This window comes from Lepisma saccharinum, chromosome 1 (genome assembly GCF_977018435.1).
Source record: "Lepisma saccharinum chromosome 1, izLepSacc3.1, whole genome shotgun sequence".
Taxonomy (NCBI): Eukaryota; Metazoa; Arthropoda; class Insecta; order Zygentoma; family Lepismatidae; genus Lepisma; species Lepisma saccharinum.
This window is the reverse complement of record NC_139229.1, coordinates 196,139,778-196,211,866: the sequence shown is the minus strand read 5'-3', so window position 1 is coordinate 196,211,866 and position 72,089 is coordinate 196,139,778. Positions and strand designations below refer to the sequence as shown.

The 72,089-nt window shown below is 38.3% G+C and overlaps 2 protein-coding genes across 2 annotated transcripts; one reads left to right on the top strand and one right to left on the bottom strand.

The window, feature by feature from the left end:
* Positions 1-30,437: 30,437 nt before the first annotated feature.
* On the bottom strand, positions 30,438-31,856 carry LOC145988089 (uncharacterized). Its single transcript, XM_083122924.1, has one exon. It carries the CDS (start codon positions 31,854-31,856, stop codon positions 30,438-30,440), a length of 1,419 nt encoding a protein of 472 aa, XP_082979050.1.
* Positions 31,857-55,736: 23,880 nt separating this feature from the next.
* Positions 55,737-58,076, top strand: LOC145991010 (uncharacterized). Its single transcript, XM_083126674.1, has one exon. It carries the CDS (start codon positions 55,849-55,851, stop codon positions 57,793-57,795), a length of 1,947 nt encoding a protein of 648 aa, XP_082982800.1. The 5' UTR covers positions 55,737-55,848; the 3' UTR covers positions 57,796-58,076.
* Positions 58,077-72,089: the final 14,013 nt, after the last annotated feature.

Below are 72,089 nucleotides of genomic sequence, written 5' to 3'. Positions count from 1 at the left end.
CCAACTTCGATATTGAATCTCTGATCGAACTGTTGGGAATAAAAAACTTCAGGGGTGTTTTCATGTCTGATTCTCTACCCTCTGCTGTGAAGAAAAAAGAGTATGGCGTGGTCAACCTGGACAGTTACAAAAATCCTGGTACACATTGGATATGCTACCTCAAAATTGACGATAACAATGCATTTGTTTTCGATTCGTTCGGTGGCACACCACCTGCCAGGTTGGTGAAGTATCTCAGTGTTGCCAACCTCTACTACAATGACAAACACATTCAGGGTTTCACCGATGTTAACTGTGGCCACCTATGCCTTTCCGTTCTCGCATACATGTCTAAAATAAATAACCCGTCGGTGGAACATTTTCAGAAAGCATTGTGGAAGCTGAAACACGATGGGCGTGTTCCATCTCACGAGCGAATCTTCGATCCTGAAACTCACGCTGCACGACGACATCGTCTATCCTAAATCCGTAGCTCTGCGCGCATTCTACAGCATGTACCTCATACCTAACGTCACGCAGCACAACAACAAAATTAGCGTCGGAAGCGAACACATCGTCGTCACGCCAGGCCAATACAATCTTTCCACTTTGCAAGCTCAATTACCCAAAGGCACGTACCTTTCTCAAAATTCGGTCACGCACAGAGTGGAAATCCTATCGGCGACGGAGACCATAAACCTGGGCACCATGGGAGAACTTTTAGGTTTCGAGAACAACACAAAACTCGAAGCTGGCATCAAGCACACGGCAGTCAATATTCCTAAATTTCTAGCCATCGAAACTCTGAACGTTCACTGCAACGTGGCGGAAGGCATGATCACGAAATCTTCGGACGGATTACTGGGAAGTCACAAGCAGACGGGAATCATAGCCACGTTCAAACCAAGTTCCGAATTCATGGAACCGATCATCTACACACCCTCTTCGCCGATCTATTTTCCAGTATGTCGCAACCGCATAGACGACATAGAGTTGGTGGTGACGAACGAGAAAGGAGAGGTGGTGGATTTCGCAGGTGCCACTACGACGGCCATCGTGGAGATCAACGTATAATAAATAACCATACATAGTAAAAATGGAACAAATCGAAAGTTACGAATTGCAATCTTTCCCTCCGAACCGTCGCACGTTCGCTAATCTCAACGAAGCGAACAGGGAGATCGAATACGACGTAGACGTAGGGGACGGGTTTGTTCATCCTCACAGAGCGGACCTCTACCTTCAATTCGACGTAGTGAAGAAAGAAAGCGGAGAAGCGTTTCCACCCAATGCAAATTTGAAACTCGTGGACAACTTCGTGCCTCACCTGTTCTCGCAGGTGGAGGTGAGGAAACACAACACCGTCATCGACAGAATCGATTATCCAGGTATCACGTCGACGGCAGTGGGAACATTGAAATTATCCAAAACAGACGCGGCATACTATCAAGCGGGAGGATTCGAAGCGGGAACAAAAATATCGACGAGAAGTCACACGGTGCTCTTTCCCATGCGTCTGCTGCCGGGATTCTTCTCCGACTACAAAAAGATCATGTGGAAGGGAGGATTGCGCGTCACTTTTCGAAGAGCAGCCAACGACAACGGCGCACTGATGCGATACACCAACTTGAACGCCGACGGCACGCCGATAGCCAACACATTACCCGAAGCGGCCAAGTGCGTCATCCGGAGCATGGAATTGAGAATGCCGATCGTGGAATACGAGACGAACTACGCCCTCAAGTACAAAGCGGAGATCTTGAAGAGTCCGCAGGTGCCGATTCGCTTTCACGGTTACCAGTGTGTGCAGAAGATGGCGTCGGGAAGTCACATGGAATTCGACGTGACGACTCAGTTCAACAACATACAGTTCGACATGCCAGATTTCGTCGTGGTACTCTTTCAAACCGGGCGCGATAACAACCAGGAAAAAGATTCCAGCAAATTCGACGACTGCAAGATCAAAAACATTTATCTCAAAAATGGACGCAACGAAGTGTTCCCGCGCGAGAATTACAACCTCGACATGACCAAAGACGATTATCTCAAACTTTACGAAGCTTACACGGCTTTCAAACGCGTGACCGAGGGAAGCATGGACATGTACTACACCCCCAGTGAATTCAAAACCCGCAGGCCGATGTTCGTCATCAACACATCGAAGAGAAAGCAGGTGGTGGTCAACGATCGAACCAACATCAAGATCGTCTGCGAGTTCAACAGTCCGTTGCCCGAGGACACCGTATGCAGTGTGATCCTGGTCGCCGAGAAGTCCTTCGTCCACGACGTGAAGAACGAGAGGGTCACAGAGCAGTTTTAACATGTTTAACATCTTTTTTCTTGCACAAATAATAAGAGGCGCCAGCGCGTGCACGTGTGTGTGTGTGTGGCACATCGTTCCCGAGAGAGGTTTACAAAAGTCACGATATACAAACATTAGTGTCCCCGGGACTTGGAAGATTACGATAAAGTGCATTCGTACTTCAAAAATGAGAAAATGCATTATTTACTCATCACGCTGTGCCAGCACAACGAATAAATACGCGAAACGTAATCTACCGATAGGCGCGCGCGCGCGTGTGTGGCACATCGTTCCCGAGAGAGGTTTACAAAAGCCGTGTCCGGATTGGCAAGCGCTCCATCCCGTTCTCCCCCGTTGCTCTCGCGTGCACTCAAAGTCGCGTCCAAGTCGTCCAAATCTGCATGTCCCCTTGTAGTACGCCTGTCACTTTTCCCGCCAGGTGTCAGCCCGAACTTCACCCACCGCGCTCTGGGGCGCAAACAAACATGACAATGATTTCCACCTAACTACTCACATTAAAAAATATAACACGCTATTTCATCATTTACGTTTTCTGCATTCATTATCGATAAAATATTAAAATATAACTGAGTTTTACATCCTCTAATCAGTAAATGTTGTCTGTACAAAGTGAAAGTTAGAATATGGCTGCCAAGCGCAGCGTCACAGCGAGTTCAAGCGTGCATCTGTCGCGCCTCTCTGCTCTTCCCTCCGACTCCACGTCTACCGCAAATTCGGACAACAGAGATTGGCTGAGTCCCGGATGGAACAGCGCTCTAGGTGACATCTGCTGCTGATTCGGACGCAACCCCGGCCACTTCTATTAGTCAGTGTTGCCCATTCGTAGGTTAGCTTCGCCTGTAAAATATCACATGATGAAATATTCTTCAGGTAAGTTGGCAACATTGAACCGCAATTGATGTTGTCAACTTCTATTTGTAGGTTAGCTTCGCCTGTAAAATATCACATGGTGAAATCTTCTTCAGGTGAGTTGGCAACATTGAATCGCAATTGATGTTACCAGTGTTGTCAACTTCTATTTGTAGGTTAGCTTCGCCTGTAAAATATCACATGGTGAAATATTTTTGAGGTGAGTTGGCAACACTGAACCGCAATTGATGGCACTCAACCCGTGCACCTCCACTAGTCAGTGTTGCCAACTCCCATTCGTAGGTTATCTTTGCTTGTAAAATATCATATGGTGAAATATTCTTGGGGTGAGTTGGCAACACTGATCGCCAATTGATGGCGCTCAACTAAGCTGATTACACTAATCAGTATTGCTAACTCTTATTCGTAGGTTAGCTTCGCCTGTAAAATATCACATGGTGAAATATTCTTGAGGTGAGTTGGCAACACTGATCGCCAATTGATGCTGGTGAACCCGGCTACCTCCACTAATCAGTGTTGCCAACTCCCATTTGTAGGTTAGCTTCGCTTGTAAAATATCACATAGTGAAATATTCTTGGGGTGAGTTGGCAACACTGCGAGAAAGCCTCAAGCGTTGCCAACTCCTTGTTTGAGGTTAGGTTAGACCCAAAAACAAAAACCTTGGTTATTTTTTCGAGTAAGAGGTTGGCAACACTGTGTACCTCACTATACCTCATTTTCGGGCGTGGAATTCTCTTTGCTGTACTACTCTGTAGGTTAGCTTCGCCTGTAAAATATCACATGGTAAAATATTCTTGAGGTGAGTTAGCAACACTAAACCGCAATTGATGTTGCCAGTGTTGCCAACTCCCATTTGTAGGTTAGCTTCGCTTGTAAAATATCACATGGTGAAATATTCTTGGGGTGAGCTGGCAACACTGCGAGAAAATAAGGCTCATGCCTTACGAGAGCAAACCGTTAACATACACCGTAAAAGGCTACGCCTCGCTCGAGCTGGCAACACTGCAAGAAAATGAGGCTCGGTGAGATTCGCAGTATTGCCAGCTTTTTGCTTTAAATTAGGTTAGACCGAGATAAAAACCTTGGTGATTTTTTCGAGTAAGGGGTTGGCAACACTGCGAGCCTCACCGAGCCTCATTTTCGGGCGTGGAACCGGGGACACTGTACTACTAGTAAGGAAATTAATGAACGCAAAGAACTTCAAGTAAAGTAGAATACCATTAACTTCAATCCGCCTAGATTAAAACATGTATGAAAATGCTGCATATGAGAACATGAAAGGGAAGTCCATAGAGAATTATCCAAGGAAAGTGTCAGATTTAGAATAATTTCCAAGATATTAGTTAATATTTGAGTTTCAGTTAGAGTGAACTTCAAGTGAAATATTTGCAAGTTGCCATACATCATTCGAAAATGACTGCACGTTGACATGACGCTTCGGTGCTGCGATTAGGGATAATGAGAAAATTTGAGACAAGGCAATTCGAGATTTATCGACTCGAGAGAGAGACAGAGATGTCTGTAAAATCGATACAAGTGCGAGACTAAATTTGCGAGCCTCGCATCTCGGTCGAGACTAAACAAGTATATATATATATATATATATATATATATATATATATATATATATATATATATATATAAACACACACGCGGGGTGTAAGGGGTGTTCCTTCCACGTACTGCACCCAATAGTGAACCTTACTTCCACCTAGTACACCCTGGACTGCAGACTAACGCAGCTCTGGCGACTGGTCTCATGACCACTGTCGTCCTGTGGTTTGTCCTTATTTGTGCTGAGCGCTCTTTTTAGCCTCAGCTTTTAACCAAGGTAAGGAAATTTTAGTTTTCGGGCACGCTTTTATTTTTGTTATGATAAGGGGCTGGACCCCGTATACTGTGACGGGTGCAAAATAGCCTCAGTGCTGACGCACCCAAAAAAAATAATTTAAATTCAAAATTCAAACACACACACACACACACGTAATACATTGCTTTAACATGCGGTTTATTCTACATAGAAAGAGTTATATTTCTATGCGAGTTACTTTCTTTTATTAATTACAAAATAAAACGGAACAGGAGTTATGCTCACCTAGCCTCAAATCAATGAGTGCCTGGAGGGTAAAGGTGGCCGGAGCGTGGTGGAGATCATATCACCTTCCAAAAGGCTCTGATCGAGACTATGTTGGTCCCTACCCCCACATCTAAATGGCACAGTGCTATATGCCTTGAACTTTACCTTTCTTTTAAAACAAAATATTAATTTTAGCGTTCCTCGTCTCAAAATTATGCACCATCTTACTCCATCTGTGGTAACGTTTTTGTTATCCAACTACCAACTGGAGTTTACGGCTTAATCTCAACTTTCTTTCTGTGTAAATAAGCAATGGTTATATGACGGTAAGATCGTGCATAACGATTATGAGTTGGTAATGCTGGGACAAGGAATTCCAGCACACTAGATGTCTCAGCCCGTTTTTAATTTTAATTTTCGCACCATCTGGTGTGAAAAATTAGAACTACAATACGAAACATGAGACTGTTAAATTCATAAGTTACATTGTAAATATCAGGATACAAGCACTTGTAAGTGTTATTTTCGTTTTGGTACACAAATTTAATTGCATGGCAGGATATAAAAACGTTACATTTCCGGCATTTGCATGTTTTCCCGTCGTTTCTGTGTTTGTCACCCGGAGAACTCAAAAGAAGACATCGAATTGTACATTTAATGATGCAACCATAAAATTTTGGGCTCGTATTTGTCTGGAGTCCAAACTGGGGAGTATGTTTTAATCATGAACTGCAAATGTAGTTACGCTTCTTTATTTTCTGATAAGACGATGTAATTAATGGTATATTATGTGAATTTAAATTAAAGTACTTGCACTGTGCTTGTGCTTAACACAGGGACATGATATGAAGGAAATCTGGTTCCAGATGTTCTCAGTCTCAGCCATAGATATGGTATCTATGTTCATCATGAAGTTGAGATTTTTCTTTTCCCCTAAAATCATAGCGGCTCTGTTCTCTTCAAGGCATTTAGACCAGCACGATGAATCGAATCCACTATTCCCTTGAATAGTGCACGAGTAGTGCTGGTGTAAAATTTGCAATTTAAGTTTCATATGTATAAAAATTTAGTTCCACTCAAAATGTTATTTATGCGCTATCTTATTGACATGCAGTTTGCTTTTGCACTACAATATTGAATTTTCAGTCCTTTGTCGTTACTACTATGGAATGTAATCGAACAATGAAACATGATAAAAAGGGGCTATAACGTCACCCTAAACGATTTCTCCTTACGTTGAAGTTGCAAGAGGATTTTTAGTTTAATTATTAATATTCATTAAGCTTATTGAAAATATTATTATTAAATATTTTCGACTCATACGTATTTCTTATCGAGAATCAAAACTACTTTCGTAAAAATTAGTTCTTCCTAAATCTTTCTTCTTTCGGTCCATGTGCTTTGTGCAGTTATATTAACAAGTTCCAAAAGTACTTAAAAAGATGTATTTGTATAAACGTCGCGTGCACTGTAAAATATTGACTGGGAAAATGGCGTCTAGGACCGTCAATTTTCGCTGCAATCCAACTACCGTAAAAATATGTCCATGGCCTTTTTCAGTGTTAACGGCCATTATATCGTTAAGATAATTAATGCAATTTTAATTATTCAGTTTTTGAAAACATATTTTTGGTACACGTAACTGCAACTTGCAATCATTATACAGGGTTAGCCTAAAAGAAAGATACACTTTCAAAGTTTTACAGAAAGAAGAGTTTTAATAATAGGGCTGAAATACTTACATGGTTTGAAGGGTACGTCCTGAAGTTTACAGTGTTCTATGTGTGACCCTTTTGTAACACGACAGATATCAATGCGACAGTCAGGTTCTCCCCAAACACGATTTTTCCCCTTCCACAGACAACAAGTTTCCTTAAATTTCTTGCTCCAATCGTAGATTGACTGCCTTGTGGGTGAATGTTTGCCATACCGTGTTCTGAAACGACGTAACGATAGTAACAGAATTTGTTTTTTTGCAAATTCAATCACGCAGAAAGCATTCTCCACCTGGCTAGCGGCCATACTGCTCGACTTATACCGCGTTTGGTAGAACCTGTCCCGCTTCCCGCGCTAGGGAGCGCTCGACAGTTTCGGTGCCAATGAGAAACGAGGAAAAAAATCGTCTGCTGGGCAGTGAGGAGCGAATGGAAGCCAGAAGAGAGGCGCTTACGTAGACGCTGTTGCGACGTTGCGTATTTTAATTGGCTGCCTGGGTTTGACTTTCCCCAGCACCGAGAAAAGCCAGGGAGCATCTAGCGCGGGAAGCGGGACAGGTTTTAACAAACGCGGTATACGTCAAGGCTGCTCACGCGATGCTGACGTCACGAAGACAAACGAAAAGCGGAGGCCGTAAACTTGAAAACTTTCCCTATACAACAGTACTAAATGCTATCTGATGTAACAAACAAATTTCATTTTGTAAAGCGTTTAAACTGTCTATTTCTCCTAGGCTAACCCTGTATAACTTTATGCGTGATAAAACATTGAACTTTATTTTAGAAAACGGTTGCGTCCCGTTTTTTTTGCAAATTAATAGCTGGGCTGTTAAATTCTAACGGTAGAATAATGTACATTTTACGGTAACTTCTAACACTGCTCGAAGAAAACAATGTCTCGTCTTAAAAATGAGCGTAAGAACATCACGGTGGCATCCATCATCATAACTTTGTTTCTCATCGGTTTTCACAGGTATTGATGAACCTCTAAAATGATTTGTTCTTTGAGAAGAAATTTGTTGTGCAGAATGTTGGAATTCATAAATGATTACAAACGTCTATCAATTTCCACGGTAAACATTGAGGAGAGGCGGGTAGTGCCGCAGAGAAGCTAAATAAGTTAGATACCCTTTAATAACTCGAAGCATGTTATTTGGTGCGAAACCTCTCAGTCGTGTGATATAACGCCAGTGCATTTGGATGTAAATGACAAGGAATCGAGATCTACATCGAGGACAATTGTGGCGTCTATCTCCATTGATGTAACATCAACTATTCTCCGTTCAACGTTGTTATTAACTATTTTGCTATTTTCGTATCCCGTGTACGGGTTTGGGTCTGAGTGAGGAGCAACAAAAGATATTGTATTTTAAAAGTGTATAATGCGAACACAAGAACCTATCCAGAACTGCAATACTTATCTCATTGTCATTACATAAAGGAAGTTTTCTTTTTGTTTTAAACAATTTAGACAACAGCGTCATAGTCCTCCAATATTTTCATTATTGGCTTACAACAATGTGCCAATGTTAACAATGCTCTATTAACCGTTTCTGCAGAACTTATCCTTCCAAGTCTGTGGGTGAATATCATATGGAAGGAATTGGTTTTTCACAATTTAAGGAAAAGTCAAGAGTAGTATGGAGGCTCCCGGGAACAAGATCTGATTGGTCGAGAGCTGTCACGTGACTCTATGGGGGGCGTGGCTAAATGTTCGTAGTCTTGGAGGGTCTAAGTTAACCTAACTTTTGTGACGTCACGGATTGGTTGAAATTTTTGTGACGTCATGAGGTGGGCGTGGCTTTGTGTGGACGTAGTCTTGAAGACCATGAGTTAACCTAAGAGTGTGACGTCACATTGTCGAATGGGTGTGATTGGTCGAAATTTTGTGACGTCATATGGATGTAGCCATCGAGGACTACATGTGACGTCAGCGGTTGATGTGGAATGGTTGTCACGTTGAAGAACATGTTCTATCCTGACTTTATGGCGAGTGACATCACTTTGTCCACATGGATGATGTCGGATACCGTGAGTGACGTCTGTTTCGGATGAGGCAAGGCTGTTTACGTTGACGTAGGCCATTGGAATTTTCCATGGAGCATGTCTGCACTTGCTATGTGACGTATAAGATAACGATATCGTAGATTTTGGTGAAGTCCAGGAGCATCATTTCTCTGCAAGTTGCTGTAGGAGTAAGTTGGGAGTAATGAATTCTGCATCGGGAAGGAACGTTTTTAATCGCGCTGGTAAAAAGCGGCGACAGGAAGATGCTAAGGAGAATCGGCCAAAGCAGACGAAGAGGTTAGAGAAGCAAGTGGAAGGTGAAGGGAATAAAACCGAAGTAGTTGTATTTATGATAGGATGAGCACCACTTACAAGTGTAGAAAGGAAGAGCTCCCCTCAAGCAGAATTGTCTACACTTAAACCTAGCTCAACATGCCCATATGAGCTTTTTGCTCAAGTGTGGAACCCCCTCTAATCCAAGATTTTTGTAAAAATGCCCTCGGGAATTTCTCAGAAAGGAAGAGCCCCCTCAGATTGATTTGCTCATACTTACAAAAGTTGCATCAGCCAAATTTTTATCCATAAACTTGTCAAAATTGGCCATACCAGAAATTAAGCCAATACACACACACATACACACCCATATACACACATATTTACTTCCAGTTTAAGTTTAATTGAACCCCAGGTTCAATCTAATATTAAAACAATGCAATATGCAGAGACTCTCTAGAATTGCTCCGTGACTCTCTCATTTCTTACATCATAAACATATGATTTTTCACCTATAAGAATAACACTACATATGGTGTCATCAGGTAATGCCTCATGGAATTCACAGATAATTTTAATGTTTGTCCTGTCATTCACCACAACTTGTTTCCTTTTTGAAGTGTTAATTACAAACATGGGTCTCTGTGCTTTGAATTCATCTGGTGTGTAATACATATCAGTATTGCCAGTAGTGACCCTCTTGAATGCCGTAAATGCCTCATATAATTTGAGGAAATCATTCTTGGACATGTCTAAATTGTAATTTTCTCTGGGAAATGCCTCATTTCTGCCATTTTTAAGATATACGTTCTTGATGTTGCAGCTATCAAATTTGCTTGAATTTTTTTCCTGATTGTTGTGTCTTCCAGTCTGAAACAGTACCACTACAAAATCAGGCATGTCATATTGAATACTGGAGAATGAATTTGTAGCATCAAACTCATAATATGTACCAGATGCGGGCTTCTGTACACATTGATATGTATAAAATTGCAAAGGAACCTGTGGATTTTTTATTATATCAGCTTTGTATTTAAGAGCATAACTGGCTTCATACTCAACAACAGGGATTCTTAACTCCATAGTCTGAATAATGCATTTGCCTGCATCTGGTAGGGTATTGGGCAGAGCTTCTCCTGTAGGGTTTATTGCACTGTACCTCATCAAAGCATTATTATCATTTGCAGCTCTTCTAAATGTAATTCTTAAACCCCCCTTCCACATAATATCTTTGAAATCCGAGAAGAATCCTGGCAATAGGCGCATGGGGAACAGCACTGTGTGGTTCTTAGATAATATCTTATCACCAGCCTCAAATCCACCGATTTTGTAGTATGAAGCCTCGGTTTTGGATAATTTTAATGTGGCCAAAGCTGTGGAGGTAATGCCGGGATAATCCACTCTGTTTATAACAACGCCATGCTTTCTGATCTCAATTTCAGAGAATAGATGCGGCACAAAATTATCAACCAATCTTATATTTGTATTTGCCGGATAATCTGTACCATCGAGCTTTACAACATCAAATTTGATGTATAAATCTGCTCTGTGGGGGTGTATAAATCCATCCCCTACATCAAGATCAACCTCAACCTCTGTGTTGGGTTGATTTAAATTTGCAAATGTCCTCCTGTTTGGGGGGAATGATTGTAGCTCATAACTCTCAATATTTTCCATTTTCTTCTTGTATGTATTTTTATTTAAATATTAATCTCTATGATTGCAGTTGTTGTGGCTCCAGCAAAATCAACTAATTCTTCTTTTTCATTAGTGACCATCAATTCAATATTATCTATTCTATTATGACACACAGGAAAATATAATGTTGGGGATGGATTATAGATGATGGGCTCCATAAATTCAGAATTAGGTTTGAATGTTGCAATGATGCCGGTTTGTTTGTGAGTGCCTATGCCATTTGATTTGGTGATCATACCCTCTGCTACATTACAGTGAATATTCAGAGTTTCTATGGCTAAGAATTTGGGTATATTAATAGCAGTGTGTTTGATGCCTGGTTCAAGTTTTGTGTTGTTCTCAAAGCCTAACAGCTCTCCTATAGTACCCAGATCCACTGTTTCTGTGGCAGATACAATCTCTACTCTGTGAGTGACAGAATTTTGACTTAACACTATACCTCTGGGTAATTGAGCATTTAGAGTGGAGAGATTATACTGCCCTGGAGTGATGACAATTTTTTCATCCCCTACTGCAATTGTGTTGTTGTGGTGTGTAATATTAGGGATTAAGTACATGCCATAAAATGCCCTGAGAGCTATTGTTTTGGGATATACAATATCATCATGCAATTTGAGTTTCAATATTGAATTTTGGCTGGTGAGATGAAATACCCCCATGATGTTTTAAATACCACAAGGCCTTTTGAAAATCTTCAATTGATGGTTTATTTATTTGAGACATGTATCTAAGAACAGATAAACACAAATGTCCGCAATTAACATCTCTGAAGTTTTGCACACGGGCATTATTGTAATAAAGATTAGCTGATTTTAGATATTTTATTAAATTTTCAGGTGGAACACCTCCAAATGAATCAAATACAAATGCCTCATCTTTTAAATATTTAAGATAACAAATCCAGTGAGTGCCCTGATTTTTGTACTCATCCAAATTAACAATGCCACACTCTTTGTTGAGTGGTTGTTCTGGCAAAGAATCAGACATGTACACACCTCTAAAATGTTTGATGCCCAATGGCTTGATTAAAGCTTCAATATCTTGGTTTGTAAGCGGCTCTTGTTTTTTTTAAACTTATTCATGGCTCTCTTAACACCTTTGCCCTGTTTCTCCATTGCCAGGTTATGGCGCCTCTGCTCATCTAATTCTGCCCTATTTTTCTTGGCATCTATTACTGTTTTTGCTATGGCAGCTGATACCCCAGCCAAGCTCCCCACAGCCCCGAGAGCAGCTAAGATGGCAGGGATGGTAAATATGAATCCCCCCACATGTGATTTTTTTCTTGATTGCTGTAATTTTTTTAATTGGGGGGTACTAAGTAACAATTTCATACCATGACCCTTTGCAATACAAGAATTTTTTTTCTTGCGCTGCTTTTTGGTCAAAAGACTGTCAATAGTTTTAAGAGATTTGAGACCTGCATAAGGTATTTGATACATAACACCCTTGGCCTTCATTGTAGGTTTATTATATACATATTCACAACCCCCACCCCAATTTTTGTTTGGTGTTCATAGCTATGGTGGTTCCCAATGCTGCTATTTTTTCACTTAAAGAAGCATTTTTGCTTACAAATCTGCCAAATGCAGCCTCTTCTAATTTCTTGTCTGCAACATGTCTCTTGTCAAGATCAGAATGTGTGTTGTATGCAATATCATGGTCTCTACAAGCAGCATCTAAAGGATTAACACCAGGATCCCCTCTGTTTAATCTATGATCCAGTTTTGTGCCTGGACCACAATACTGATAGCCTGGAATGTGTAGTTCAAATGGCAGCTTGTTTATAATGTCATTAACAAGGCCCCGACCCTCAGAAATATTCCAAAATTTAGGTGGTAGAGTATTAATTATTTTTATGAGATATCCAATCCCCTTAGTGTCATTCACTATAAAATTAGACAATTTGGTGCTTATCATGTCCATAATTCCAACCTTTTCATTGTAAAAATTGTGGTTCCCAGCATTTTCCTCCCCAGCTATCACCAATAACCTATCTACAAGTTTCCTGACATCATCAACCCACACAAATTCTTTAGGCAGGGTGTTGTATTGTTTGATTCCACTGCCAGTCTTGATCTGTGACCATATGGGCTTGATTAAATTGTTGTATTTTGCCCCACTGCTCGACTTAACCCTATTTTGTGTGGGATCATTGTTCTGGTATAGAGCATCTGATTTTATTAATATTTCTTTGTAATCCTCATAATCTTGATCTGTATAGCTGCCAGGCCTTTTCCTAGTCATCAGTTCCCACAATCCAGGTGTTCCGGCATATTTAACAAAAGCACCTTTTTCTCCGAGACGAGATTCTGAATATACAATTATATCATCTCCCATAAATGTTACTCTGAAATTGCCAATTCTATGTATGATGCTGCCATCAAGCTCTGTGTCAGCATATCAGCCAAACACCTCATCTTTATTGTCTTTAGGTGTGGTTAAATATTTTTGAGCAAGAAGGCCCAATTCAATAGGATCCTGACTAGCCTCAATTCTTCTAGGAGCAATAGGACTAGGTGTGTGAATACTTGAAAGTGGGGTGAATGGATAATCTAATATGTTCCTAGCAGCTACAGGTACAAGCTCTGTGAGCAAATTTTGATTTTGCTCTGTAACAGTTTTGATATTCTTACCTAAATTATTAATAGCATCAATTTCAGGCTGTTCTGTTTGTTTGTGTTTTTCATAAATTCCACGGTTCTCTGATTTCCATCCCTTAAATCTTTTTACAAGATTATCTCTTAACTTAAGATCATCAATGATTGGCCTTTTCATGTTTATTTATATATGTTTCAATGTCTAGAAAATTGTTAATTTTATTTCTGTATTTGCCACTATTGGGTGTTCTTGTCATATCAATTGTGACAAACCCATAACTGTCCTGGTTCCAGCACTTGCTGCAAAATTTAGAAAAATCATTGTAGCTCAGGTCCCCACCTACATATTCATCATGTATGTGTTTGAGGTTGGTATGGTCTTGATGAAATACACATATAAAATTGCTATTATCCCGGATCAGTTGCTTGGGTATTTTTGAAAAAGTCTGTGCCAGGTAGAAGCAATCAATGTTTTTGTGCCGGCCCTGTGTAAAGAAATTTCTAACCTTGTTTTGATTATCCAATATAACATCATCAAACACAACAACAGAATTATCGAGACATTCATGAAGTGGCTTAACATCTGGTTCAAAAGTGGCAATATCCAATCCATCATATAGCTTCATCAGCTGCTGATATTTTAATTGTTCCAAGCTCTTAGAGAAGATATACAAGTGCCTGTTTTTCCAGTCTAACCAGTTGGGTGCCAATAAAAAATTATCAACCATTAGTGTAGTTTTACCACAAGCAGATGGCCCAACAATAAGACACCTAATATTATCAGCAACTTCCCATTTCTCTTATTCTGCTGTTCAGGTTCTGGCAGCCTCTTTATAACATCCCAGGTGCTCATATTATTATTTTGTTTGCATCGATCCAGCTGTGTTCTGGAAGTCCTAGCCATTTGACAAGTAACTTGTTGCCTTTTCTGCGGATGATTTTTTCTATGAGATATGTGTCAGGCTGCTTAGTTTTGCTGAGCTCTTGTTCATAGAACCTGCCTTTGAGAATTTCTCCTCGGTGATCCTTTATTATATATGTGTTAAGGGTCCCGGGTTTAACTTGAACCACTGTAAATAATTCAGTGCTCCAGTTTCTTGTAAAGCCTCTCTTGAATAAGTGCTTATATTTGCTGATTCTTACTTGATCCCCTACCCTGTATTTGGCCTTTCTTGTTGTTGGCTGATATTTAGGATAATAAACAGTGCTGATCAATTTTTGCTCATCAGATGAAGTTACTTCAGAGGGTTTCATGTTGATTGTGGAATGGACCGAGTTGTTATATTTATGTAGAAGTTCTGGAAGAATATTAATCCATTTATAATTACCTTGCAGGGTAAATTGTTTATACATAAGATTTTTTAAGGTTCTGTTGAATCTCTCTACAATTGAGGCCTTGAGGTCACTGTAACTTGAATAATGTTTTATTGCCTGGCTTTTAATAAATTGTTGAAACACTGAATTATAAAATTCTTTGCCATTATCTGTTTGCAAATAGCGCGGGGATCTTCCACTCTGATTGATAATTGTTCTGATGGCTTCTGTAACACATGTTCCAGTCTTGGATTTGAGTGGCACAGCCCAGGCAAATTTTGAAAATGTGTCTATTACAGTGAGTAGATACTTGTGGCCCTTGTTGATTTTGTCTAAGTTTTTCAACTGCCCACTTGCCATTTCAATCAAGTCGCTCTGCCATAAATCATCTATGCCTTTTGTGACCACTGGGAGTCTCTTAAAATTATGTCGGGCCTGTCTGTGTAATTCATCAACAATAATTTCTCTAGACATAATATGTAAACAAGAATATTGCAACTATGGGGTGTTCAGCAGCTGAGACTGCAGGATTTTCTAAATATAATTTGTCCCCTATTTGTATTTTAAATTCCAAAGTGCCATCATCTTCAGTATAGGCTGTTTCTAATGTATTGGGGTCTGTAAAATCCTCCAATTCTACACTGGTGATTTTCACTTTGTTATCAGCATTTGTTATTGATAAGGTAGGGTAGTGATGTGCCTGTGGCTGTAGCCAATATTTGATCTTGATTGGTCTCAATGTGCCCCCAACAAAAAATTGATAATAAAATTGTGCAGGGGACAGCATATATATTTTGCCACCTGGTGTAAATGGAGAATCATATTCTTTGTTGGGGATGCTGTACAATTCAAGAATTACTGAATGTTTAGGATTTTCAATTATGCCTGTTATTTCTTTTTCTGCTGTAAGCAATCTACTTGTTACAGATTCAAGGTGCTCATTGATGGTCCTAACAACATCATCATCGCCTGGCTTTATTTTTATGTCCACAGCAAGTCTCTTGTATTGCTGCACAATTTCTTGTAGCTGGGTGGCAAAAACAGACAGAGCATTTGCTTGATTGGATTCCATGGTCCCTAGCTGCTGCTTGATATTAGCTACAATTTGTTGCAAATTTTCAACAACTGCCAATTTTGAATTTTGAGCTGTAAGATCATGGACCTGTCTTCTGATATCCTCAAACAGGGCATGCAGTTCATTAATATGTTGATTGGTTGGAAGAGTGGCCACTGTCTGAGTGAGATGTTTGATCTCTGCTTGGATATTTTTGATATCTTCTGATTTCAATATCCTATTCACTGCCCTCTTAATATTTTTAAGTTCCTGTGATGTAGGAAGATTTGATACTGTATTTTGCAAAAATTCAAGTGCCAATTTCACAGTGTTTAATTCAGATGCATCAGCCACATTTTGCATAGCATTTTGGAGCAGGGCTATATCTGCCTGAGAGGGTGTGGATTGTTGTAAAATTTCAAGCTTTGTTTGGATATCATCTATCAAGTGATGAAAATGAGATAGTTCAGATTCAGTGTTGAGGTTTTCAAGTTTTGTGATTTGTTGCTGGACACTGACAAGGGTATCTACAATCCCGGGCAATGTGGATTGTAGTACATTTGCCAAATCACTTTGCACTGCTGCTATTGTACCTTCAAGATGGGTTATGGAACTTTGAATTTTTCCAAAATCTTCATATGTTTCAAGTTGCAGCTTAATATTTGCTACACTCCGAGTTATTGCATTCAAAGCATCAGAAGATGGCAAATTGTTCATAAAATTTTAAAGTGTCTCAATTTTTTCTTTAACCTCGGCTATGGCATTGTTCAGAGGGTCCAGATTAGGTATTTGGAGTGACTGAATCTGTTCTTTTAGAGTGGAAATCACTAGATCAAAATCTTCTTGTGATTTTATGCTTTTGACAATTGTTTGGAGCTGTGTCTGGACATTATTTATCTGCTCTTCCAATTGTTGTTTCAATTGCTCAGAATTGGTGGCCTGGGTCTTAAATTTGGCTTGAAGAGCTGCTACAGCCTCTTCTAAACTTTGAAAATTATCCAATGTAGCCAGATCAGTATATTTCTGAAGCAGCAATTTGAGTTCAGAATCAATTTTTAGAAGAGGGTCCATGCATTGTGATTGTAAATTTGTAATTTCTAATTGAAGACTGGCATTGAGTGTGGTTTGTAAAGCTTGTAAATCACTTCTTAATTTCTTGACTCTGACATCAAGCATCAGAATCTCATCACTGTGATCTTCATGTCTTGTATGGCCAAAAATATCATTAGGCATTTTTGTTTTAGTAGTTATTTATTATAGAGTATCTGATTCTTAATTCTATAAAAAAGGGTATAAGCTTATCATAAGATCCAGGGACCTCAATATATAAGCAGTCACCAGCAGAGACAGTATAAACAGTGCCAGAAATCATGTTTGAGTGCTTAATTCTGTAAATATTTCTCCCTACTGAAATTTTAACATCACCCTCAGGGGTTGTAATAAATTGCAATTGCCCACCTACAGGTAATTGGTAATGATTTAAATTATTGTTAAATATGTACAATATTTTGCCTGTTTCATCATCAACATCTGTAAATATGCTGTTCAGATGAATAATTAACAAGCCACTCAGTTTAGACAGCATAACAGAAGAGGGTTGTGGTGTTGGCAGCTCCATAACAGCCTGTTTTTTGAATCCAAATAAGTTCATAGGCATGTTTATTTATTTCAAATCATGCTCTGTAATTGGGCATTGATTCCCACTTTTCAAATCACAATGCCCCCATGGTAAAGTATGTATGCCACATGACAAAATGCATCTCTTATCATCATGTGGGTCCAGGGCCACTTTTCTTACAATATTGCTAGTCAATAAGTGATCCACACTCTGAATTCTGGATTCTGATGTTCTGATTAAGCTCTGGGATTTGAGGCAATTTTTATAATCTTCAAATTTAAGCTCTTTTTCCACAGCTACTTTGCCAATACCCTTGGCCTTTTTAGCAGCAACACCACTACATGTTTTAAAACTGTACATCTTGGCACTTAACCCAGCAAATTCCACAATAACATCACCAAGTGTCTCATCCTTTAACTTGCCAGGTACTTTTTTGTTGTGGGGTTGAATATTCAAATGGCCTGGCAATTCACTGGTGTCAAAATATTGAAACAATTCAGGCTGGGTCATATCTTTATAAACATCTTCTGTTTTAATATCAAGAATAAAACTATCCGTGTCCATGTACATCAATTTTACACGATCCTTATAAAAAGGTTTCAACACATCATAATACAACATTAACATATGTAATTTGGCCAATTCCAATATTGCAGCCCCTACATAAATAGGTTTATCAAACTTAATCTTTGTTTTTTTTCATGTTGAAAAGTGCCATATTTTCATCATAAATTCTTCTATAATTGAAATTAGGCTTTGCAACCAATTTTTTGCTCAGGCTGGGGTCAGTATTTATTTTAACATCGGTATGTTTTCTGACATTTTCAATTGTTTTGCCATATACAGAATTAACCATCAATTTAAACAAGGCCTTATCAAATTGGCTCTTTGCAGATGTTCGAAGCTCCGTGTTTGTATCAATATATGATTTCAACCATCTTGAGTGCCTGAACCTTAAGACTTTGCCAAGTTTGGTCACTTGAACACCATGTTTCATCAGGAACTGTAGGTTTTTGTAATATATGACATAACCCTGTTTTGGCTCCAGTGTCATCATCAATTTCCTCTGTTTAGAGCCAGGTGAGCACTGAACCTCAGGAATTGGGGGCAGATCAGAAAATTTGTTATGTAAATGATCTGGAATTGTCAAATCAACCTCTAAGAATAAGCCATAATTACTGTCATCAAAGTTCTGAAGATCCTCAATATTGAAATCTTCGACCCATTCAAGCCCTGCATATGGCAGTTTATCCATCATAGCGTGACCATAGAGGCTATTTGCATCCACATACAATATATAATTTGATGGCCGTGCTGGATCATAATCAGGCATATATTTGTTATTTGCTCTGGCATATCTCTGGGAACATTGCACCATGCCTCCTTTTATATTTTCCTCCATAAACAGATACATATCTTGATCTTGGATCAGATCCAATGGCATTTTAGTGTTTAAAAACATTGCAGCCCATGCTAGGCCCGGGGCACTGTAAAAATACACTGGGTCCAGTCCATAATTTTGCATCGAAGATTTTCTAAATGTCTGCATTATATCTGCTAAGATGGTCACATCAAGTTTCAAATATGCCATGTGATAATCACCAAATGTCCGGCATTTTAAATTGTTCCACACCAATTGGGCATGGTGATAATCTTCATCTGTGATTCCAGATCCTCTGATTTTGCTGTAAAACTCTTCTTGTGGAGGCAGGGAACACTCATCAAATTTAGAAAAATCTGTAGCATAATCATATGGATATACACCCTTCCGCCTAATTAATTTCAGATCCTGATTTGGAAACAAGGCACGTGTGATTTTGAATTGATCATCAGATAATTGAGTGGCCAGTGTATCCAGGCTAGCAGATAAAATTCTGTAAGAATCAAGAAATCTTATGTGAATAGGAACACTATTAACTTTAATTATTTTGCTAATAGCAATATATTTCTCATCATTTTCAGCTAAAATATTTAAATTCTGCTTCTCAAACCCCTCGTACCTGATCAAATGATAAAAATCATATTGGATGCTCCATGGCAAAATATAGGGATAAATTTTGGTCTCTTGATCTTAATATTACAGCTATTACACAGGGCCATTTTGAATTTACCATCTGTATGAGAATGGTGATGTACCTTGATATTTGTATCTGAAAATTCAGAATCACATACCGGGCATTTTTCTGCATTGTTGAAATCTTCAATCTGTTTCTCTGTTAAAGGCAACATGGGTTTTGATTTTAATAAAATATTAGATGCTATGTCACGGCACTCATTTTCTATTTTATGTGCAAATATTTTGATGGCATCTGGTCCCATGTATGAATATTCTTTACTAACAACACCATCCTGTACAACCACATAACAAAAGCTGGAAGGTTCATGTAGCTGGTATGGTGTAATTGAAGATTCTTCAGGATCTGGATTGCAGGATGCAATAGATTTGAGGATTGATTCAAGATCACAGACAATATATGCTGGGTGTTCCAACAAGGCTTCAAACCTTTTGAATTTTGCTTTTTCACTTGGATTGGGCATCACCATATGAACAGGTTTATGGTTCCCACAGTATTTCAAATGCTCAATTAACTTATTTTTTGCAATTTCTGTATTCACTTCAGGAACCCTCTTCACCATTTTTTGACCATCAAATACAGTTAAACATCTTCTGCACAACTTAAATATTCTATTAGATTTGTCTAGTTGTGTTCTCACTAAAGCTTCAAGATTATGTATCAGAGTGTAATGATTTGTGCCATCCCCTTCAATTAAGAGCAAATCAATTGGAATAGCAGATTCATCATCAATTGTACTGATTCTGAGAGGTTCTATGGAGCAATTTCCAGTGGAGCAAATAAATACATTAATAGATAATTGTTTATTATTGATATTCCTGGCCCTTTTTTCAAATTTATCAATATTCTGTACAGACATTGGATATTCTAAACCCTCCATTGCATCGTCAAAATCATGTTCATGTTGTTTGTAATAATTTATTGTCTGAGGATTTCTTGAAACTGGAAACAAAGCAGCTAATATACACCACAAAAAGCATTTCTGGTCGGTATTTTTTATATTAATCACGGCTCTTCTGTTTTTAATATTATCAGGTAATGGCAAATATGTAGAACCTTGTAATGGGCAGAATTCAGAAATATTAACATAGAGCCTGTGTGGAGAGCCGCATAGGCTCCATCCAGACTCTTTTGCTGCAAATTCAGAGTGTTTAATGTTCAATTGATCCATTAAACTGCTTATTATTGTGTCTGAATTTGCATTTGAATATACAGGTACAGTTTCTGTTATGTGGGGCTGTGTAAATTTTGTGCCATTTGGTTTCTTATATTGAGTATACAATTTGAGGGAGAGCTTATAAGAGCCATTTTGTGCATTTAGAATTACCTGCAGATCAGGATTTACACTGTTCAAAAAATTCTCAATGCCACATCTTGGCTCTGATACAAACCGATAATCTCTTAATTGGCTATTAAAACTGCTATGGATGGGTGCATAGCATGGCTGCTTTGCAGGTCCAGCATTAACAGGTGCTTCATGCTTTCTTTTCAGACCAGATGTGGATGGTTGTGGGGGCAATGTTGATGACTGTGCAGAACAAGTATCTTTATGTGTATATTTGAAGTATTGCATGTTATATTTTCTATTGCATTTGGGGCAAATTTTTGTGGGAGTTCTGTATTTGTCTGGGTTACAAATCTTTTGGTGTCTAGCCCAATTAGAGCTAAATATATTTTTATTGCACTGATTGCAATATTTTTGATTTGGCATTTTTGTTGTTGGTTTATTATATATATTTCCTGGGTTTCAATTCAAAACTTTATACTGAATAAAAAATATCAGTTGGGTTCAGCACTGTGCTTTGTGTGTGTGTGTATGTGTGTATGTGTGTATGTGTGTTAATATTTTTGGCTTTGGTATTTATATAAAATTTCCTGGGTTTTTAAATCAAATCTTTATGCTTATCTTATGACAGGTTGTAAAGCCAATAGCCCACAAGTGGAAAATTCATTCACACTGACCTTCCGCAAATACCTGCACGAACATGCATATCTTGAATGGCAATGACCCAGCACTGAGTGTTATGTATTGATTTTTATATAACAAGCTGGGACAGATATAATCCTAACCCTAAATAACAACAAACAAACTAGATGTAACAAATATCAGGCAACAATATATATTTAATTAAATCAAACAGGCCTATAAATATGAGAAGCACTGTTAACAACACATCTGTTCTCCTCAGCCACTCTCACAATACTGGCTGATGTAATATTGCATCAAAGCTTTAAATGCTCGGGAATTTCTGTAAATACTGGCGCTGGGGAGAACATGTAAAGCAAAAATCAATACCACCGTCTCGGGAATTGCACACACTGACACAGAGGAGAATTACTTGACATATGATGTAAGAAATGAGAGGGTCACAGAGCAATTCTAGAGAGTCTCTGCATATTGCATTGTTTTAATATTAGATTGAACCTGGGGTTCAATTAAACTTAAACTGGAAGTAAATATGTGTGTATATGGGTGTGTATGTGTGTGTGTATTGGCTTAATTTCTGGTATGGCCAATTTTTGACAAGTTTATGGATAAAAATTTGGCTGATGCAACTTTTGTAAGTATGAGCAAATCAATCTGAGGGGGCTCTTCCTTTCTGAGAAATTCCCGAGGGCATTTTTACAAAAATCTTGGATTAGAGGGGGTTCCACACTTGAGCAAAAAGCTCATATGGGCATGTTGAGCTAGGTTTAAGTGTAGACAATTCTGCTTGAAGAGAGCTCTTCCTTTCTACACTTGTAAGTGGTGCTCATCCTATCATAAATACAACTACTAACCGAGGAGGATGAAGAGGTAATGGAAAAGCCTGAACGTAAGCCAATTCGCCAAGGTTTATTGGAGGTATGTTATAACCTGAACGAGGGGGCATCGAAACAGCTTGTTGTTGGTTTGGACCCACTGAAAGACTTTTCTGCTTTTGTTCGTTTGTTCTAATGTGGTCAGCAGGGTGTAATGTTGAACGTGGATGAGTGGAACACTCTGATGAATGTGCAAGTGATTGTGGATGAGTATTTCGAGAACGATAGTTCAAAACGTCCTCCGGCTATAAAACTTGGAGTGAATGTGAACGTTCGTTTCTGGCGTTTCCACGGTACCAAGGTGTTGAGTTTGGAGCCTGTTTTCAATGTGGAGTATAATTCCTGTGTGTGTTTAGCCAAGAAAGGGTGGGAAGGACTGCTAAATCTCCGCCCGTGTGTTGATTATGCGATAGTGCAGATGCAGAAGAATGAGAAACCTGTAGCCGAATGGTTTAGCGCTATTTATCAAGATGTGCAGAGAATGTGCGTGACTGTTGCGATGCTTGCCGGGATGATTCCCAGATTCACCGATGCCTCGAGCCGGAATTTATTGCTGCCCACAAAGGTTCTGATGTTGTCTTAAGTGACTGTGTTGGCATCGATGTTGAACGATTATTGCTTGAAGTGGAGTATCTCTGCAAGGACATGATAATTGACAGCTTGGCCCCTACGTTGTTGGCTACTGCTAGGACGCTGGACTTTTTCAACTTTAAGTAACAAAAAAAAAAAGAACAACAACAACTTGAAAATGTGTAAGAATATGAGGAAAAAAAATAAATGATAATTTTGAAACGTATGTGTTTTATTTTTATTTGACTACCCCCGTTATATTATTCTGTTGCTAGTTCAGATACGCAGTGGGTAAAGTATTTTCTAGAGTAGGTTTCACACATTGAAAATTGTCTCACTGTGCGAGAGCTTCACTAGAAATTACAACGTGCGGCCCCCTTCGTATTTGCATTTGCAAACTAATTGTATCATGAAAGAAAAAAGAAAGTATTCCAGAAGGTGTATCGATTTGTAAGGAAACAATAATTTCAGAAAAAAGGTGATGTTAACACATGTTTTATTTCTTATAACTACTGCTACTACAATCTGTTTACCACAATAGTAACAGTAAATTGTCTGATACAAGTTTGAGAAAAATCAATTAATTAAACATATTTTTTGAACACATAATTTACAATATATTTTATATTATTCTGCATAATTTACAATATATTTGGTATTATTCTGTACAGTTAAAACAATACGCAGTAATATGAACACAATAAATTTATTTTGTTGGTGAAAAGAAAGGCATCTCCACGGGAAAAATGAAAATCAAAAACACATTCTATGTCTGGTAATTGCTGAAGGTTCTTTCATCCCGAAGACGAAATTCTCCCTCCTCCTCTTCTTCTTCTTCTGTTAGGTTTAATCAGTTCATCATTTATGTCCTCCTGAAATGAAATTATTAAAATGATATAAGTGAAATGGTAATTCATCACTCAAAATAAAACAATCATTAAAAGATGTGATGTAAGAATGATTTTTACCTCGGGTAAGAAATTTGAGGATATTTATTCCTATAATCCCGATGTTGTATGTTCTTCACATAGGGCGAGACTTTTATCTTGACGTACCTATCATTCCACGATGTATTGTTTGTAAATTGTGAAAGGAATGTGTTTAAATGTTTCCCCCTTGCTCTGTGTACGATGTAAAACAAACAGTAATGTCCACATACATTGCTGCTGATACCCTGTAGTTGAATTGGGTTGTACAAAAATGATAAAGTATTATTTTGTAGAATTACGCACTTGAGATGTTTGTGGTGGTATTCCAAAACTATCAAAATATTCCCCCTTTCTTGAAGAGTCTATGTAAATGGCAACCCAATGGGTTCCAGGTTTATGGCTTGGATCTGTATTTATAATTATGGCAGCTGGCGTGGTTACAGTGTGAGGAACCATGTCAGAGGCATATACCCCTACATGTTTATGATTGGGGAGATGTTGAAGAGGAAGAAGTAGTTCCATTGTATTCATATTTCCAACGTGCAAGTACGTAAGCGTTTGAGAGCGAGCAGGAGAATGTAGATCTGATGTGTGATGGGTGAAAACAGCGGGGAGCTGTCTCTTTAGTAAGTAATCTTATGGAAGGGCAGTTGTATTCGTCGAGATCCTGGACTGGTCTGTTAAGTAGGAGTTTTAAGAAATTAGTTCTCTCCGAACCTTTGGAAAACAGTGTTTTATAGGGTGCTAAAGCATACTGAAGAAGACCTTGTAATGAAGGAAAAGGAACAACTCCGTCAAACCACGTCAGCCCGTGATAATTTCTTTGCAACCATTTAATGGATTGCAAGTCTTTGTAGGAGAGGGTATGTACGGAAAACGGGGTTCAATCAACCAATGATATGACTGACTACCGTTACCGCTGTATATACCCACTTCTTTCGGTATAAAAAACTTGTTCACATTAAAACCCTGTAAATCTACCACTGCAAACCCCATCTTTAAGTCAAATGAAATAAAGTAAAAGTACACTCACCTTTTATGATTTCAATTTGTGTAGTCAATGATGACGTTACGATCCTTATCTATTTCGAGCAGATTCTGGAACTCCCCATATACCACACTGTTGACTGTCTCTGGTAATGCTGTACTGAAGTGCACCTCCATCCGGACGGTCCCATGTCGTAGAAGATTCCAATGTGTTGATGTGTGAGCTGAGAGGTCAGGAGTCAAATCGAATGCAAATAGAGTGTATCCATTACCGTAGTCTTCTCTAGATATTCCATTTCCATCATTCTGATACTGAATTCCAGTATTATCGTACAATGTCTGGTAGGCACGAAGAGAGAGAGATTCTTTTGAAAATCAGGTTGTAAAGGACTTGATGGTATTTGTTTTCCGTCCACATACAGACATAGAAAATTGATATTAAAATGCCTGAAGTTAAAGGGATTTTTGCTATAATCTCCATTAAATGCTGAATTTGTCACAAAACCAATTATGATACGTTTCGGTATCTGTCCAAGAAACAAGTTGTCGACGGTTTTATTTAAAATTCCCCTTGGAAATGTAATTATCTTCATCTGCACACGGTTGATTGGGTATTTTGCAGTTGCCTTTTGTAATACATGGGAATGTGCAATTTTAATGCTGGGATTGAGTGACACCTTTCTAACAAACAATGTAGCATCTTCGATGTGGACCTTGAAAGTGGTACCTTCTGCCATTAAACAAAAGGAATCCTTTGCGCGAATCAACTTTACGCGCATCTCGATGTTGTTCAGAAGAAGTCGTTCTAGGTTAAAAATATCACAATGGAGATGCCCTATTAGATCTACAGATTTACTGTTTGAAATTATTCTTCTTCTGCTTTCGAAACCTTCGTTTTCGTCCCCGTTTACGGAATCCATATGGCCTGGAGTATCTTTGTACCACAAACATGATGTCAGATGAGATTCCTTTGCAGCAGGGTTGTAGTTAAGAACATTCTCAATATAAGCTCTGTATGGATAAGTATGAGATGGTGACGTAACAAGTTTCTGATTAAGAAATACGTCAATTTGGTTAAAAAGAGAATGTAAAAAATTATTTACAGGTGCAACCTTGTCCGTAGATGTTATAGCTGTATTATCAGAATTAAAAATTTTCACTTTGAGCTCAAGGAAGGTGTGTGGTAGATCCAAATAGTCTTCACCATGGCCAGGAACTGAAAATTCTACAGGAGCATCATCCGATAAAGAAGCCAGAGGTTTATACGATATGAATTGTCCAGATAGTATACTTGTTTGAGTCGGGGGAACAGAGAATATCTCTAGTTCCGAATTTGCACATTGACACGATATGTTACTAATAAATGACATATCCAAGAGAACCTTTTCCTTCAACAATCAGAATAGTACTGAGAACTTCATACTCTGTTAGCTGACGTTAATAAAATTTCTCAACCAAATATATCTATAACCCTTTTTTTGACTGTCTGTTTTGACTTTGATTTTGTAGTTTTCTTCTTTCTTCCTACAGTGTTTGTATTTGTCGATTTTCTCTGCTTTTTATTATTATTTGCGATATTTCTCTTCTTCCGACCAGAACCAATCATTTTATTAATATTATCTTCAGCTTTACGTTTCAGTCTTTCTCCTGCTTCTGCTACTCTTGTATGAAGTGAATGTTTAACCGGCCGGTTCTGCGATATATCGCCCAACACATTCATGCCTGTGGTAAGCATCTCTCTGCCAACAGCTTTTGCACCCCTGGTTAAAAGTGGAACTACAGATCTGAAAAGGCCGCCAAGGAAACTTCCAATTCCGTGACCTCTCTGGAAGGGTGCACCTTGATATATGTTTGAAACACCGCCACCATGAAGATTGTGATAATGATGTATGTACGGGTTCATTATTGCAGAGAGCGTTTGAAGTGAAGCTTTAATGACACTTCCCCGAATATAAATGGTATTTTCTCCCCTGTATGATCCCTAATATCTATTTCCAGAGTATCAAATTGCTTTTTCATGAGAGGAATATACTGTAGAGAGTGAAACTCGATGTGTGCGTCACTGCCGAACACAAAATGTCGAACATTTGTACCCACTATTTTCAGAAGAGGTGCGAATGTATCTCCTACAATTTGAGGTTCCAATATATCACAGTAGATAAACATTTGTTGTGGTACGCCCAGAGCTAAATTTGTGGGAGACGATGAGTGTATACGTTGATGTCCATCAAGTTTGATTGTCTTGAAGGGATCAAAACCTAACTGCGTAGCAAGTTTTGGAGAAAATCTGATCTCAGTAAATAATAGTGAATTTTTCATATCTCTCAGAATTTCTCCGTTCTGTCTTAAAAGAATATGACGATCATCCAAAAGAGAGATATTAAAGGGAACACCAGAGTTTTGAATTGCTGCTACCACCTGTGTCATGTCTCGATAATATCCCGCCTGTATTTTAACTTTTTTCCAATCAGCAGTATCTGGATTAATATTATAGTAGATTATATTCTGCCTTTCTGTTATGTTGTACATAAAATTAGGGTAATGTATTTCGGCAGCAGCAACTTCCCAGGATCCTTGAAGTTCTATCTGCTTTGGAAGTTTTGTTATAAAATTTGATAATGTATTGTCTGGAAATAAGTTCATAGAACTATTAATAGGTAGTGTTATGTAAAAAGAAGACATCATGTTATATTTTTCAGACTAGAGTACGGGATCCAACAACTAAAAGTGGATGGATATCCTCTCCACTTAACGAACACCTCTTTTCTGCTACCCTTTCCTCTTGTATCTATTATTTTATCTATTTTAAATTCTTCCGGTAGATGTACTTTCTGAAGTTCTTGTCGGTAGAATGTTCCATCAATACTGTTTTTATTTAAATCTTCAATCTTGTAAACAGTAGGGGTACGTGATATGATAGAGATAATTTTAAAAATTTCCTCCGACCATTTTCCTATGTATCCTTTTTCAAATGTCGATACTTCCCTAGAAATCCTGACATAATCTCCTTTCTGTAGAGAATTCCTATTTTCTTTTGAAGTTGAAGATGCTCTCGAGGTGCTACTGCGCAGATTTTCCCATACTTCTAGAATATTATTTGGTTTTACATTTTTTGGTGCCATTTTAATACTTCTATGTTTGGCACTGTTATACGCCCTTAACATTTTTGGTAACTGGTTAATGTAGCAATATGACTGTTTTGCTGTGAAATACTTCCACATTTTTTCCTTTAGTGTTCTGTTGAATCTTTCAATAATACTAGCTTTGACATCAGGGTTCTTAGTGGTAAAATGATGAATGTTATTAATTCTGAAAAATTTTTGAACTAAAGAATTGAGAAATTCTTTTCCTTTATCTGTTTGAATAGTAATAGGTTTTCTTCCCTTTGATTGTTGAAGAATAACTCTGAATGCTTCCATTATGTTGGTACCTGTTTTGTTGAGCAGAGGCACTGCCCATGCATATTTCGAAAATGCATCGATAACTGTCAACATATACTTGTAATTCTCATTTTCGGAACTAATACTTTTCAAATCAACAAGATCTGCCTGCCATAAGTCATCAATGTTGTTAATAATATAACGATTTCGAGAAAATTTTCTTCTCAATGGCTTATGTAATGTGTATGTTTCTTGTCCTTGTAACCATTCTTCAATTTTCTTTTTGGAATATTTTTTTCCTGTTGCTTCCCATAACCTATTGACAGTTGAATACCCCGCAGGGTTGGAGATGCTGTAATAGATGTTCCTCAAAGTGGAATCCATAGTTCACTAATAATATGAACGGGAAGTGCGAGTGTTATTAATACTTTAGCCAATTGGTTTCAACATTTTTGTTTTCCCCTACTTGTTTACATAAATCAGTTTTCAATTTTTCTATTAATTCCCACCGTCGGGAATTACCAATAAGCTCCTGAGAAATATTAACATTGGCTAGAAATTTAGAAAAATATTCATATCCTCTAGGATTACTATTTTGTCGATTTCTGACAACATCACTGATAAGATCTACGATATTACTTCCGGGGATAACCTTGTTGTAAATTTTGGTCTCTCCTTGAGAATTCCATTGAATATTACTACTTGTTTTCAGACGGCGATACAATATGTCTGCTTTTGAATGAAACTTTTTAGGGATGGTCGCCAATATTTCAGCGTAAATTGGGTCCGAAAGTGCACAACCATGCTCCAATTCTTGATTTATATCCTTCTCGTCATTTTGATCCTGATGCTTTTCTTTAGATATTATGGGAATTTCCATAGGAGAATTTAATTTTTGTACAAAATGAAGATATCTGCTTAGAACTTGCTGATACATATTCCATTTCTCTTCATCAGATAATTTTTTTTGGTGCAAAATTTTACTCATTTCTGCATCCAAATTGGAAAGCGGTATAAAATTATGTTGTTGTTGATGATGTATTTTCCGGAATGTATCCTGTGGCACCAGGATCATCTTGTTTGCATGCTCCATCAATTAAAAAGACTGGAAAAAATCCCGCTAATTAACGGTCCAATGAGATATGGTAAAAAGCCTCCGGATTGTATGATATACTTCTTCTTTTTCTTCCACGATGTTCCACGCTTCACTAACTTTCTTAACACTTGCTTATAACGAGCTAATTTCTTCTTCTGGCTTTGTTTCAACTGAACATTACCTTTTAAAGTATTATATGCACATTCAGAAATGTCATGAACCAAGGATTCATCTGCATTTTTTTAAAATGGTTTGTCGCACTGCAGGTTTGCATTTCGATAAAGTTCGGAGCAATGTAGCGTTCTTCATCATTGGGGATGATATGACGGAATGGTATTTTCCCACGGTGATTAAAATACTTATTTAGGTACATAAATGTAATTATATTCGTCGTCCGGAAACACACAGGTTCTGAATCGAAACTTTTCTGGCGTAGTTTGTTTCAGGTCGAGAAAAATCTCCATAAGGTGGAGATGTGGCATCCTTGTAAATTTCGACGAAGAATTTTTTATTTTCCGGATAAATTTGAGAAGACAAATGCTGAATCTGACCTTTATCCCTAGGATTCTTAAAGCAGACAAGATAGTGACAATTCAATGATATATCACGGCATCCTTTCCCTTGATGAAATACATTTTGTGATAGAAATATTAAACTAATATTTCTATGATGGCAACCTTTTGTAAAAAGATCAACAACTCTACTATCAGCTTCTCTCATCAGATCATCGAGTATAATCAAATGGGGTCCTTCTTCTGGTGTGTATACCTCCATGTTGGGAAGTCCTTTGTGAAATTGTACGTCACTTGAAACTCTATTGTATAAGGGCTGCCACTCACTGTAACACCAGGTAATATTAATAAAATTTATATTTACTAAACTTTTAAGATGTAGTAAAATTCTCGAAGAAAAGTTTGATTTTCCACATCCAGACGGTCCAGCCAGAATCATAGAAAAGGGATGTTCCAACTTACATTCCATATTTTCTCTGTATGCAAACACAAATTTATTTTAAGGTATGGCCTTCACGTATGATCAACCTCTATCGGGATCAAAAATACTTCTGACAGATTTATTTCGTGCGCTGTTTCTTTTGTGGATTTGAATATCCAAAAGGCACAGTATCCAGATCTTCAATGATTCTTCTTTTTGTGTAAACCACTTTCAAGATTTTACTTTCAGGTCTGTTGAAGATCCTAAAGTCTTTACTTCTTACAATTTTCTTATTGTTATGTACATGAATTGCTTCTGTCTCATTAACCACCATATTTTTCATCGAAAATATATTTATCTTCTTGGTATTTGCATAGTTCAGGGTGATGCCTTTTACTTTGCAGACGCCACTTTGAACTTGTGTGGTAGGGTTTTTCACATTAAATGCATAAGATTTTGGGCCCGTGGAGACAAACTCCGTTATGTAACTTCCATCACCATAAATCTCCAGCTCATCAGTCATCTCACCAAGATAATTACCCGTCACCGGTTCAAATTCTCCGTTTCTTGAAATGTAAATAACACTATCTGTGTCGTAATATATTACACGCTCATTGAGCTGCTCAAGATATTTGTACAGATGAAGTCTCGCCCCTGCCGTAGTGTAAGCAGCAATAACTACATTTACGTTTGGTAACTCAGCGACTGCCTCATCTACATGTTGCCAATTCATAACAAGAGAATTCTCGTCGATAGGAATAAGCAAATTAACACTAACGGAAGGATTCATGAGTGCAGTATACAGCTCAGAGGGTTGTGATACTATCGAGGTTTTTGGCATATTTGGTCTCTGCCCATATTTTCCCCAAAAACTATTGAGCATCAATTTTGCGAGACACCGTTTTCCAGGGTTGATCTCAATTTTGTCATAGTCCAGATGGATTCCTTCTTTCTTGTAATATTCCGAGATAAAATTTACTTTATCTTGCTCAGTTTTACAGCTGGATGGCCAACCACTAGCTTCTTGCTTCATTTTTAGAAATTTGTCAATATATTCCACAAACAATCCCCCTTGTCTTGTTTTCGGGTCAAAACTGGTTACTCGGTATTGCCACGCTTCGTACATCTTTGTAATTTTGTATCCTTCCTGAACTGCCTTTCTTAGCTCATCTGCAACCCATGTGCCTGTGAAGGATCTCTCGTCTGGATTATGAATACATTCTCCCTGATTATTCTCGTCAGCACATGATCTGCACAGGGTAAAAAACAACTTCCCTTTCATTTTCATGGGTAATACAGGGTGGTAGAGATTTTTTGGGGGTAGAACTGTACACATTACAAGCCCCTCGATATTCTCAATGTTGGGACAGTCTTCGGCGAGAAAAATGGTTGGATGTCCTATGGGAAATTTTCCATACTTACAAATATACGGGTATAGAGAACAAATGTCAATGTATTTTATCTTCTCACCGTCACTAGCTTTGTAATATAACTTTGAGGCATTCGTTCGACCACCAGTTAGACTCGCTCTAGGATCCAAAGGCTTCTTGATAGTCATAGGGTGGTTTTTCACACACTCTTCAATCTCAGGATTCTCTCTTTTTAACTGTCGCCACTCACATTGCCACTTCTCTCCAAGCGTTGGGTTATTCTTTGAGTTCTCTCTCTTCTGGCATTCATGGTGTCACCACCTTCAAATTTCTCTTCTCCATTTTTGCTGCTGTAACATTTATCACAAAAATGGTAATAGCATCCGTGAAATTGTAAAATATGACCGTTACCTTCTTCATCTTCATAATATCCATCAACTTTAATCCCAGATATTCTTCTTTCTAACCCTTTTCCAGCATGCTCAATAGATATTCCTCTTTTTATCTCCTCATAAACAAGCCATTCAACTGCTGCAATAGATTGGTTGTCTCCCCAACGATATCCAGTTGATGGTATTACACCAATTGTATTCTCACGCAAATAATTCCTTCTATATAGTAGGTTACAAACACCAGATATTGTCACACCTTCTCTCCAAACATCAATACCACTTTCTTGCAGAAAGGTCTCCCTAAACTTCAAGCAAGCCAGTCGAAGGATCTCAACATCATTTATACAATAATCAACAAGTTCAGATTCAGCATTGAAAACATAATTCTTGTGTTTCTGTTCACTGTACCATTTTAGAAATTTTTCTCTTTCTTCCGGTTTCATCTGGTCTGGTTGGTAGTATTCTACATCAGGTAATGGTCCACTGTAGAATTTGTTTTTGGAATTGTTGAAAAGATGAGGGTAGTATCCTTTCTTCCTACCATCGGGCAGGTCGAATGCTTTTGGTAAGCTTGACAGCGGCATAGGCAAAAAATTCAATGAATCAAGAAATCTAACATGTCCCGCTTGCATCAATAGGATTTTCGATCCATTCATAATAATCTCTGGAAAAACCTGGAATTGGGTAATCATCGTTCGCAAAATAAAATGTCCATCATACCCCTTCATATTATGACATATACAGTAAATATCATATTTGTGAGGTAGATTTTTAATATAAGACAGAAACTCTTCCACTGGTGACTCCTTGAAAATATACTGCCTTTTCCCACAACAATTACAGGGGACCGACACATCAGGTATGTCTTTACAAGTGTTGCAAACCTGTTGGACAACACAGAGGTTTGGTTTGTGTTCTGTTCTATCTGTATGATTGTCATATTTGCTGTCCTGTGTACATTCAAGATCGTAAAATATCAATATAAAGGGTTTTTTTGTTTTCTGGCGGTGATGATTTTTGAATGTAACAGAGATGACCGCTAGGACAATGTTTTTTACATATTCTGCAATATACTTCACCACAAATATGTTTTGTTTTTCTCTGATTAATAGCAATAATTGTTAGACAATCAGGGCATTGGTGTAGTTTCTCACAAATACTTTTCCCGTTCTTTGGTTTGCGTTTATGTTCATTGAAGCATACATCCCCGTGAAACTGTCTGTTGCAATCTAAACACTCTCTAATTTCTGGTGAGTTTTCATGAGACTGGAAACACTTATTACATGTACGTGAGCAATCTGTGTGCTTTGTGATGGACGCAAATTTCTTTCTGCAATGTTCACAGTAATAAGCACATGCAAATGCAGATGTCAACGAAGTGATAACATTGTAGTGGTATTCATGATTCAGAAGGTAAAGAGGTGTTCTTGTTATATCGGTACTACCAACAAACATTATATTATTACCACTGAGATCAGCAAAAACAACAATCCTATATTGTGGCAAGACATTTTGAAATCTTTTCAGTTCTTCCACACCGCATCCTCTTTTTGTAACAACCACATTTGCTTCTCTGCATAACTCCAGAGCTTCAATTTTGAAAATCGGGCGACCCATTCGGTATTTACTTCTCTCATTATGGCCTTTAAGTTGTGTATATGCTTTAGCTACGACAATTGCTCGTGGAAGGCACATGTAATCCTTATTTGTAATGCATATAATTCCAGACCGTTTTCTGCAAACTTCGTCCATATTCTCTAAACCTTTCTTAAAACGTCCTGTCCCACACGGCACTCGTACACGGTGCAGATGGAAAATCAAATCATCAGACGACAAAAAACTGCTATTGCTCTGAACTAATTTCTCGAAGCTCTCCCAAACCACATCTGAATTAAGTTCTGTTGCTAGTCGAAAACTTATCCAAAAAGGATCTCTCGGTGAATTGACATTTCTTATAGTTAAGCCAACATGGTCTTGTTCTTCAATATTCCTTGTTAGTAATTTTACTATCTGGTTCAAACCGTCATGAATCCACTGTAAAGGATTTTCGTTTTCTGGAACATGATGAAGACGTACATTCATCTGCCTACCTTGAAGATTAAACTTTTTATAATGACGATCAAACTCATCCAGCACAGTAAAACGATCACTTTTCTCCACAGTATCTTCCTTCCCACTTCTGTGTGTTGTTCCACCCCCCGTTTGAATCACATGTGGGTTGGGTTGGGTTTCTAAGGGGTTGGAATCGGATACTGTTTCTTTCCCGGGTAATGGAAATCCAACAAAACTATTTATATCGTCTAATATCTTCTGGGTACAAATATTATTGTCTAATCTACAGTCCTGTTTTTCCGACAGATCACATACACTTTGAGGTGAACTGATTACGCATTCTATTTCCTGCACAATTTTCTGTGTAGAGATTTCTTCCGACTCACCACCAACACTAACACAATTCTTCATTCCTAGAATGTTCTGGGTACATATATTATTGTCAAATCTGCAGTCCTGATTTCCCGACACATCAGTTGTATTTTGTGGAGAATTAATTACAGACTCTATTTCCTGCACAATTCTCTGTGTAGAAATTTCCTCCGACGTACTACCAACATTAACACAATTATTCATTCCTAGCATGTTCTGGGGACATATAGTATTGTCAAATCTGCAGTCCTGATTTTTCGGCACAGCACATACATTTTGTGAAGAATGGATTACAGACTCTATATCCTGCACAATTCTTTGTGTAGAAATTTCTCTCAACTCGCTACCAACACCAACACAACTCTCAATTTCTCGAAGAATATTTTCCGTTGATGGTAAAGAAGATAGTTCATCTGGAAGAAAGTTATTCCTTATTGAGTTTACATTCCCATTGACAATCACTATAAAATTGTGCTCCTCTTTCGGACAATACTAAAACTACCTCCCTTATAATTTTATATTTTTATTACACGAAATTAAACGTTTTGATTTCATACTGAAATTAGCCACCTCGAGTTGTTCATCCTCGATTTTAACCATTAAAATTACTAACACTCTTGCATTGTCTATTGATTACCGAGGCTCTTTTTCCACACACTAATCCTGTGAAGCCATTTTCGATTAGCCTATGTGGTTATACATTTAAGCACTCATTTATAAAGAAATCCCCACCAATATGGTTTATTTATTTTATTTAACATTTTCGATAGAATAATGCAATGTCATTCTGAATTACAAATTCCCTGATTCGATTCCTAGTTGGAAAAATTAGTAGCTTTAGGAGCAGCGCCATCTCACCAAATAAGGATAACTTTCAAATTAAATAATGAATGAATGAATTACAAGGAGTATTTTTATAACTGTTGATCCGAAATATACGTAAGTACATAATATTTAACTATCTTCTGTATGCCGAATGAAAAACATGGAATATCATATCTCACACGCACACTTAATAATAATAATAACGATAATATATATGTATCACTTACCCATTTCTGTTCACCTCTGCTTCATCCATCCACAATAAAAAATCGACCGAAAAGTATACACTCGACGGTGTGGACTTTTTTTTCCTCGCACAGATCCAAAATACGTCGTGGCGCACAGAACTCACAACCACGAATTGTACTGCCAACAACTTCTACGCGAGACTATAAATACTGACAAAGTTGACTGACTTTGCCTCTCTGATTCAGGACTAAATAAATAAATAAATACAGTTTGCAATCCCCTTATCAGGCAAGCGTAATTCCTACTGCCGAATTTCGACCTGGCAATGCACATAAACTCTCCCCTCCCTGCAACTGACCTTTGGAGACGTAGAAGCAAATTTTTCACAGAGCAACCTAAAGAACTAGAGAATTGTCTATCCTTAAAACACAACTTTGAGTAAAACAAATCCAGCTCCACGCATTTTTTTTCTTTCATAAATCCTAAACATTTACTCATGAAATTAGTTTGCTAACGCAAATACGAAGTTGCCCCCCTGCGTTGCAGTCTCTAGCGTAGCTCTCGCATAATAAAAAAGTTCTTAATATATAATGTTACTCAAAAACACCATTCCCTCCAAGCATATGAAATCTTAAAAAAAAATCTATCCCCGACGAGAAGGGGAAACCGCAATTTATTTATTTTTTATTTATTTTGTTATTTTTTTCAACCACCCAATGTCGTATTAAATGGGTACCTAGAGGAAACTGGGGGGGGGGGGGTAAAGACGGCCAGAGGCATGATGCTGATCACATCACCCCTACCTTCGACCGTGTATAACAGAGCATGGTGCTTTATCTCCACACCCCTCCATACCTCCATACCGTGGTGCAGGGCACAGGGAAGAACTTCACTTTTTTTCTTTTCTTTTTTTTTTACAATTATCACCATCATAAGTGTAACTTCAACCATAATTATTTTTAACAATATAACCAAGGAACCCCTGGTTCGATACCCGTTAGAGTTACATAACGGTTGTAGATCCAGTCCCGATTAGTCTTTCTGCACATAAAGTGGACTTAAAACTAGAGAACCCGAAATATGATACAAAAAAGTTGCAGACGTAATTTAGTCATAGCCACAAACACCGATGACCTCTCTGACGTCACTCAGACAGACACATTTGCTCAATTCTGACCTTATTCATGCTACACACAGTTCGTATCAAAAGTTGACCAACAAACAAAGAATAAAATTAACTTGTAGTCACCATCCCTTTCGAACTGTCGGACATCGACCCCAACAGACGCACTTGCCTCATCCCTAGGTTGCTCATGCTCCACAAAATTCTTATCAACAACGTGACCAACAGAAAAGTTTACTCACAGTCATCAGCACTATCAACGTCTCCGATATCTACAGACATGTCGGAGACAGGCTTGGCTCATTCCAAGATTAATCATGCTCCGTACATTTCTTATCTACAGAATGACCAAGCTTAGGTTTACTTATAGTCATCAACGCTATCAACCTCTCTGATACCAACACAGACATGCTAGGACATGCCCGACTCATTCTGTGCTTCAGCACGCTCCTCAACAATACTTTCGTTTACATGTAACGTCAGAACTTGGTCACACATAAACCGAAATTCCCCGATGTCACCCATGTAGATCGCCCAATCACATGACCAATCTCCAGCAATCAGAGCTTTGTGCTCAGGAGACTCCTTGCTCAGGGTGAAGATTATACACTTCAACACCAAAGTCACGTGACCAGTCTCAACCAATCACAACTTGGGGCTCAAATAACTCATCACTTAGGTTAGCTTATGCCCTCCAACGCTACAAATACAGAGACACGCCCCCGTAAACCCTACGTAGAGTCACGTGACCGTGCTCGTGACGTCACAAAAGTTAGGTTAACTTAGACCCTCCAAGACTACGAACATTTAGCCACGCCCCCCATAGAGTCACGTGACAGCTCTCGACCAATCAGATCTTGTTCCCGGGAGCCTCCATACTACTGTCAAGAATAATCAGCAAGAAAAATTTGAGTAAGTATGGTTTATATAATAATTAAATGTATGCTTTAAGTTCATCATAACTTTAACAATTTGCAATTACACTCGAATAAGGTTCTTATTGTTGAGTACAAAGTTTTGTTTATAACAGTAAGGTAAATGATGAATTCGTCCATGAAAACATTAAACGACGAACAAAAACCACACAAGAAGTGCCAAAATTCGTTATTTCAAATTACATACAAGCAGAGCTTTTTTTCTGGCGGTACGCAACGGTATCCCTTACCGACACCTTGTTATAGGTGAGAATAGAAGTAATAACGTTTTAATTTAGAAGATAAATGTGTGAATTTTAGAATTCAAGAATCCACACAGAGATTTAAAAGGAGAGATAATGTAAACAAGTAAGAGACAGGTAAATAGAAATATAGAAGCGATACAAGACGCACACTCAGAGATAGAAAGAGAGAAACAAGATAGAAAGAAACAGCGAAGCAACAGAGAGAGAGAGAGAGAGAGAGAGAGAGAGAGAGAGAGAGAGAGAGAGACAGAGCGAATGAAATAGATGCCAGAGATCAGAGACATAGAAGCGGAGAAAGAAAATGGAAAAGTGAGAGAGAAAGAAAGAAAAATTTAAAAGAAAACAGTCAGGAAAAGAGGAAGAGAGAGAGAGAGAATGGGGAGGAATAACAGAAAATCGATAGAGAGAAAGAGTAAAGAAAAACCGATAGAAAATTGTGGGAAAACATAGAAAAGAGTTGTTAAGAGTCCGAAAACAAATAAGGATTCATATAGTAAGAGATGCTCGCTTACACACAGATTGACAGTAATTTTTACCTATATGACATGTTATTGTTTTAACGTTCAAGTCTGGCTTGAATATTGTTACAAGAGACACATCAGTGTTATTTTTTCTGCAGTGCTTAAAAACGATGGGGGAGGGTGTCTAGATAGTCAATGTAATAGCAACTCAAAAGTTCTTTCTAATTTAACTTTCAAGGTCTGCATCAGATAAATTTTCTTTTAAATGGCCGTCTTTATGAATATACTTTAACGAAGACACCACTTGAAATATTATTTTTACAAATTTTATTGTAAAATCCTATTTTAATGACATCATATATTATTATTTCTATAATTTTCAACCCCCACATGCATTTCAAATTAAATTGTTTTTGTTCACACAACTCTGTAGGACATTGTTCAACCTTAAATATTCTCCTTGATATAAATTGTCATTTTGAGAGGTATTTGTCAAGCTCTACACACAGCACCTGACAGAAATAACCAGTAACTTTGGTAGATTTTAATTTTCGTAACAAATATTAAATTTTAGTAAGGCAACAAAATCCATAGGATACTGAAGATCTTCAACATTCTAATATTCTACAAAGTTTAATATTAAAGCATTCATTATTCGGATATCACCCATCAAATATAAGCTTGATAAGGACGACAATAAGCTTGATCTCATTTTTGCCCGTGGGCTTGTTGAATAGTGAAATTGAGTTTCAGAAGTAGGAAGACAATGATTAGCCTTTTTTATCTCTTGTCAGCTAAGTGCAATGCTTTGTTGTTCTTAAAAATATGAGGTTGCGTTTAAGCTTATATTTACTTTAAAACTCATTAATATTACCAATGATGGCAGTGCAATAAACATTTCCTAAAAATGTACCTACACATAGAAACTCTACACACAATGGAAACGAAATGAATGTTAAGTGCCTCTTTGAAAGGTATATGTGAGGAAGTATTGTCAGTACTAAAGTATACAATTTTATGTACCGATTATAATTGAAGAATTGAGGACTAAAAGTGGTAAACGTTGTAAGTGCCAAAAGCGAAAGGGTTGGGAAATCGCATCGTTCCGCACATCAGCCCGTAAGAACGTGCACACTAGTGACCTCTTTACACGCCCTTTGATCTACTTAGAGGGCTACCAGTCACGTTTCACGTTTACCCCATTATAAAGCATGGCACATTTCACAGTTTAACGTGGAAAACGGTGTTTGAATTATTGTGGCACTTACAGCGTTTACCAATTTTAGCCTTCAATTGTAAGCGCGTGGATAACATTTAGAGATGTATTGACGCAGAACATTGACATTACAGTATAGTTTGAACAATGTTTTGTATTATTACAGGTGACCTCCCCGATGGCGGCGCCGCCTTGTAATCAAGGAGTCCCGGGTTCGATACCCGGTGGAGGCCTTTTTAAACTGTAGGTACAGTCCCGATTAGCCTTACTGTGTATAAGGTGGACTTAAAGCACCAACTCAATCAATCTATTACAGGTAATAGTAAGAATAGTAAGAATTGAATAGTAAAAGCACACATTTATATTTCACAAACGTTTCCTGAACACAGCAGAGGTTCTTTGCAAGTGGAAAGAAGCCACTGCCTTACCCCACAGTTCAACTTCCGAATTTGACTTCAATTTTTTTTTTCTCATTAAAAAAATTTCGTCTGGAATGAAATACTATCAAACATTGGGCATTTTACAACACAGTGGAAGGTTATAGCTAAGAAGGGATTGGGGTAGGAGTGCACATGCCTTGAGTGCCGAAACAATGAGAGGCCGCTGAGAAGAATTTTAGATGTAGAATAAGAATTTGTTGAGGAAGGAAGAAATTACTTTCATTTTTGCTAGAGACTGTCAAATATTACATCCTTCTTTCGATTACTTCCCACATGGTCGAATGCCAACTTTACTAAGTTGCTGCAAGGGAGGAAGGGAGCGTGGAAGACCACCCTCACACGACGATATTGGGGGGCGATCATCCTTCCCCGAGGAAGTTGCCATCGGTTATGACAAAAATTAATCTACATAAAATTATTTACAATATATGTTCTGTACATTTTTCTTCTAGGATGTGCCGTTTAGCTGCTAGAGGAGCGAGAATGTTCAACTTTTTCCCCCCACCCTATTTTGCAAGAGCGAAACTCAAGGTAACATCTTTTTGTACGATAACTTGAGGTCCTCATTTCCTATTAAACTAGAAGTGTACCTATTATAAATTTCCTCCTCCGCCGTGCGGTCACGCTTTGGGCTCCGACTGCTGGACGACATGGATTCGAGTCCGCCTGGATTCAGTCTATAAGTTTTCGGCCTGTTTATAGGACCGATGGCAACTCACTATCGTGAGGCAATTGGGGAGCTATGAGTGAGTAGTGTAAATCTGGGAAATCTCCTATAACGACTGAGGGTTCGCCGTGCTGACCCACGTCACCCCATTACCGGTTGAAGATCCCCAAACCTCTAGGTAGAATTGTGGGAGGGAGATTGGCAGTCGGGAGATAGGCCAAGGCTGTCGAGAGCCACGGGTTATTATGTTATTACCTATTGCAACTATTCGAATAACATTTCTTGAAAAATGTATTTTCAAATTGTAATATCTGTATATAAAATTAAACATAAATTTTGAAATATTTCACATAAAACAAATGTATAATGACTGTATTTCTACTAGGTACTGTTATTAACCCAAAACCATTTTCTCATACTTTTATCTCCTGACTTCTACGAGCAAAAATTATTCTAAATGAATATTAACAAGATCATCACAGTTGTTGGGAGCTTTCAGACTGAAGCGACACGGGCCACTTTAGTCTAAAGCAAAACATGCAATGTGCATGCGCGAAGAAAGGGGAGGCAAAGACCTCTCCGATGACTTGGTAGTAACGTCATCGCCTCGTAATGAAGGGGTTCCGGGTTCGATACCCAGTGGAGGCACATAGTGGTTCAGATCCCACTTTAAACTGTAGGTCCAGTCCCGATTAGTCTTACTGTGAATAAACTGGACTTAACTCAGCAGACGAGGCGACACGATGCACGGTATTGAGAAAACTGCCTATTCAGAGCGACACACAAGCGACAAGTGACACGTCCAGCTTGTCTCTTTGTTCTGAAAGCTCCTTTCATCTTCTAGAACACTGTCAGATTTTGTGCACGCCATTACAGTGCAGCTTCTTATATTTCCTGACTTTTTCCCCAGTAATTAACAAACTTTAGTTTTCCGTGCGTGAAAAACGGTGAAGCAGTATTAGCCTCACTGATCGTAATACGTTCTCCGTGTATTTCATGGAACTAGGCGTGTACACTTTGTTTCTATGTCCCCTTTTCCTTGCTTCAAGAAGTAGACATTTGTTTGATTTTGACCCAACTAACGCAGTGAGGATAGAGAAAGTCAACATCTTCACCTACAATTTTCACAGAGGATGCTTCAACATTGTGATGAGCCAGCCCGCCCTTGTTCCTCTCATTTGAATTAAACGTGCTTTGACTTGTTGTCGCAGGCATAGTATCATCAAATTTGAACTCTCTAGAAGAGAATATTAGTCGACGAGCACGTTCAGCAGCTTTGGTATTCTTTTCTGTCAAATTCGCACGGTATCCATCAAAGAAGATGATGGTATTTTTCTTGCAGTGTTTCTTTTCGTACTTAATGCGCCAATCTAGAACCGTATCAAATATTTCTCGCTGTTGACAAGGAAACAAATTTCTCGCTGTGAATCAAGAATTCTCCATCCCTGATGTAAATAGCATCTCCGACTTCTTTACTTTCTGAAAGTGGTAAGAAAGGATCATAAAGAGAGGACTTCTTGGTTCTCCGCATCCCTACCTTATCACTGAAAACGGGCAGGATAATTTACTTCCTTATCCCTTGTTGCTAGTGCAATTATTGACCCAATGCCATCAAAATCAGGGAATGGTGGTTGAGATGAGAATCACTGACAAAAGAACTGGAAGTCTTGCTCATCCATTGATATACAAGACTTTCGTGCATCGACATGCTGCTCTTCCATTTGATCTGTAAACTAGTAGACATGCCAAGGATCCACTTAGTTAGCACTGAGTCAGTCACTCCTCTGCCATTCCCCACAACTCTTCATGGAACGCTTCACGATCTGTTTAGTCGTCAAATCTGACCAGATCCCGGACCATAACTTTTTCATCGTTTTACTCTGAAATAACCTTTTTGGACAAAGTCAACATATTTAATTGTGGTTATCTTCTCTTTGAGACCAAGCATATCCTAAAACATGGGTGACGATAAATATTTCCTATAAACTACTGTGTGAGATGATAAAACCAGTTGAAGCCATAAATTACATTCTTTAAGGAAGAACATAATAAAAATTCCAGTTTTATAGAAGAGAAATGCTATAAAAACATGCAAAAGAGGCTTCCCTGAGTTTCGCTCTTGCAAAATTGAGTGGGGCGGAAAAGTTGAACTTCTCGCTTCTCTAGCACCTAAACGGTACATCCTAGAAGAAAACTGTACAGAACATTTTTTGTAGAGAATTTTATGTAGATTAATTTATGTCATAACCTATTTTGCTGTAAAATGCTTTTCAAAAAACTGACTTTGGGCTCCATTTTTCAAAGATGGTGGCCAAAGCAGGGATGGTTAGGGAGTGCAAAATTAATATGTTGTTTATAACACCTTTACGAAGTTAATAGAATTTGTTCATCCAGCTTTCCCGATTTTTTTTTTCCTTATTGGACCCCCTTGTTGACTGGCCTACTAGGTTAATAGGCAAAAAGAACATGAATGATATAAGGGATGATGAGATAAACGGAATCAGATATTCCTGAGCTTACCCATGATTCGAACATAGGATCTTTGGCTTCGTAGTTCGTTTCGTTGGACACTTCGCCAGAGCAGTACAGAGATAATTCTGTACAATAATTCAATGAGCATTTTCTATTTTGACTGATTGATTTGGTTATTTAACGTCGTTTTTCTTCTACTTTTGACTAATTAGGATGATGAAGAGACACCCAGAAAGAACATACATGCCTAGGCCGGGAATCGAACCTGAGACCCATGATGTTGTAGGAGCATTTTCCAATTTTCCGTGTTTTCAGGAAAGTGTAACACGAGTTTTCTCAGAGGGTATTGCTTTAATCTGTCGGAAAGATCTGGTAGCATAGCATTCATCTAACCTTACTTCGAAGCACAAATTATGTCCATCCTCAAATTAGACTTAGAAAACAGAGCAAAACACAAAGTCTTTTAATATTACCTCATTTAACAAATGTTCATATGTTAAAGGTAAATCATGCTAACATTCCAATCTCTATATTTTGTTGAAACACTTGCGCTCAGAAGAGACACTGTAGTTCGAACTGTAAATCGTATTTAATAAGATGTTACATATCAACACTAATAGAAAAAAGGTCTTCCATGGCATCAACTATACCAATTTCTTGAAGAGTGAAATATTTCGACACTTCTCAAGCACGTCTCTCAATTTTCGATTCCAGGAACAATTAATATTCTAAAGGCTTCTTTATACATAAATGCATTTACAAAGCTTCTGTATCATGTTCAGGCTACTAGTGACCTCCATTGATATAAAGCCTCACTAAATGTGTTGTATTTGTCTTCTCAAGAACATTTTCAGTAAGAGACATAAACGTTTAGGGTTGTTTACCCTGTTGGGTAAAAGAGTTTTCGCGATAGGACATACCTCTTTTTTTATTATTTTTTGGATATTTTTATTTATTCACGTCGTTTCTTACAGCTCCAAGTTAATTTATTCTGTAATGAATGTTGAATTAATTAAATACGGGGGAAACAAACTCAACACCTATGCCTAACCCAGGATTTGAACCTAGGATGTGAACATTCACAACCAACTGACTGCTGAATGTGACCCACCATGAGCCATGATTCTTTGTTATTTTCTCCATTCTCTTTCATTCTTCATTCACTCATTCTTATCTCCCCAATCCAGGTTCTTCATTGAAATATCCAGGCTTTCCAATCTCCTGCCTTTTGCTTTATAACAGGTGCGAAGATTCTACTTAACTAAACATGGTGGTTCGGATCTCACTTTAAACTGTAGGTCCAGTCCCGATTAGCCTTACTGTGCATAAAGTGGACATAAAACACGAACTCAATAAAAAAATCTACTTAACTAAATATCATCTGTCAGCTGTTGTCTTCTTCTTCTTGGGGCCTTCTCGATGGCACCGTGGTAAGGTCGTCGCCTTGAAATCAAGATGTTCAGGTGGACGCACATTGCAGTTTTTCAGATTCCACTTTAAACTGTAGGCCCAGTCCCCATTAGACTTTCTGCGCATCAAGTGGACTTAAACTCCAATTCTTCCCCTCCTTCATTCACGAAATAGTTGCTTGCTACATCTTCAAAGCAGATATTAAATAACGTGGCAGCATCCTTGTCGTATTCCTCTCCCAGTTTCACTGCCTTCTGTCATTTCTTCTCTTATTTTAACTTATTTTTCCATGTACAGATTACTTTCGTATCCTTCGTTTACAATTTTCTTCACTCTCTCTGTAACTTTGTATCATATGCTTTAACCATATCCACAGATACTGCAAATAGTCCCTTCCTTCTCTCTAGATACCTTTCATAAATTGTCTGGAGCAATCCGATTGTATCTCCCGATCTAGGGTCAAAATGAAAAGCCATGCTCTGAATCAAAAGTTCAAAAATTGCCTTCCTCAACTACCTAATTGGCACTCGTAGCAGAATTTTCACTAAGTGCAATATAGGATAATCAGTGCATTATCTGGCGTTACATCGAGGCCATCGCCTTTCTCATAAATATAATTTCACAAGAGGAAAATCTTCTACTTTCCCCTCACCCAAGCATTTATTTAATTTGTTATGGACGTCATCCATTCCTGTTCCTTTCCGTTTTGCAATTCTACAAGCGTTTCCATGAAATCATCCGTGAGAATGAGATACATTTTCTCATTCCCTTTCTTTCAGTCTTTTCCTGTCGCTTCCTTGGCTCCTGCATGTTACGTTCTGTTCTTGAATTTGCATCTTGTCATTTTACACTGTTTTCGTATCTCTCTACATCAGCTGTGACAATGAGTATGAATTATAAACTGACGAAAGCCCATATATTACCCAGGATACGATCGTGAAGACTCTATGTTATCGTTCTGAAACTGTTTTGCTTTACATAGCTTTAGATTAATCGTGACGACGAGGATGGATTATGAGGAAATATATTAAGTATTCATGCTTAACCCAGAATTCGAACCTGGTATCGCTTGCTTCGTGGCATGTTATATAACCACTTTCACACAGGGCTGCCTTCATCTGCTTTGTATAAGCTTTTAGAAGAGGAGATCAAACTACCTCTGTGTTTTCTCCTTGCCTCTTTTGCCATGCGTTTCTTTTTTATCTCTCTCGCTCTCAATGTTCATATCAAACATTTTTTTTATATTTCTACTGAAGCCATGATCCATTTTGGTAACATCCCTTCCATACTTAATTCCCAACATTGTTCAATAACTTGCAGACATCTTCATTTACCAAAGTACCTCTAGGTCATAGTCAACTACTATTACAAGTTAACTTCTAACATCTGTTCAAACTTAAGTATTCCACTCCTGAAGGCGTCCATGGCTTCCAGCCCTGACACTCTCCATGGTTAGGATTGAGCAATGGCAACAAGAGACAAGGTACTCTGTGGCCTAATCATGTAGTCGCAATAAACTATCGCTACACACCAAGACGTAACGTAGTACACGCTCTTGTATGATTAAGTGATTGATTTAATTAGGTTATTTTTATTTTACGGTGCTTTTCTGCCACGTTTGGTTAATCGCGACGATGAGGATGAGTGATGATATGATGAAACTTATGAAGGAGCACTCACAAAAAACATCCATGCCCAGGCAGGCATTCGAACCTGGGAATTTATTTGTATGAGGCGGAATATTTCCTCAGAAGGGTGGTCTTCGGCTGCTAGGAGGCGACTGGAGTCACTGCAGTTCACCCTCAATCCTCCCAGCTAGTTCTCTACTCCATTAGCTCTTTCCGTTTTTACTCTATTTTTTTTTGCATCGTTTAGTCTATTAGTTGTTTCGTTCTTTACTCTATTGGCTATTTCCGTTCCCTATTCTATTAGTTCTTTCCGTTCATTATTAGCTCCTTCCGTCTTTAACTCGATTAGTTCCTTACGTCCTTTAGTCTATTAGTTGTTTCGTTTTTTTTTACTTTATTAGCTATTTTCGTTCTCTACTCGATTAGTTCTTTCCTTTCTATATTAGATCCTTCCGTTATTTACTCTATTAGTTCCTTCCGTTCTTTACTCTATTAATTTTCTCCGTTCTTTACTCTATTAGTTCTTTCCTTTATATACTCTATTAGCTCTCTCCGTTCCTTATGCTATTAGTCTCGTAGCCTTTCCTATTTCTTGCCTGGCCTCTCTCGCAGCGGCGGATGGACGCTCTGATTTAAAGGGTCAGTCAATGGGAAACAGGCCACCTCGTATATCACGTCGTGTAGATGCTATGGCTCCACGAAATTGCTGCCACTGGAAGGGAGTTCCGTTGTCGCTCGGTAGATGGCAGCCAGATCGCATGCTTGTGCGACTCAGTGTGAGAATAAGTCGTGTGAAGTGGAGAAGACGTGCAGTGGAGACCAGTAAGGAAGAGCAGCGAGCAGTTGTGTGTTTCCTGGCGGCGGAAAGCGCAAGTGTGCGGAAATCGGGTGTTTCTTAGGGAACCCTGGGCCTTCGAAGGAAGTCCAGGGTGCCCAGCCGTAGCGTATCCTGAAACTTTGACCTGGTTTACTGCAACAATTCTTATTTATTGTATGTTTATTAGATACAATAGAAATGACACACCAATGCTGGAATGCAAGTAAAGCAAAAACAGAAGACCGACAACTTCAATTTTTGCGGCAATTTCTAATCATGTGATAAGGGTTGGTTTACCGGCGGTAAACTAGGTGACATGGAGGAATACGCCATTAGTATTCACCCCAAGGGACCAAGTTGGGCTTGGAGGGCCCCACGAGGCCTCTCAAGCTTGAATTCACCAAAAGGTCTAAGGCTTAGGAGCCTATGAGAGCGTGGAACTCCAGTCCGCGGCCTTATGGGAAGGGCAGGGATCTGCGTCAAATCATTCAATCATCAAGGCCTCGAGATCAAGGAATGCAGCAAGGAATGCAGTAAGTCTTGCTTTTGTAGTGGAGTAGTAATATATACACCTTGAAAAAAAGTAAAAGTACGAATGTAGAAGTACGTTCTCTCTCTCTCGTGATTATAATGTAGGTTGAGTGTTCCAGAACATAGAAATTATTTGAAGAGTAACATTAGTATTAAGTTTAATACTTTGTACAGTGCAGAGAAAATCACCGTTGTTACATTGAAAAGCACGCTTAAATTCCTACAGATCACACTCTATCCTGAAAAGCAAGCTTGCATCGTTTATTGTCCCTTTGATGTTTACCATTTTCTGACCTGTCTGCCAAATGGGAATATCAATTATATAAATTTAAGACGTGTTTTAATGAATCGCAACAGCCGCAATTTACTTCCGACTGCACGCGCGGCCAGTGACGCATAAAGTAGGGTAAAGAGGTTCGTTGTACTTAGTGGAATGTCCAGAATTTTCTAAAGGGGGATTTCGAAACGTGTGAGAAACTATCTTCAAATTGGCAAAACAATATTTAAAATTAGTCATAAAATTTAAAAAAATGAAATAAATCAATATTATTTTAGGAATAGCTTTTTTAATTGGTAGTATGATGTACAACTTTTACTTTAATAATTTAAAGCTGCGTGATCTGTTATTAAAGCTGAATACACTCACACACACACTTATACTCAAATACGCACATTCATATGCATTTAATATGGAGGATCAAGTTGAATTTTATCCCTGTCCAATCTAAACATTTCTTGAACCACTGCCTGGAGCGGTTGAATCACCACCAAAATAAAAACTCCATGTCGTTTGTAATCTACTCACCAAATTTCCGATCTTCATTGTCAAAGTCCAAGTTCCGCATCTGGGGACTAACCCAGTTTCATATGGTTCTGCTATGTAAAGAGCACAGAACTAGATGTAATTTGGCTTGGAATATCAAAAGTTATGACTACTACACAAGGGCAAGGTTGCAGATTATTGTAGGCATTATGTACGTGATTGTAGTGTTTAGTTTTGCACACATTGCAGATAAAGTTTGCTTGAAAATAATTCGAATGCTCTTCTTTCAAAGTCCAGATGGAGTTCCTGAAAAAAAAATCACCGAAGTCTCGTCACTCGCGTCTTTGAACCTCAGGATATACTTCTAATAACTTGACCTCAGGTGCAGCTCTGAACACGTTCCGGAAGCAATAAACTTTAAACAATTTCAAGTGTGTTTGCTTTTCAATGTGTTTTACTTTCGATATTTACAGTTTTGTTATTCTTGTAGGATAAGGTGGATCTGTCAGGTCCTTCTGTTGTGCTGATTGTGACCTAGACATGATGAATTTCTAATGTAACAAGTTGAATTACACACATGCTCTCGCGCAAGCTCACACATTTTCACACAATCACACGGACACACTTTACAGACCACTATGCGCGCACACACACCGCACTAATAATTTCAACATCGAGGGCTAAATACGTCAGTAATGTTAACAGAAAATAAACAGATGTGCATTAAGAGACCACTTAGTTTTTCAGTCACACAGCTGTGGTGAATTATCAATCAGCAATTCTTTTTTTAAAAAATATGATATCTGGGATTACGTCGTAGTTTCTTTGCCATTTCAAATTGAATAAGTTTGCTTTGGGGGTAATATAAATTGATTAGACCAGACAATACTTACTTTTCATTCACATCTTGGAATATTTGTTGTACGTGCAGAAGTACAAACGACACCGCTTAGACACTACAGCTTTGCATACTTAACCTTCTTACTCGCCGACGGGTGTGACGTTGTCACGAACCCAAAGGATTTATCATCATTGTCTGCTCTCATCCCAGGAAACAATAAAGTTTAGGTTCCGTTTTGTTCTATACATTAATTGCATGAGAGACGCGTAAAAACGTTTCATTTCCGTCTAATTCCTCACACTTGATAGGAATAGGAGGTCATTACACTACATCGTTTCTTATCGTTTTTGAATTTCTAATCTTTGTTAATTGAAGTTTTCAATTCGTGTTGGGAATTTTAAGTGTATGAAAGTTCTCGGAAATTGTTACTTTTTTTATTCCAGAAATGCAAGAAACAATCACTTTTAGATAACGTAGCGTGATTTTCAGTGTCGGGAAATTTCAAACACTTCCCGTCCCGAAAATTTCCTGACTTGGAAATTTTTCCCGTCCCGAACGTCAGGATCTAAAAAATCTTTGTCCCGCACACCCCTACTAAATATATTTGACATTTGTTAAACGTAGTTTTTTCATTTACAGCTTCGAACTAGTTTCGTCCTCAGACAGCGTTCGACTTGTTGTATCGTTCGGCAATGGGCATTTTCACTGTGACATGAAAAACGTTCTAAATACGTTCAATTTACTGAATTACACCAAAATGAGATGTTCAAAATATCTCGGCGATATTTGTTTTGGTTCTCGAGAAACATGCCTTCAAACACTACTGAAATTCACCTCGTACGTCACTGATTTGAAATTGGCCTGACGTCATCACTTAGAAATGCAGGTAGGGCTTCTGCTCGTCCCGTAAACTTAGCATGGGCCGTGAAAGCGACAGCAAAAAGTCATTTGTTACTGTGTAAACAAGTATCTTATAACTTCCAGTGTAAAAATGTGTGCTCCATTTCTTGGAGATGAATTATGCCCTAACAGTATAGCAGTATTTACTATAATTCAGCCACTAGGTAGAAGTTTTTTCCATTAGGCTGACAAGGTAATCCTGGTAACAGTCAATAGCTGAACACGTGAACAGCAGTAGCGTAACTAACACGCTCTGTGCCCCCCCCCCCCGCAACATTCAGTTGTGCGCCCCTACTCGTTTCTCTTTAAAAATAAACTTTCCTTTCTAATATATTAATTAATTAATAATATTAATATATTAATTCATATATATATAGTAGACATATACAAATATTAAAATGCATACATGTAATTTGGATCAATGTAAAATATGATACGAAAGGTTAAGACAACAGAACAGAACACATATGAGTAAAACGGCTCCAAAAATCAAGGAGACTGGCAAAGTGACTCTAAGGTACTATATTTGCTCCACAGCCATGCTCGCAATTGCAGTAACCGTCTGCAAAAAACTTAAAAGTGGCATGTAATGCAAGGTTGCAAACTCAAAACACTTCAAAGCCATCGTGGCTAGTTTTAATCGAGATATCGATGTGAAATTTTAAACTCGTTTCTTTGAAACAAAGATACAACATAATTTTACTATCACTAGTCAAATTTCGAAATTTGGCGTTTATCATACACATGCAACCGTACAGTATAGGTTCGAAATTTACACTGATGGATTGACTTGGCAATTCAAAATATATTTATTTATGTAAATTATATTACTTATCCATAAAGTAATCAGCTTGATATATCCGAAAAATTCGCACAGTGAAGTAAATTTCGTTTAAATACGTTTCGAAATATCATACAAAAGTCTTGAACGAGACCGAGAATCTCGGATACAAAGTCTCGGTGTCGTTTCGACAAGTTTCGAAGGGTCTGGTCTCGTTCTTATCTTGGTACCATCCCTATTTTTTGAAGTTGAAAGGTTTTATACAAGATATAAATTTATAAAATAAATATCCTTAGAAAGGCAAGCCAATTTTGGTTTATTTGGATAATAATAACTACGTATATCGCTTGCCTCTCCATGAGTGAAGGACCATAATTAGGTAGGTATTTATTTTTGTGGTTGGTTCTTAGGTTTCACATATCATCAGTGGTGTATTAATCACCTTGACTTGTGATGACATCTAACTTTTTAATACATAGCCCATATACAATTCTTGAAGGAGAAAGAAAAACACACATTTGGCTGCCAATAATTACATTTGGAGCTGTGACGTGGTAAATAATACCATCATATCATTACCTTCTCAATCTGAAAGCCTCATGGCTTGCTCTGGTCACGTGACTAATCGTCATCAACTGGAGGCGAGATAGCTGCCATGTCTGATTTGCTTCTTCGGAATAAATGATGGACCTTTTTAGTGAATATGGAATTGTAATGCAAATTTAGGAACTGTAATCGAGTTTACATGAGTTGTAAATATGCTTAAATGTGCAAGAGGTATGGTGTATAAGTGTTGTGTGCTCAATTACAGAGGCAATTATGATGAAAAAGTAACGTTCACATTTCTTCAAGATGTTGCTGAAAATGAGAAATGTTTAGGGCAATTCCATGTGATTCGGTCCCTACGAAAAGATACAAGTTAAGTAACAAAGCTTTTATACTCATAAATAAATGAGAGTTATAGTTCATGATGTAAACATTTCATGTGTACGGAATAGGCATCTAATATACTCTTAAATGTGGTGATGTTTTATCTCTTGTCAACATTTATTTTTAGAAATATCAAATAATTTACCCTGAATTACAAACGTTGGTTAACGTTAATATTATTGTTTATGATTGCAAATTAATTTGTTTCAAGATTTAGCCAACGTTTAAAATATTATGTTCGTGTCTACTAAAGCAATTTGTTAGTGAACATTTTATGCAAGCATTCGATAAAATTTTCATATTATTTACACAAATTTTCAGTTTCAAAATGTTCTTAATGAAAGAAAGCTATACAACGGGGTAAAGTTGATACATGTGTACATTTACATTCTTATTTTATCCCGCTTTATGGTTCTTTATGCTAATCGGAAGGTATGTTGTACATTCAAATACAAGGGTGCGATGTGTAACAAGAACTTCGATGAGATATTCGTGTGAAAAACTATCCAAGAATATATTGCTTATCTTTCAAATACAAATGTTTTCACACAGAAAGCATTTTGTTACCTAGCTATGTTAATATGAACTACAAATGTATTAAATTTTATAATACTGTTTCATATGAAATACTTTCTATTTTTTATCTTTGTGAAGCTTGAATGTTCGTAACTTTGAGTATTAAATCAGTGATAATCTTTATTGTTTCATAATTTATTAACATTCTTCACAATGTTATTAACAGAATCTAAAAACAGTGTAAGGAAATATTCCAAATGTTTATATCCCAAGTGAACGCTAAGATCGAAATATTAATCTGCTTTTTTTCAATGAAACTCTTAAGTTATTGTCACAGATCTTACTAACGACAATGAAAAGATTCAATTTGTATATTATCTCTCGTTCAATAAAGTCAATAGGATCGAAATTACAATATGACAAATGATTTAGGTTTAGTCTTTACAGAAATGTAACATTGCCCTTGTACCAATTTGTTTCGCTTTTGCTGCAAGGATATAGAAATTAAGCTTTTGTATTGAGATTGTATAGCTAAGCAGAATATCTGCTTTATCTGGATGATTAATTTTGGGTAGAGTTAAAGACAATTTAATTAATTAGGTAACTTGGAAAGTTTACGGTCAACCTAACATGGCTTTTTTTTATTTAATCAATTGATTTTACATACAAAAGTTCATACAAGAGCAGTTACGAGTTTTACTGTAGCTGACAAATATTCCCGATAATATTTTTCAAAGATATACAATGTTTAAATTTTTTCGCCAGGAAGTTTCTAACGGTTATCAACTCTTTCTTTGTGCTATGGTAGGAATTTTTGTGGTGGCCTGAATGAAAAGTTTGGTGTAAATATTCAATATTATACATTTTTCTTCTATATTCGTCGGGAGGGTAAATGTCAAAATTTAACTTCATAAAGGAAATAAATATACCTTAATTATCTACGGTAAAATTACGACAAGGGGTTTACAGCGTTAAGACGATCGCCTCCAGATGATGACGTCTTGACTGAGCGCTGTGGCCTGAACCTCAAGATGGTCTTTATCATATAGCCTCTTGGCCTAGACTATTGTATAGACAATTTATAGAAAGAAGAAAAAGAAATAACGTTGAGAGTATGTTGCTGACTGATTAATTCTTGTACTGATTTCTAAGAGCAAACTTCAAGCAACGATAATATTATTCATTATTCTTGGTTCAAGAGGCTCAAGAGTTACCACTGATTCTGTTAAACATTACTTTTTATTACATCTTACCAGAAGTGTAATGTAAAACGCTTTTGTATTTGAAAATGTAATATTGAATGCTTTATTATCAGGTAAGTTTTCATCGAGCGATATTTCATAATAGAATAGAATGATTAATACTAACAGCAATGTATTTCAAGTAGTCTTAAATATGCTCTATTTAAAATCTAGAGTTCTTACTAACCATATATAGCTGTTAGTTAGTTGTATAATAGCCAAAATGTTCAATCTTATTTCATTCAATTACGTGGGCCTATTTCTTTCTATTTATGATACATTAGGAAATACGTTATGGTCAGTAGGAGAGAAGCCGCAAAATAAGATACCAACACATTACATTGAGCTGCATATCTCACACGTGTCGATAATGAGAGTCGCTGGTAAGAGTCTAGTTTACGTCCTTTTCCAAAGGAATACGTGTCATATATCGTTGGAAAGGTTATTGTATAGGGAATTCAACAAAGTAAATACCAAGGCGAGAAAAAATTTCCTGGAGGAGAAAATCGAGAAAAACCGATGTTGTCCGGATATACGTGATTGAACGTACTGAGGACATTTTTCGATGATGAACCACATATTTAGGTGTGAAATGAGTGTTAATGGAACCTAACCTAACAGGCCTAACCTAACCTCGTAGGCATACCTCATTCCCGTGAATGGTTAGTGGGGCTATCGTGAACAGAAAGTTTAAAAAGAAAAACTTACTTATCCTAAGAGATGCCGGAGCGCTGGCTATCTGCTAGCACAGTTTTGAACGATGCACTGAATTGTCACTGACGATAAACGTATTTTACACTATCTAGAAGTTTTTGGAACCTGTTCTTCTTTAACACGCATTCACAACGCGGACACAAAGACGAGCATGCAGTGTTGTTAACTTCCATCGGTTACCACCAAAAGGCAAGAAGGACGTAAACTAGACTCTAGCCGAGTCGCTTCAATTGCCTATTAGAAACACATTTATCATTGCAACATCTGTCTTCTTTGAATTGAATGCATACTTGATTCGTCCATTATATTCCATATGAGAACAATGCAAATATATCTTTAATTTTCTATCTGGGGAATGTCGGTTATTGTTGCATTTCCTGAAACGGATGTGATATGTTTGTGAGTATGAGCACTCAGACTACAAACTGCCTTGCACTTCAACACTGGACCACCAACACTCATACTGCTATCAAAGCAGCAAACAATACTTATGCTTAGTGTTTAATGAATATAAATTCCTATTTCTTATCTAAATAGTTGTGAAATTTTATACAGTCATTAGAATATCTAGGAAATTAGTGTTCTCTTAGACCGAAAGTATTTCTGATCCAAGGTGATCAGCATTTATGAACATATTATGCCACCCATCTGTGAATAATTTAAAATGAGCAGTTTTGTGTGTTTTATTTAGCCTCATGTACACAGCAATGCTTCCCTGAAATCATAAATTGAATACGGTTGGAGATGAAACTACTACTCACCTCAAAATTTGTGAATCAGATATAAGGTCACGAGGTCTTGATTTCCGTGTGTTTTTAATCACTATAAATATCCCATGTGAGGTCACAGAGACTCTGGTGAGACTGTTTGTAAATCAACTTTGAGTAATGATGCAATGATGTCATTAATCTTACTTCAACGTTAATTTTGTGTATGGAATCCTTTCTGAGAAAAAAATATGTTTTTATGCAAATTGATTCTCACTTGTAAGTGAAAATAAATAATTTCCTTATGGAATTTTGGATATGTTATGACTTGCCATCGTCACTTATTTAAGTTTTATTTTCAACATTTTAAACTAGAAAATTTAAAGACATCCCGATTTTTATAGATGCTATTGCTTATTGTTGAGGAGTGTGTACTGCAGTGGAGTGACTGTTGATGATCATACGTGTGATGAAATATAAGATGATGATGATTATTATTATTATTATTATTATTATTATTATTATAATTATTGCAGACACTTAAGCAGTAAAGTTGAACACAATACAGTACAGTTCAGGTACTAATGAAAATATTGGGCCAGCTGAAAATATAATCACGTAAAGAGACATGGTATGGCAATTTTTTTTCAGAAGATAGATTACATTCTGTATCAGTCCTTTAAAATGACAATTTCGTTTCGATTATAATTTTAATAATGTTCATTATTTATACCCTTCGCTGGGCAAGTACTATGAATTTTTCATGACATAGGATACAGAACGAAATTAATTATACAATCAATAAGAAATTACAGGCTACAAATTGTCACTGTACATTGTGTAAAGCAGTGGTAATAGCTAATAATGTTTTGTAACGCAGTGTTTCGTATCTTACAGATTAATTCCAAAACACAAATGCGGTTGAAGATAGAGTTTCAAGAGGACTAGGTCTTTGCAACGAATCCCAACATTTCAATTGAAAAACACTGTAGAATACATTTTGTATGAAGCAATGGTTTCGGTAGAAGTATTCTTTCGTGGAAGGGTAACTAGATTTCCCTTTCTGTTCAGGAGAATACTACTTATACTTGTTCTTTCTTGTGCAACTGGGATGATGTTGTATATTTACCAATATTACGTGACAACTGTGGAGCGCCATTTTTACAATCTGTATGTCGGTAAGTATTTGAGGAACAACGCAGCACCTTATTGCAATCTGCCTGATTATGATCCTTTTGATAGTAGCATTTTGAAATTCATTAAAGAGTGGACACCAATACAATGTGGCGAGCCTCAGGCATATCTGACATACGTAGACTATAAGGGCTGGATTCATATTAATCAAACGAGTGCTAGGTTACATAAGTATCGTTTGTCTGACATTGGGTGTACTTACCAGGAAATTATCAGACCTGCAAAGAACGATAATATGGTCATTTACTCCACACCTCACATGTTCTCATCACCGGAGAAACTTCCCTCGGATTTCGTCAAAGTTAAGTGTTACACAAAGGCCCATAAGCTTATATATGAATCTGGACATGCTCACGTTCCACCCCCTTCAATGGAACTGCTACAGAAGAAAGAGAAATTGAAAAGAGGTCGACCGAGTGTATTGATTGTAGGCTTGGATTCCATGTCGAGACTTAACTTTATCCGCCAGCTTCCGAAAACCTATGATTACATTATGAATGTGCTTAATGCGACTGTGCTCAAAGGTTTGACAAAAGTTGGTGACAATACTTATCCTAATATGGTCCCCTTCTTGACTGGCATGAGGGCATTCAAGAAAAAGGGCCTCCCCGGGCCATCTTGGGAAGAAAGAAGTTCTGGAGAAGTTTATTTTGACACTCTTCCGTTAGTTTGGAAAAATTTTAGTGAGCAAGGCTATATCACAATGTTTGGGGAAGATGACCCACAATATACAATGTTTAATTATCAAGCAAAAGGTTTTCTGTTCAAACCTACAGACTATTATATGCGTCCTTTTTGGCTAGCTATGGAAAATATTAAACACTTTAAGTCTTCTCACTGGATGTGTATGGGAAATAAACCAAAGCATATGTATCTTTTTGATTATACAAAGGAATTTATTATAAAAATGAGATATTATAATTATTTTGCATTCAGTTTTCTGTCTACTAACAGCCATTCTTGGATAAATTCAATTAAGGTGATTGATAGTGATATTCACCATATGCTAAGGGACATGTACGAGAGCCAGAGTTTGAAAAACACTATCGTTATAGTAATGGGGGATCATGGGAATCGCTATGATGATATTAGAAGCACTGTTATAGGAAGGGTCGAGGAACGAATGCCCTTCTTCAGCATCTCATTGCCGCGGTGGATGAGGGAAGAATATTCACATCTAGAAGCTGGGCTGAAGAAAAATGAGAAGGTTCTTCTGAGCTGGCATGATTTGTACGAGCTACTGATGGATGTGGCGATGGTTAACTTCGGTGTCGAGTCTGAAGTTCTAAGGTGGGGATGGATTGGATTGTCACCATTTAGACCCATTGTAAGAAATCGTACTTGTCTTGAAATTGGGATTTCTGGCGAGTATTGCGTGTGCACAGAAGAGATACGTATGTCACCGGAAAACATACATACACAGGAGGCTGCTAATGATTTGCTCAACCATGTAAACGGAATTCTTTCATCTGTGAGGGCTTTATGCGTACCCCTTACGTTGGTTCGCATTGTGGATGCTCTGATGCTGCTTCCAAATACTCAGGTGACGTCACCAGAAGGATTTACGGTCAAGTTACGAGTGATAGTTGAGGTGACTCCTGGAGGAGGTTTATTGGAGGGGTTTCTGGAAAGGAATGCGTGGAATTCTCAATACAAAGTTGTTGGTGATGTCAATCGCATAAATAAGTATGGAAACCAGTCTTACTGCGTGGAGGACAGAATCTTAAAACTCTACTGTTATTGTAACAATATTTTAATGACGTAAAAAGGCATACAAGAGTTCAGAAGCGCAGGGTAAAACATGTTAAGGAGTAGTGTATTTTGTATACGAGTGTGAATGAATTTCATAATTTATTATTGAAGTCATGGAAAGTCCAGAGACACTTGAATTCTTTTAACTCCATGTAAACTCATTCGTGCCACACAAAGTTATGTTTGTTTCTAGTTTTCACTATAAATAATAGTTTATAAAATATTTATGTATGTATTTTTGGGCATTGTATAGTTTCCAGTACGTAATTATTGCAGAATTATGTAAATGGTTTATTTATAAAGCAAACGAATTTATGTAGCTGTGTAATATAATAAATAACATTGTTAAGAAAACAAATCATTCTTGCAGAAAAACAGTATAATATTAGTGTGCGAAGGCATAGTGGTAGCGTCGTCGCCTTGTAATCAAGGGGTCCCAGTTTCGATACCCGGTGGAGGTACATAGTGGTTCGGATGCCACTTTAAACTGTAGGTCCAGTCCCGATTAGCCTTACTGTGCATAAAGTGGATTTACAGCAACAATTTAATCAATCAATCAATATTAGTATGCAACAGATTCATCTATTTCACTATTAGTTGGTACCAGTGGCGTCTCGTCCCTTGGGGCTTCCGGGGCTTAGCCCCTAAAGAAAATCGGACGTATTCACGTAATTATCAATCACCATAACGCATAACTATCACACAGTCTTTTAAAAGGCGATTTTTATCCACGTAAATTCATCGTCTGTTGCAATGGATACGACAGCGCTCCTAGCGGCATTGATGTCAATTATCGTTTTTCGGGGCTCGTCGCAAAGGAAGGCGTGGCCTACACCCACCTATGCTACAGTGAAGGTCACGTGCTAGCAGAGAGAGAAGGGGAGAGTCCAATGTATTTGAGTGCTGATTCGGGGCTAGTTTCTTCGCGTCGCGTTCGATCTCGCATGTTGTTCTGTAGTGTTGTGGTGGCTTTCATTCGCTATGTTTGAATAAGTTTGGCAGGGTTGATGTTCGAACACAAATTGATGAAGGACATAGGCTGTCAATTACAAGACACAATGAATTTGTCCGGAAAAATAGGCATATATTAAATAGAATTATCGATTGCTTAAAATTCTGTGGTCGACATGAACTTGCTCTACGAGGACATAATGAAAGAGAACAATCTTTAAACAGAGGCATCTTCCCAGATTTATTATCCCTTCATAGAAGAGGGAAAACTAAAGAGGAAACTTTGTGTTCTTCATTGTAGTGAAGAGTTGAAAAACATAAACTCTATCAGTAGATTGCATTCATTTTTTATTTAAAATTATTTAGAGGGTACCTTTTCAGAAACAGTAAAAATGACAAACATAGTTTTAATAACTCCAGTGGCAACAGCTTCTGAACGATGTTTGAGCACATTGAAGCGTATTAAAACCTGCTTAAGAAATGCAATGGGACAAGACAGACCAAATGCCTTGGCACTTGCTTACAATAGAGAAAGAATACATTTCAAACATAGAGGGCTTCAACGAAAAAGTAATAACAAAATTTGCTGAGCAGAAGAACAGGAGTCAACGTTCGTAGAAAGGTATGTTTTACAACAATACCTGTTTCTCTTGTAATCATGTGAATTGTCATTATATTTTAAATTCTTTTAAAAAAATAAGTCCAGTTTTGTAGTTTAGAAGAAGATAAATACCCGTTTTTTTGTAATTCATGTAATTTGTCATTACATTTTAAATTCTTTCAAAAAAGTAAGTCCAGTTTTGTAGTCTAGAAGAAAAAAATACCTATTTTTTGTAATTCATGTGAATTGTCATTATATTTTAAATTCTTTAAAAAATAAGCCCCGGCCAAATTTGAGGCCACGAGACGCCACTGGTTGGTACAGTCATGGACTTCTGCGTGCAGTTAAAATATATGGGAAAGATACAACCCAGAAGTGTCCGTGACTGTACCATTCCTACTGTATGCAATTGCCACAAGGGTCCGTTCTGTAATGATAAATTTATGTCATATATACAGAAACACCCGAATACTATCCATAAACTGCATTATTTCTGTTCATGTGGTAACATTTCTGCGATTGTCCACAGAGTTGACAAAATCAACCTGGTCTGAGGTGGACCTTGTCTGGGGCACGCCACTTTAGACTTGTAAACAGGACGGACAAAGCTCAATACCTTTTATCTAGGAGCTTATAGTGAGAGCACTCTTACATTTTAAGACCTTTGGAAAGGTGGCGTTTTATCGCATTGGTGATCACGTTTCCAACCAGAAACTGCTTAAAATCATAGAATCTTTTTCACACTTTCAAAAGAATTTTGCCAGAGCCACTCTCAATATTTCAGGATATCCTAGGAGAAACTTCAAAGCTACGAAGCTATTGTTGAAACAATACATTCGCCATTCAAGCAGTCTAGTCTGCCAGTGTGTACTGTCAGTTCGATATTTCTTCATTTACAATTTCTGATTTTTCAAGAGTTAAGCAAGAAACTGCCTACTTTAGAGGTGAGAATTTTGTAGGTATTTTATAGTTATTAATTATGCCCGTTTTATATATTAAGTCCCAAGAGACGCGAATCGTCACGTATTTGTTGTATTAAGTTTGGTTAGTTTATTTATTAATTTTGCCTGGGTCGAATCCTGTTTACATAATCTTCGTGTGCATCTCCTGGCATGCGTGGTTGAAGGCGCCGTCGAGCGGTCGCCTTCCTTCTCCCAGTCGACACCAGGTAGTTCTGTGGTCTCGATGCTCCCTCGGGTACTTCTTCCTCCTCTTCCAATTCTTGTTCTTGCGGGGTTGGAGATGGCTCCCGGGGAAGGATCTGGCTCTTACGTCTTGTCGATCTTCTGGGTATGGGTACTTGAGGTGGAGGTGTGGCGGAATCTGTTGTATCCTCGGCTCCCGTCTGTATCGTTCTAGTTCCGCTTCGGAAACCAAGTCGCGAGTTCGTTTAACTTTTGTTTATGCTGACCTCGCAGCAATCGGAAAGTGTCGGTACCCGGCAGAGCTCGCCTAGGCTGCACGATTCTCTCGTCGGACGTAGGACAGAAGAATACCCTATGTTCTGGCGTGTCTATCTCATCTTGACATGTGGGACATCTATCTGTCTCCCGCTTACCGAACTTTTTAAATAGGTGACATAGAGGCCTTGTCCCGTGAGGAAGTGCACCTGTTCTCTTGATGGCAGAAAGTTTTTTCTGGATCACTTTTTCCCGTGTACTTGCTATTAGTATTGCCTGATGTGAATAAATCACAGAGGAGGGGTAAGATTGTCTTTTTGCTCCCCGAATATTTGAAAAAAAAAAAAAATTGCAGTAGATTTACGAACGTGCACTCAAGTTTCCGTTAACAGCAAGAAGCACGTAACATCGCAGTCAGGTCTCTGCAAATCATGTATCCCAGTAGGAATTCGCTGCTTCTGTTTCCTGTTTTGTTTGAAGCCTGCCAGGTTTTTTAGCTACAAGTGCGCTCGCATATAACAATACCCTGGGGAGGGGCACAGAAGACAACTTAACTTTAAATCTTCCGGTGCACCCTCCGAACACGAGCTTTCTTTAGTGACCCCTTGCTGTCAAAAAGGCCATCGGCCATGAGAAAAGGTGCATCTTGTAAGTTCTTGGAAATTCGTCTACGCTAATCTCCCCTTCCCTCTCCAAATTCAGACTTGGTCAGACGTCACAGTTATTGTTTAGATTAGTATAACCGCAGAAGGTGTGTGCGTTTGGATTTCCTTCTGCACCAAGAGATACAATTGTGCATATATACATGTAAATCATTTGCAGAAAGTACACCGACTGCAAGGTCGCGTCGGAAGATCACCACAATGAGTCGCCTTATGTAGAATCAAAAGACTGGTAAGATTTACTTCTCTCCTGACTTTTTTATACTAATTTATATTTTCTGTGTGAAAAGACAGAAAAAGACAACACTAGAGACAGACAAGTATCGTCTCGATATACCATCAGTTCTCTGCTCTTACGCTTTAACGCTGCAAACTGTGGAGTGAATGAACCAACTCCTCTCGTGGGTAGAGAGGAACTTTTATTTTTTGGCCATTTACATTTAAAAAAAGTTTACTATTGTTTTAAACATTATGCTCAGGACTAATGGCTTAGTTTTAGACCTCAGATTGAAGTAACACTATTTATTCTTATGCTCACGGGTGATTTATTTTTACGTTGGAAGGAGTAATTGTTTAGTTTTAGGTGGCAAGATCGAAGCGTGGTCGATATTTTAGACCTCTCGGAGAGGGGGGGCAATTACCCCTCTCGCCTTCAGTCTTAGGTTCTGCTCTCAAGTCTGAAACATCTGAGAATCGCCACTGATCTGAAAAGACGTGTAAAGTTCAGACTGATTTAATTCAAATGCAAGCAGTTGGCGTAGCGTAGTGACTTGCCCCATATTTGACACCTCGGCCCTCTTCAACCATGCACTATATTTGAAAGTTTTCGTTGCAAAACTTTAGCCTAGCAAATGCTCTCAAATTACTGATAGTTTCAATTCTTAATCTCAATCTCTGAATAGCAGTCTGTGATTTGAAAATATCAGTAAAAGTTCAAAGAATGGTTTTTAAACGCCATTTTAGAAGCAGAAATGTTTTATATATTAAAATATGAAAAATATAGTGCCTCAATCTCATCGACTGCCTTTGCGATTAGCAAAAAATGACAGAAAAGTGAAGTAAAATAAACTAAATCTACCATTAAATTATTTCTCTTTAACTCTTTCATTAATGTAATTCTTATTTAGTATGCGACGTTTGTGTTAAAATTATACAACGATTTATAAAATGATGAAATGGGAAATGAGAACACGGGCAACTTTCTTTTTAACACATCGATCAGAAAGTTTGAGAAACATGAATTTTCTCAATACGTTTCACGTGTGCTTTGTCCCCTTTTAAAAGTAACTTGTTTTAACGTTTTACTAATAAAGGAATGCCTCCATACCAACATGCCTTACTGCATGCTTGATTGTATGATTGATTTAGTTTATTTTACTTTCGTTTTGTGCCTCTTGGCTAATTTGCGAAGATGTGGATGAGTGATGAAATGATGAAATTGATGAATGAATGAATATTCACAAACAACCAAGCCCGAGCGGGATTCAAACCCGGGACCCTTGGCGTCGCAGCGCGATGTGCTAACCACTCGGCCACAGGGTCCGGCTCCTTAGTGCATGCAAAGATCTAGTACCAGGCAGGGATGGAAATTTGTGGTAATTATCGTAAGACATAATATGTTAGTTTTCTTCTATTAGCGTTGTTTAATGGAATTATAAATAATAAAATAGTCAATAATAGAGACCTCTGGTGGTCGTCTTATCTCTTATGAGGCTTCGCCACTGAGGATATACATATATTCAATAACCATGTATTTATTATTTATGTTATATATATATATATATATATATATATATATATAACAATACAATATAGCTAATAAGCTCTTTAATTATATATATAAGGGGAAAGATGTAAAAACTGGTTAATGGATTTGAAAACCTGCCCCCCACTCCAAAATAAGTTCCGACGTCCCTGATTATTATGTCAAACCGACTACCATATATTTTCCTAATTTTCTTTTGAAGGTCTTCAAATAGTATGTTTTGTTCATTTTACTTTTCTGGTCTTGAAATCGTAAATCTTCCCTCGGTTTCATTTTTACGTCTTTTGTTTGTTGAAAGGTGTAAATAGCATTGCCTGCTATTTGCACCCGCATGAAGATAGAATCTAACAATTATATCTTGCATCATATTACTATCAATGTGGTCTGTAGAACTAGATAACTAGCAACAACATGACCAAACGACGATTTGTTGAAAGAAATGACAATATGCAAAAACCTTTTATAATGCAAATTCTGATTTCACGTTCCATTTTATCGACCATCGTGCCTTAGTGTTGAGGGGTGATATCTTGAGCAACTAATTCGGATATTGAAATGACAAAATTACACCAGAGAGAAAATCTGTTTAATTGATTTATTCATTTATTTGGTCAATTTATGTACAATAAGGCTAATCGGGACTGGACCTACAGTTTAAAGTTGGATCCGAACCAGCATGTACCTCCACCAGGTATCGAACCCGGGACCCCTTCATTACAAGACGACGACACTACCATTGCGCCATAGGGGAGCACCCCCAAAAATGTTTAATGTAGAACAACCACCAGTCACACAAAGTTCCAAAATATTTACGATGGCACTTTTTGCCAAACTTGGTTCAAACTCCTTTACAGGTGTCAGCAGTGGCGGCGATTAGGGGCGCGGACGAGAGGGAGCAGATGCCCCCTTTTTAGCACTTTGGCACCATGCTAACCTTATGTACCAAGGGAAATTAAACTGTACTTGGCCTCCCCACCCCGCCCCCTAGTTTCGTACCTTGGTTCCCTAGTTTTGGAACCCAATCGCCGCCACTAGGTCTGAGTGATACAAATGTTTTCTACCAAGGAATAAATGTCTGCAATTTCAAATTGATAAACCTGATGAACATTTTAAGTGCTCCTAGACCAGTTTTAGAATCTAGAAGTTGGCAACGGTGACTGCGTGACTCATGTATCTGGAGACGGTGCAAAACCGCAATGAGCGTTCGCTGAACATAAGCGAGTTTGGTATTGCAAGGCCTTCCAGTTACCCGTGGGCTTTCAACGCTTGACGGGTCAAAACTCAGGTCAACAGTTTTACTCGCCCGCTCGCCAGCCAGGCGGGCATAGTAAGCGAATTTGCCTGGTGTGCAGCTCTCTGCAGATAAGTGCGGAGAGAAAAAAACGACATCGGGATGAACTAGAGGAATCGAACCAGCCAGACAAAGTTCCCCGCGGAGACTCTAATTACGAAAATCAACCCACTCTTCCCGAATACTGGTACGTCCTCCTGGACGGCATTGAGAAAAACGCGAAAGACTTGCCGAAGGTAGCGGCGGAAAAATTCTCCGAAAAAAAATGTGACCGTTAACTTGGTAGAGCAATGTGGTATCAACTGGGTCCGGGTAACATTTAAAACAGCACGGGCAGCAAATAATTTCAAGCTGCAGACTGCTTTACATCAGGAAATACTGGTTAAATCGCGGGTGCCACTTTCATTAGTTCAAAGGGTGGATCTGGTATTTGGTATCGAACATGATACCTCCAAACAAGACGTATTGGATGGTATAGAAAGCCCCATCAGGGTTCTCACAGTCAAACGCTTGCCGAGAAAGATCTGGCAAGATGATTTGACCTTCGAACTCGTTCCAACAAAACTTTTCTGTGTTACCTTCCGCGGGAACCAAATACCTGATAAAATAATCATTAATTAAAATCATACATGAAGTAAGGCCTCGAACACGAGCAGTATTGCAGTGTTCGCAATGTTGGCGGTACTCGCACCACCAGAAGCAGTGCCGCTCGAAACCCATGTGTGCTAATTGTGCGAAAGACAAACATGCAAACAGTGCGAAATTTCACCCTCATGTATTAACTGCAAAGAACCCCTTTCCTCTTTATCCAAAAATTGCCCCCGACATAGACTTGAATCAGCCATACAAAACAAAATGGCTGCAGAGAACATATGGACGGTTTAAAGTTACAGTGGTATAAGTCACTTTAAAAGAAAAACTTGAAGTAAGTCGGAGATTCATTCAACTGACAACAGATGACAGTGGAAGTTCTAGTGATAAAGGAAAAGCTGTTGTGTTGATCAACAAAGTGCTGTGAGTCACTCTTTTTTTTAAAAAAATAAAGAGTGACTTACACCACAGTAACTTTAACCCGTCCATATCATATCACGAGGCCAAAAACAAACTACAAGGGATCTTTATTCCCAACCCCACCAGGGAGGAAGTTTACAGGTACTAATTTCCCCCATTACGTCTTCCAAAGGTTGGAACGTTCGGTGGACAACACTAGACTCGACTTGTCCCATTCGACACAAACAGTCAATAACTATCAGATATTGAATCATACACAATCGAAACTCACAAGGGATGAACCAGTATTAGGAAAGAATTCCACTACCGATGCCATTAAACCGCCAAGCGATCCCATTGACATCGTTCATCCAAAACAAAAGGAAAAGACGATTCTAAATCCCGCAAAATGAACACTAGCAGGAACTGGTATGACGACGATGAAGTGCTAACCATGACCTCCAATTCCACCTCCGATACAGAAAGCAAATATTCAAACCCGATAGGACAAAATGCTCGGCCCGCTGCTTTGACGAATACGAGTGAGATAGATCGAGTAAAACCAGTTCGGACACCAACAAACGTGTCCTCGAAAAACTCAACCTCAGCGCATATAACAATAGAGCAAAATCTAACTTACAACTCGATGCTAGAAATGATTCCCAACTTATGGGACGCGGTGCGGGACACAGAGAACAAAAACCGTCGAATTCAACTAATAAAACAAATACAATCTCTAACATCCAACCTCCTGGCTATTATAGAATCCACGCCTTGAGAGAACAAGTTTTCCGATAGATACCGGAAATGGAAATTATAGTACAATGGAATGTCAATAGCTTCTCCGCGAGAAAACTGGAATTACTAGACTTAATTGCCGAATATCAACCCCAAATACTCTGTTTACAGGAAGTTAAAGATACCAAACGTGAAAAATATCGTATCGCGCATTGTAATATATACGGTACACCAACAAATAATAAGGGAACGATAATATTCGTACATGAGAAAATATAACATACAGAAGTACCGATTCCGAATGACATAAGATTAAAACAAGATTTCCAAGCAGAAATAGTAGCTATTCGCGTTTCCATATTCCTACGAACATACACAGTCATATCAATATACACCCCTTCCAATACAAACTCCCAACGTATACGAGCTACAGACCTTCAAGAAATGGTGCAACACGTTCCCGGAGCTATCGCCCCTTTAGGTGACCTTAATGGATACCACTCAACATGGGGAGACCGACATAACGACAGACTAGGTAACGCAATTGACACATGGATCACTGAGAATAACCTCATACTCTGTAACGATGACACCTCCACCCATTGCCCCCTAAATGGAAATAACCCATCTTGCATAGACCTGACGCTAACTTCTCCGGAAATATTCACCCAGTTTACGTGGTATGAAGATGAAGACTTACGAGGTAGCGATCATATACCCATTCTATTAATCAGACGTCAACACAATCATCGACGCCATAGCTTGGACAGCCGAAAGCCACCCCCCCCCCCCCCAGTAAGGAGATGGAATAAAGCTTCCATTAACTGGGGTGGGTTGAAGGCCACATTCTTACAGATATATAGGCAAAATACACCATTTCGAAATATAAACTCAGCTTACTCCAATCTCATCGAAACGATCACGGTCTCTACGGACCACAGTGCGACTTGTATCCGCTTCAGTACCCTGGCTAGATACCCATCCATAAGTTTGTGGACGAGAGACTGCGAAATCATTAAAATCAGAAAATGACATCAATTCCGAAAATATGAACGACAGCACACCCGAGAAAACTTGATTGAACTAAAACGGCTACAAGCAAAAGCAAAAAAAAAAAAAAAACTTATGTCCAAGCAAAGAGAGCAGAGTGGCAAAACTCTTTCAATACATTAGATCGCAGCGATAGCATAAGTTCCATCTGCCACAAATTCAATTCCATTCGCAAACCCACCCAAAGTAAGGTGAAAACGCTAGACCGGACCTGGAAAAACTATTTCATATCCTCCTTAACCCCCAATCAGTTAGCTCGGGCTACAAACAAGACGAAGAATTAGACCCAACATTCACAGATGAATTTCCTGCGGTAACCGAGTTTGAAATCCGAAATACCTTGTACTCCTTTAAAAATACCGCACCCGGATATGACGGCATAACATATGACATTCTTCGCCACTTACTGGACGAAGGTACCTCATTGAAAAAATTTACAACGAAATATATCGCACCGGCACCATTCGTATAGCCTGGGATAATCATATCGTAATCCCTATCCTCAAACCATCCAAACCTCGTAACAACGCACAATCTTACCGCCCCATAGTATTAATTCCGGTAATCACAATACATTTTGAAAAAACATTACAACAACGAATAAACTGGGCCCTGGAAAAACAACAATTTTTCACCCCGACACAAATGGGATTCAGGCTCAATCACTGCAGATAAGATACTGTATCCACGCTCACAGTAGCAATACAAAATAGTCAAATAACCAAGGATTATTGTTTCAGCCTGTTTACAGACATTGAGAAAGCTTACGATTCTGTTTATATCCCGATGCTATGTAAAGTATTAGATAAATTACACATACATCCTTCCGTTGCTAACATTATTTGGAAATTATACTATAATGAACGAAACCTTGTATTTTGGTTCGATGATCGTGGAGGGGCCAGAAAAGTAAGAAACGGAATACCACAGGGGTCGTCCCTCAGCACCGTATACAGGGCTATTCTAAATGATCTTCCCGATTTCAAAGTTTAATATCTCACGTTTATTTAGTCACAATGACATGCAAATGATTTTAAATGAAAGTAAAAGTCAAAAAGTTTCTTTTACATACATACATGTTATGTTCCACGTCAAAGGTGCTCAATATGAGTGTATTTTGTAATTCGGCACACATCAAGCCCATAGTCAAATTCTTGCCACACTCTTCCCAACATCTCAGAGTCAATGGACGCAACTGCTTCTTGGATGCATACTCGAAGTTCAGGTAGGTTGTTAGGTAGGGGAGGCTCTTACACTTGGTTTTTAACATAACCCCACAAAAAAAGTCACACGGGGTGATACCTGGCGAACGGGGGGGACAAGGAAGCAGAACCTGATCCTCACGACTAGCTCGTCCTATCCATTGATTTGGTAACCTTCTGTTAAGTTCCCTCCTGACATCCCGGTGCCAATGTGGGGGTGTCCCGTCCTGCTGGAAAATAAAATTTTCCATGTCCTCTTCCAGCTGCGGGAAGAGCCATGTCTGCAGCATGTGAAGGTAGGAAAGTCCGTTTACAGTGTTCTCCTCGAAGAACATAGGGCCATACACCTTGTTACAGGTAACCGCACAAAACACGTTCACCTTGTGGGAATGACGGACGTGTTCTTCGTAACCATGGGGATTTTCCAAAGCCCAAATCCTCACATTTTGTTTGTTTACTTTCCCCGAAAGGTGGAAGGTAGCTTCATCACTGAAGACAACCGACTCTTCTTCTTCTTCTTCTTCTTCTTCTTCTTCATGCCCCTCACCGCTTGTATGGTAGCAGTCTTGGGCAACGGTCTGAAAACATTGAGGGCTGGAAATTCGCGCACTAGTATAAACAGCACAATATTTTGTTCCACTTCACTTCACTGTCACTATAACACTGCAATGATGAGGCATCATATCAAAAGCGAAGTTCACACTGTCGAGCAAATCCATAGAGAATCCACATAATAGAGGGGGAAGGTGATGAAAGTAAAGAGGGCAAGGAGAGAGGAAATGGAACCTTTTTTCGAAGGAGTCTGTGAAAGAGTGCCTGACGTTGTGTATTCCATAGCGGGCATTGAAAAAATAAATGGGTGGGGGTTTGTTTATGTTCTCCACAGGTACAATTGGGAGAGGGAGTTTGGTGAATTCTTGCCAGATGATCGTTTGTGGTCACGTGTCCCGTTCTAAGGCGTAGGATACAAGTGATCACTTCACGAGGCATTTTTAGGTGATGAAACCAGGGTCGAATAAGGAGTTTATCGTTGAACCATTTATAAGTAGTGGTTTTTGCCACTGCGGCATGAGCCCAATTTTCCCACTGGGAATGAATTTTTTTTTTTGACCCGAGGTAAAAGATCAGTATAGGCAAGTCGGATAGGAGAGGGGGAAGGAACGTCCACAGCTGTTTTGGCATAAAGATCCACTAGGTCTTGATAAGGATTAAGATTGCTATGCGCTTTGACATAAGTGAACAACCGACTCAATGAAACCATCTCTTTCCAAAAGGTTTTGCATAGCAACGCAGAACTCAAGTCTCTTATCTTTGTCAGTAGGTTTAAGTGCATGCAACATTTGCAATCGGTAAGGGTGAAATTTCAAACGTTTTCGCAGAATCCTCCACACTGTTGTCTGCTTCAAGTTCAATTCTCTGCTTGCACGAACCGTTGATTTTTTGGGGCTTCTGACAAAAGTCGCACGCACCCGATCAATTGTTTCATCACTAACTCCTGGCCGGCCTGTTGATTTCCTCTTGCAGATACACCCACTTTCTTTAAATTGTCTATAGCACTTCCGAATTGAGTGACCGCTTGGTGGATCTAACCCGAACTTCATCCTAAAACTTCGTTGGACACAAATAACTGACTGTTGGACATGAAATTCCAAGACACAAAATGCTCTCCTGTCTTCGATTCCAGCCATCTTGATTTACTGTCACCCTAGCGATAGAATGCGTAACTAAACGTCAGCTTTGGCAGACACTAAAACTTTTTGAGTTTTACTTTCATTTGAAATAATTTGCATGTCATTGTGGTTAAACTTTGAAATCGGGAAGATCATTTAGAATAGCCCTGTATGTATACTCAACACATCCACCAATTATATTACCTCGCTGATTTTAAAATATTACAATATGCAGATGATTTATGTTGTTATAAACAAACATCAGATGCCACACAAGTCATACTTGCTCTAAAAAGATATATCACTGTCCTTCGGGACAACCTTCGAAAGATAGGACGCTTTCTCACCCTCCAAATCGAAAATCATCATTTTCAATTACCAACAATCCTTAACTTATCCCAACAATATCCCAAGCATCCAAAACATACCCTTCGTAGACTCTCATAAATATCTCGGAGTATATTTTGACAGAAAACTAAAGTGAAGACTTCACATTACATACATTAAGGCAAAGGGGGAAAAAGTTATTAAGATATTGCGAAGCATATCTACCACCAAGGGGGGTGGTTGGTCATCCATATGTCATATTATTATTTTATAAAAATTGCTTTCGATCACTGTATGACTACGCAGCCCCAACATACGGCGGGGCAAACACAAAACTCCTGAACTCAGTAGATATATTACAACGACAGGCCTTACGTATCTGTCTTGGACTAATGCCTTCCAGCCCAAACGTGAGCATGTATCTCGAGAGCAACGAACAATCACTCACTCAAAAACGTAAAAAAACTGACAGTACAATTCCTCCTCAAAACATGGGCTATACACCCTCATCCTTTTAATAGAGAATTCGCCATACAAAGACAATTGGAGACAGTAACGATCATTGATGACTCAACCCACCAACATTAATTTTTACATTGCCATTTCATAGACCCAAAGGCCTACCAGGTATCATTTACCCACGATCAACCCCTCATATATCAATTAACTATCCCTATGGGGACTATTCACCGGATGTTTACATTTTCGTTCGTGTTCGACGCAGGCGGGGGTGTAAGGGTAATGTCTCGCAGAGAAGGCGACAATCCTTGCGTGACTGTTGGTTTCAACATGAGGTTGGGAACAAATATTCTTTCTCGGGTATCTATGCATAGTTTTTCAGACAGATCCGATACGGAAAAATCAGTGGATTCAGGCAGAAAACGAAGCTATGGGGGCTATTCACCGGATGTTTACATTTCTGTGCTTCCTTGGCGGGGCGGGAACTTTACTTCCGGTTTGGATGGAATAACATGGAATTCAAAGGTGCAAGGGCAGTTCTTAAGAAAAGGCGAAAATCATTGTGTGTCATTTGGTTACAACACGAGGTTGGGAAAAAATATTATTTTCTAGGGTATATATGCATAGTTTTCAGACAGATCCGATACGGAAAAATCAGTGAATTCAGGCGGTAAAGCGAAAAGACTGGACACAAACACGAGGGAATAGGCTCTATAATCGACACTACATCACCGGAGTGATTCAAATGAAAATATTTTACGTTGATTGATTGAATTGGTGTTTGAAGTCCACTTTATGCACAGTAAGGCTAATTGGGACTGGGCCTACAGTCTAAAGTGGGATCCGAACCACTATGTGCATGAACCAGGTATCGAACCCGGGACCCCTTGATTACATAAGGTGACGACGCCACCACTGCGCCATGGGGGAGGCCCGAATATATTTTACGTGTGTTGACTATATATATAAAAATTGAAAGTGTTTATAATCATCCAGAATTGCAAAAATTATAATTTTATAATTTAATGTAATCAATGTAATTTGTAAACTTTATTAGTATTTCTTTTACTAAGTTCTAAAGTCTTTTCTTGAACGACACTTGCAAACGTTAATAATAAAATACAACAACAGTGCATTTAAGTATTGTAACTGTTGTGCTGGATATGCACTCGAATAACATTAATAAATAAATAATAACAAA

Excerpts from the sequence above, each read along its gene's own strand:
- LOC145988089 (XM_083122924.1), bottom strand. The coding sequence starts at position 31,856 with ATGACTATCAAGAAGCCTTTGGATCCTAGAGCGAGTCTAACTGGTGGT.
- LOC145991010 (XM_083126674.1), top strand. The coding sequence starts at position 55,849 with ATGGTTTCGGTAGAAGTATTCTTTCGTGGAAGGGTAACTAGATTTCCC.